At 36.5% G+C, this 72,089-nt stretch overlaps 3 protein-coding genes across 3 annotated transcripts in view; 2 read left to right on the top strand and 1 right to left on the bottom strand.

The window, feature by feature from the left end:
- LOC131433119 (mucin-5AC) overlaps positions 1-20,974 on the top strand; it is a 21,129-nt gene extending 155 nt beyond the window's left edge. Inside the window, exons 1-2 of the mRNA XM_058599939.1 lie at positions 1-300; positions 8,210-20,974. The exon at positions 1-300 is cut by the window's left edge and continues 155 nt beyond it. Of these exons, the coding sequence (XP_058455922.1) occupies positions 1-300; positions 8,210-8,439 (530 nt within the window). The 3' untranslated portion in view covers positions 8,440-20,974. The remainder of the gene's footprint in view (positions 301-8,209) is intronic.
- A 6,806-nt stretch (positions 20,975-27,780) lies between these two features.
- Positions 27,781-50,389, bottom strand: LOC131433114 (elongation of very long chain fatty acids protein AAEL008004-like). Its single transcript, XM_058599933.1, has 5 exons — positions 50,069-50,389; positions 49,675-50,006; positions 49,507-49,612; positions 28,444-28,580; positions 27,781-28,233 (listed from the first exon to the last, which is right to left on the bottom strand). The coding sequence occupies exons 1-5, from the start codon at positions 50,127-50,129 to the stop codon at positions 28,009-28,011; spliced, it is 861 nt and encodes a 286-aa protein (XP_058455916.1). The 5' UTR covers positions 50,130-50,389; the 3' UTR covers positions 27,781-28,008.
- An 11,655-nt stretch (positions 50,390-62,044) lies between these two features.
- Positions 62,045-63,469, top strand: LOC131433116 (elongation of very long chain fatty acids protein AAEL008004-like). The gene is made up of 4 exons (XM_058599936.1): positions 62,045-62,340; positions 62,394-62,587; positions 62,644-62,887; positions 62,949-63,469. Exons 1-4 carry the CDS (start codon positions 62,280-62,282, stop codon positions 63,257-63,259), a joined length of 810 nt encoding a protein of 269 aa, XP_058455919.1. The 5' UTR covers positions 62,045-62,279; the 3' UTR covers positions 63,260-63,469.
- Positions 63,470-72,089: the final 8,620 nt, after the last annotated feature.

The following is a 72,089-nucleotide window of genomic DNA, read 5'->3' as shown; positions in this document are numbered from 1 at the left end:
GCTCGGGTAACTCCGGAACCGGTGGAGCACTTTCGCCCAAGACAGCCACCGGAAACGCTACCGATACCGAGCTGGCCAAGCGTGCCATGAAACTGGACCTGATCGAGTCGCAAAGCAATACCGCAACTAGTGCTAGCGGTACCAGTGCTGCCAGCACCACCACGACCACCACCACACATTCCTTGACGTCGAACTCGGCCGCCACTACTACCACCGCCGTCATTATGAAGCATCGAAAGCTGAAGGAACGTACATTCAGCGACGAGCTGGGATCGCCAAAATCACCGGCAGCAGCCATAGGTATTATATTTACTCTAAGTAGTACTTAATGGTTCTGATGGAAAGCGAAAGACGATAACAGTGCGTTTAAATTATCCTAATTGAGTCAATACGATAGGACATTCAAACGAATTCATTCTCTGTTTGGTGTTGGCCTTCAAGTATTTCTGAATTTAATGCTTAATCGATTTCAACCTATGCGAACTGGTCACCGTGGGCAGAAGTTTTGTAGTTTATATTCATTTGTTGGAGGACTACGATTAAGATGTTAATAATATTCACATTGTTTGCGCTGTTGCAGTCTTCCTCTTATACTTTAGTTACATTTCTCTAAACGAATGGTTCATACAAAAATCAGAAAACAAAGCGTATTGCTTCAAATAGTATGCTTCCAATACTTATTAGAAACTCGTGCATCACTGTAAATGACTTCTCATTATTTTTACTGACTAAGGAATGAGAGGGACAAACCAAACAAAAGTGTCATTTCGTGGAGAAAGAGAATCGTTTCCTGCTAATTGAGAAGATAACAGTAAGCATACACAATGGGATAATAACTTCCAATGGTTTCTAAAATCATTATTTCATCAGGGATCCATATCATATTGCCTATACAAAACCGGCCTGATAAGCATGTGAAATCTGCCCCCAAAGAGAATGCATATTGTTATACCCCATTCGAAAGCTCATATACTGGAAACAATTTTCTCCAAGTTTCAACCCTTTAACTGCCATATTGACGGAGCTAGGGTGATTCTATTGATTTTAATTTTATTTGATTTTTGAAGAAACCGCTCCTCCGAAAAATTTGAAAAAAATCATTATGTTTAAGGCATTGTAGGGAAGGTCACTTTTGAAACTGTAACGAAATTTTCATTCTTTCTTTCATTATTCTTTCATTACATCCATCAGCAACACGTAAAGAACGTAAAGAAAGAATTTCATATGTGTGATACTCGCGACGTTCTTATATTACTACCATTCATATATGAACCACATACCAGTAGGTTATTGCTTTGTAGCATTCTAGGTTGTACCCGAAGTATGATCGTGTAAGTATTATGCAAAGGTTGAAACTTATTTACTCCTTTTCGTTACTTTGATTTCTAAGCCCTGCGCTTGAGTTGCATAAACTACTAGAACAAAGCACCATGCGTTTCGTTCTAACAGAACTTGTTGGGGACGCATGGTCGACTGTTATTTATTTTTTAGAAAAAAGCAAAAATTGTGGTCGTCCACATTTTTCAAAAATATGAAAACTTACCACCTTAACATATCCACAAAAAATTATTTATCACTAAAATATCCGGGGTGGTGCAAAAATTGGAAGAGAGAAAAATATGTTTAAAAATTTTCAAATATTTTTAATGAAACAAATACATCTTCAAAAATTTTGAAAAAAAAGATTGTAAACCTTCCCTACAATGCCTTAAACATGTTTTTTTTTTCAATTTTTTCGGAGGATCGGTTTCTTCAAAAATCAAATTTAAAAAAATCAATAGAATCACCCTAGCTCCGTCAATATGGCAGTTAAAGGGTTGAAACTTTGAGAAAATTGTTTCCATGACCTTTCTTAGTGTCAGTAGGATCCATAGTACTAGCCATGCAATGATTCTGTACACTCTGAATCGGCTGCGAAGTCTGTTGAAACAGAAAGGTCAAATTTTCACCAAAGAAATATAATGCCAAGACTTTGACTTGACCTTTCGAATATGGTATAACAATATGAATTCCCTTTGGGAGCATATTTCACATGCTTATCCTGCTGTAGCCTTTTATGTAAACATGAACAATCAATACATTTTTACAAATGAATTTATTTCTTACACTAACTAACCACAAAGCATTTTTTGTTATGTAAAATGGTCAGTAATATCGATTACACGTATTTAGAAGGACCGCACGAAACGCAGTCGAGTTCATTTTTCCTCAAGTTCCCTTTTGTACATGGATTGTATTCAAGTTTAACTATAAAACATTAAACGGAAATGCTTGCAGAAAACCAGATAGAGTGTTTCTGCAAGCTCTTCGTCTAACAAATTGTTTGCATATAGTTTTAATGACAGCAGGACTCGTTGTACCGTTTTACCCCATTTTGTCTTGTTATAATATTCAGTTAAAATTTTATCTACAATCCAGAAGCAGATCCAATACGATCTATCAATATTGGTCCGTATTACGTGGAAAACTTCAACGGTCCAAGTACATACAATTTTAATGGTGGTACTAGCCCGTTTAACCTGTTTTATCCCAATTTAATTCGTAAATCGTATTATTGGTTAAACTATTTTTCACATTCCGAAAGTAGGCTGATTGCGGTTGATTAAAATCGATTGATATTTCGTAGAAAGCTCTAAAAAGTAGATTGCAAATAGTTTCAAAGACCGCACGAATGAAGATTTCTACCGTTTTACCCCCAATTTATTTTAAAAGTCATATATTCTATGACGGCTTAAATTGTACTTCCAGAATCGGATATAGGAAACGGATAAAATACAGCAATTTGGACCATAAGTATTTTAATTGGAATTTTTGTTTATGAAATTCGTTTTGGCCTTCTTTGGGAAATCAATTGAGCTCCTCTATTCCCGCTGCTGTCGGAACCAGAATCGAAATCGGTGTAGCCTGAAGTATGTGAAATTCATCTAAGGAATTGTAAAACATTTAATTTGATTCGAAATTTTTGAGAGTCAGTGTAGCCAAATTGAATTTTTGGGTACCTTCCGGGATCCAAAACCGAATACCGGTAAAAATGGAAATAGGTTTATATTGTCATCAACTAACAAAATCTGCAAGCCCGATCAAACACACTAATCACCTTGTATCTTCTAAACTGAAGGAAGACATTTTATTTTCATCTTGAATGGATGAAATCGGTACCATCTACGAGAAAAATGAGTGATCCAAATGAAATTCAAGATTGTATGCGCGCATAGGACTTTTTCTAAGTTTATAGGAATCGATTAAACCATCTCCGAGAAATGTGAGTGTAAGAAGTTATATTCTTACAGCAGTTATTACTGTAAGCAGTTTTGAATCAATATAATTATGGAATTGTTTTGAATTCGAAAATACTGCCATCTTTCTAATACATATGTCATATTCGAACGATTATGTTACCAAAAACGATCCGTGCCAAAATCGAAACGAGACAAAAATTCATGATAATGGATTCTGTAAACAGTCTATTTGGGACTCTCAAACATCGCTTTATCATGCAGCGCTCAAAACTCCTCTTACATAAAAATATCGATACCCGACCATCAAGCCCAAACAAGTTAATAACAAAAACTTGTTTTCGTAGCAAGTGTTAATATAAGTCTGGTCTCGTTAGTAGTTAAAATATAAAAATTCTCTAACAAGTATCAAAATGAGAAATAGTTCAGATGCGATATGTTGATCGGGTATCTACGTTAAAGTGGACGGGTTTTAGCAACCCATGACTTGTTGGATAGTTATTACCGTGTGAAATCTATTTCTTTAAACATATTTTGTTTACAAGGACAATTGTGACAGATATTTTAGAAAAGTAAACATCCGATCTCAAAAACATTCAATAGCGTTCAGTCCTGTCATCTCTCAGATATCGACCTCTTTGTTAACAACGCATACGTCACCACATACACACGAACATTTGCTCAATTCATCGAGGCTCAGAAAAATTTTCTAGAGTTTGAGCGAATTCTATGCCTTGTTTTTTTATTTATCAAAAAAGGCAAAACAATTATTTATTATTTGTTGTTACGTTTCGTCTTAGACTCATTAGAGCGTTAGCAGTTTATATGCAAACAAACCGCTAAGCAGATGTAAGGATCAGGGGCGGCAAGTTGAAAAAAAATATTACTACAGATCACTAAATTGGAGGAATGGAGAGGTTAGAGGAAATAAAAAGCAACCAATAAAGTTTAGTTTCTCGTCCTAATGTTGTGACACGATCACAAACATATTCCTTACTATTCCAGTAATAGCCAATATTCGAAAGTGGTAAAGTATAGCACATTTCATATTGTAGTAAATTAATTTAAAAATTTCAGTAACTTAGTCAAGGAATATGATCGATAACGATCGTTGCCGCCCCTGGTAAGGATAATGCTATTTACAAAACACTTTTTGTTTTTGTACCGAAGTGCAATGTTTAAACTGACGAGCCGGACGAAACAAGTTTCGATTTGCTGGTCGTACAGGTTGTGATAATTTTAGAGATAAAAAATAACAGGTAAATTAGTCCCGGGTTGGTGATTCAATGCATAGGGCGCTGGTCTTACTACAAGCCAGATGCTGTATGTTCGAGCCCCAGTAGAATTGTAGCACCAGCTATGTGATGGTTATGTACGCTACGAATCGGCTGCCAAATCAGTTGAAACAGAAGGTCAAATTCCACAAAAGGAATGGAATACAAAGGTTTTGTTTCACATAATGGTTTTTATTCATTTTTCATTACGATTCGTCTTAGACTAATCAGTGCATAACAGTTTATATTGCACTGTTATGCTACCTAGCAGTTCAACATAAACCGCTAAGCATACGTAGAGTTGATGTTTTTTGCAAAACACGTTTTTGTTTTGCATAGAAGTGTTTACAAACTTTGTTCCCGGTAGTATTCAAACATCACCTCGGACAACGATTCACATTTGGTATGTGATACTTCATTTAAAACTCGCCCCATCTCAATTCAAAAATTTCCCAAGCCTCAGAGAGTCGAATTTTTTTTAAAAAATTTGTTTTCAAGATAACGCAAAGATTCTCAACTCCTCGAACGATTTCGAAAATGTGATTTTTTAAATTGAAAATCTTCAAACTTTGACCGCTATGTGGCATCACTTAACCAAGTTATATGTCCATGTCCATGCCCGATTTTGCTCGAACTTTGCAAAAGGACTTCTATAGAGGTGCTAAATCGTTAAGCAACTATCGTTTGGAGACAATCAATTTCCCATACAACCCATTGGCCCCCTACTGTACATACAAGTTTTCCGCCAATTCGATTTACAGAGGGGTCGCGTATAACGCAGTTCACCGGGGCGCGAAAAGCGAATCCGCGATAAACGGGACCCAGAGCATATGGGATTTCGACTGATTGGGGCTGTGAACGGTCATCTCGCTTCGGTCGACATATAGAGCTATACAATCTTTGGCAAACTTGTTGTAGATACTTAGACCAACAATTTAGTGTAGTTTGACAGACAATTAGTTGAGAACTGCTCCACCAGGTGCGCTTTGAAAAGAGCATGAAATAAATCATATGTTTACTATAGAAAAAAAAAACAGTTGACATCTGGAATCTTCAAACAACTTTTCGAGAGACTCAAAGTTTATTAACAAGTTAAATGTATCTTTCGGAATCACTCCATCAGTTGCAATTAGTGTGCTTGCAATGGTAAATGTTTCAATATCAAAATTATGCTTTAATTCTAAAACTAAAAAGATTTTGTTTTCTACTAAAATGTTCGGAATGTAATAGTTTACATTATGAAATTCATATTCGTTAGAAATTCACTATTTTGCCAAAGAAAATTGATTCTGTTGATGATGTAGAATGTTGGTGTTTTCGAAAAAAATGTTCCGGAGCTCAAAACAGATCAAATAGTGTAAACAGTAGTAAGTAATAATTTCTCTCAATTCAGGGTTATAAATTACTGCAGCTCAAGGTCATGTTGATTTTTTGAAATGATTTCTTCGAGAGGTTGTTTTAGGGTTTTGTAACCATTAAATAAATTATTTTTTATTACATCTACAAGATGGTCTACTATATCTAAAAATCAGAATTGTTTACGAGAGTGATGTTATCAATCAGTTTTTCAATAAGTTGGTGAATGATAGACAAATTGAGAACTGTTTTACTAGAAGACGCTAGTAAGCTACTGGAGTATTAGGATGAATATCGACATCTGAAATCTAAGGAACATGATAGAGTGAAACCCGTACATCCTACTAAAGTCTTGACTATTTACATAGTTAGATAAAATGTTAAGTACATTAATCGTGACATGTATTGCCTATTTAATTTAATTTGAATTCAATTATTTTAATAAAAATGGGAAAAGTCCAATGAAACGAAAATTTTATAGTCTAAATTCAGTTTTTTCAACAAGTCAGAATAATCAGCTCGAGATTGTAACAAAATCGGCTACGTTAACTGCCTAACATACGCTCCTGATAGTTGGAAAGTTTGTAGGGATCCCTCCAAAGGAGACTACAAAGAGTAAACTGAAGAAGATTATTCTGAATTGCTTCGATGCACCTTCTAAATTATCACACATGTAAGATATGTCGTAATCGACGTTATATTGAGCACTAGCGCATATGCTATGCAGAGATGACAATTTTTTTTCTAAAACACCCTCAATTATGCAGTGAAAGATCTTCCGAACAACTTTCGTAGATACTGTAAAAATTACGCTACATAAGCTCCTACCATGTGGAGCTGATTACTTTTGAATTGATTACTTTTAAATACATTTATGTTTTGCGCATAATTTCTGTTTCGCAATTCAGAATAATCTGAATAACCGAAACTGGTTCAGGACTACCACCTTTCCTAAAATTCAAAACCGTCACGAGTATTCCAACTTTATGGTATTAAATGCAATACATTTTTTTCATGCTTTTCTCAATGCGGTTCTGGTAAAACAATTCACAACTAATTTTCATTGAAATATTACTTTTAGTCTCCACAAACACAACAAACTCTCTGAATACAGTACGACTTTATTCTATTCTCATTTTATAAGAATTTTCAAGAAATGTTTGGCGGTCGCTATGAAATAAAATTAAAAAAAAACATGTATGGTTATGTACTTATCATTATATCTAGCAATACAAATAATTAAAACTTTAATATGAAGTTCGAGTTCCACTCTCTCAAGTTCCTCAAATGTCGATAACTTATTCTTATAGTTTGTTAATACTAGCTAGTAGCTTACTAACACTTTCTCTGAAAACAGTATTCGATTTGTCTATCCTCCACCAATTTATTGGAAACAGGGTTCAGTAGATACAATAAGAATTGTTTAGTCAATCATTTAATAGTTATTGAAACCCTAGAACAACTTCTCGAAGAAACCATCTGAATGAGTCAACATGAATTTCCAACCTTGAATTGCACACTAGCGCCACCAACTGGAGAATTTTCAGATACTGTTCACACTACATATTTGATCTGTTTTGAACTCCGGAACATTCTTTTCGAAAACACCAACGCTCTATATCATCAGGGTTTAGAGATATCACATAATAATTTTTCTATCGTCAAACTGTGAACCCACATGCGCCATTTGATGGACAAATTCTCAACTAACATGGTTTTCATAACTTATACCCTGACATTCACAACAACTTTCCAACAAACAATACCGCTCTATATCTTTTCGTTTTTGGATAAGGGCATAATTCTGTTAATTAAAATGTGTATTCAATCACACTAACTACATCTGATGGAGTGATTCCGAGTTAAAACATTTGCTGTTTGACAAACTTTGAATTCCCGCTTTCTTCAAAATACTATAATTTGCGAGCTACTTTAAGATCAAACCGTTTTGTCTGTGTTAAACGAATGATTTATATCATGCCTTTTTCAAAGCGCCCCTGGCTGAGCAGTTCTCAACTAATTGTCAAACTACACTAAATTGTTGGTCAAAGTATCTACAACAACTTTGTCGAAGATTGTGTGGGTCTATCTGTTGACCGAAGCAAGATAGCCGTCCACAGCCCCAATCAGTCGAAATCCCATATGCTCTGGGTCTCGTATATCGCGGTTTTCCGGCAATTACGAATCCGTCAACAACAAATACCGGCAAAATCTAATCCGCGTTATACGAGACCCCACTGTATTTGATTATTGCACATGCAGATCTAACAAATTTACGATTTCCAGCGATTCACACGATCACATCGATCTAACATGCATTTCTTTTACTCTGCACACTAACAGGTCGGGGTGGTGCCACCCACCCTGTGGTACCGCTCCCAACGACGATTTCCTCGCATCCAGACGTTGTAGACGATCGCAAGGCACTACGGGATGCGCTGTACCAGGGCATCTTCCACCGGCACCGGCGTACGATATTCGCCGTTGGCAGTTTTTTGCGAATGCTGAAAAGCCGCAGCTCGTCCTACAACACCATCCGCAGTTCGTCCGAAGGCGAAGATGACACACGATAAAGGGCCTCATTAGCAGCATCGTCACCTCTGAAGTTGAAGGTGCTGTAAATTATCTCTTGAAAGTACTACCGCAAACAGAACGATACAGGTACACACTGATGACGATCAAAAGAATCCCTTGCACCGAACGGTTCACGATACACAGTCGCTATTTGGGATAGTAAAACTTTAGCCGATAGGAATGAGAAGAATAGAGAGTCCTGTATCATACAAGAACGCATTTTGTCATCGAATGGTTAGAAGTGTTTTATAACATTAGCCGGTTAACCGGTTCAAGATAGACAAGAAAGCTAGTTTGATCCTCTATAGGATGGAACACCCCGGAACTACTTAAAAAATAAGATCATATTTGTTATTAGATAAGCCAAATGTGCTTGAGTTTGTATATTTTCTTTTCTTTTAGAATTAGCACAACGTAGTATGCAGAACGAATAATTTTAGAATCTTTAAACAAACTTTGCAAACGTTGACGACAAAAATTTGCAAAAAAAAATTATGCCTCATACCATTTTGAAAGAGAAAGTTCGTTTCGCCAGTGCTTGAAGAAACTCCATTGATAATTTTACGCAACCAAGCTTCCCCATCAAGCTGCCACCAGCAAATTATATCTCAATACATTTTCTAGACAGAGACTGAAGCTCGATTTCTAAGGCTTCATTTCCTCGATACTGCTATTGTGAGTATTGGAAGTATAATTGCATAAATATAATTCAAGGAAGTAGGATTGTTCTAAAACGGGTATCATAATTAATTTGCGTATGAAAAATGAATCAAGCTTCAGCTTTTATTATCGTACAAAATTTGTTTCCACATAGACTCCACGCCAGACTCGGTTTTACGCTTTAAATTCAGCCAGAACTCACCCTTCCAGAAGACCATTGAAAGTATTAGTGAAGAAAACGGTGTCGTCGCCCTACACGCTCGAGCTATAATCGTATGTAGGTATACGGAAAGGAGCACAATGTCACACGACGCTGTGAGATGCCGCCGAGGTGAAGGAAACGCTGCCAACCTCTGGGCAAGCTTATAGCTACTTTACTTCCTGCTTAAATTGCGAACCCAGAAACCGTTGAAAATAAATATGCAGTACTACTACATTGTAACACCCCATCGAAGTAGGTCACTTGGTGCTGGTTAATTTCTATTCAGCACGATTTGCAGCGTATAAAAACGTGACGATAGAATTCATAAGAACCAGAAAAAGATTAGCTAATCGAAATGAGTTCACCACTACAATTCGACGCACTGCTACTGGTTGAAAGTTTTGATGAAAACCTGACAGTTCAGCGGTTATTTATTTTATTTTCTGTTAGATAAATCCGGATCATAATTAAGCGAACAAACACGGAAAGAGCCCAGCAAAGCAATGACAATTCAAAACTTTGATAGAATTCAGCGTCCTTATTCTACCGTCGTAGATGTGAGTCCGAATACATTGTCAATCGAATTAAGCATTTGTATTATGATTTCATTATTGCAGTCATTTAAATTTTATTTTATTTTCCTCCAGTAGAAATTCCAATTGTCACACATTATAATTCGATTTAGGTCAAATTTAAACATTCGATAGAAAAAAAACTATCAGAATACCAAACTGTTGACCATAAGTTCAAATATTTTTCGAATGGTTCACAGCCTCCTAATTCGTTACACCTGGGTAAAATCACTATGCGGCATTTCCTATCATATATTTCAACATGAAACCAAAGATAAATTCAAGATTACGATGTTGGAACAATCCATTGGAAAATGTTAGGTCAGTAATCGTTAACCAGTAGGCTCAGTAATAGTGTAATTTTATTAACCCGTCCACAAGCTTCGGCAAAATGTCATGGAAACAATACAAGCTAGAAAGCAAACAATCATATTTGTGCATTAAGCACAAAATGATTTGTTGCTTCCTTTGACTTTCATGCTTCATGGGATGAGACAAAAAAACTAAACAAAATTCTAAGGAATAATCCTAAATAATTTTATTTTTCTTAGTTCAAGGATCACTGAATATGCCACAAAATTGCTCAATATAGTTCATACTGTAACTCGATATTTTTTCAAACATTGCCATACACAGAAAAAATTAATGATATTTACACGACATGTAATTCAATTATACTTTGGAATAGACATCAATTGAATCAAAAATTTAATTGAAACCCATCATCGTTGTAAAAGTAAATTAGAACGCCTTGATTTTTCAACGAATTATACAACATATTTTAATTTACGCTTAGTTTTACTTTTAAAGTATATTGAAAAGTAAAGACCTGAGGAGTAATTTTATACTCATTTTCCTACTCAAAATATGTGCATAAATGGAAATATTTTTATCTGTGTAGTTACGACGTATGTAGCGATCAGACGCTTGTTGTTGAGCTTCAAATGATGATTGTACTCAAATTGACAGTGATCCGAGTTCATCGTGGAGTTCTATTCAAATAATACAAGACAAATCGTAAAACACTCTATCTTGAGTTTATCTTTGATGAAACCACATATTTTCATCTGCCGTTCAGCAGTTATTTTCTACTATTTTTTTTCATAAATACGTTTAGTTCATAGGCAATATACATAAGTTTTTCTTCGCCGTGGCATCCACAATACATAGTAGTTTAAACCTAATACATTTCGAATATCATATTAGTATGTTGGTACTCATTAGTTAATCTAAACACTGTTTTTATCAAGCGAGTTGCTATTTTAAATTACATTAAATAAAATACATTTATTTTGTACATGATCTTATAACTATTTCAGGTTTGTTTGTATCAGTTCACCACTTATATTTAATATCCTATAGTTGGCTATTGGTTGAACTCATGGAAGAGAAAACAGTCTAACATAAAATAAAATTTAAATTGGAACTCCAATGGATTTAATGAAATGATAAAGAAGTTTCATGTATGGAAGGTCACGACAAGCAAGAATGTCGCGAACTGGGACATTGGATAGTCTACCTTGGGTACGCAAGGAATTTATTAGTTGAGATCTGACATCACGAAACTCCACGCATGTCCAAACAACATGGTCAATATCGCGGTAACCTTCGCCGCAAGCACAATGATTAGTCTCGGAAAGTCCAATTCGAAGGAGATGTGCATCTAACGTGTAGTGATTGGACATGAGTCTGGACATCACACGAATGAAATCTCTACTCACATCCAGTCCCCTGAACCATGCCTTTGTCGATATTTTAGGAATAATTGAGTGCATCCACCGACCCAGATCATCTTTATCCCAAGAAGCTTGCCAGCTGGCAAGTGTTCTTTGGCGAGACGCGCTATAGAATTCGTTGAAAGCAATCGGTCTCTCATAAATCTCACCCTCAATTGCACCACGTTTGGCTAAACTATCGGCTCTTTCATTGCCTGGAATGGAGCAATGAGCCGGAACCCAAACTATTGTGATTTGATAATTATTATTCAATGTGACGTTCAGGCTTTGTTTTATTTTGCCCAAGAAAAAAGGTTCATTTTGGCAAGCAGCGTTTGAGCGAATAGCTTCAATTGCACTCAGACTATCTGTGAAAAGAAAATAATGGTTTGGAGATAATGTGACGATTACACTCAAACTACAATGAACTGCTGCTAACTCTGCTATATAAACAGATGCAGGTTCTTGAAGCTTAAATGAGACCGAAACATTATTGTTGAATATACCAAACCCAGTAGCCTCTTCAATTCGTGATCCGTCCGTGTAAAATATTTTCTCAGAGTCAATATGCCTGAACTTACTTGTAAATATTTTTGGGATTTCCATCGAGCGTAGGTGTTCCGGGATTCCACGCACTTCGCGCTGCATGGATGTGTCGAAAAATAAAGTTGAGTCAGGGACATTTAGGAGGCTGACACGGATAGGAATATATCTTGAAGGGTTGATTTCCTGTGACATATGGTTAAAATATACTGTCATGAATCTTGTTTGAGATTGAAGCTCAACTAGCCTTTCGAAGTTATTAATAACCAGGGGATTCAGTACCTCACATCTTATTAGCAGTCGCGATGAAAGCTCCCAAAAACGATCTTTCAATGGAAGAACTCCCGCCAGAACTTCAAGACTCATTGTATGTGTCGAATGCATGCACCCTAAAGCAATTCGCAAGCAACGATATTGAATTCGCTCTAATTTGATAATATGAGAGTTTGCAGCGGAACGAAAGCAAACGCAACCATATTCCATCACTGAAAGTATCGTTGTCTGATACAATTTTATTAGATCTTCCGGATGAGCACCCCACCAAGATCCTGTTATTGTTCGAAGAAAATTTACTCTTTGTTGGCATTTTGTTATCAGAAACCTAATGTGTCCTCCCCACGTGCATTTGGAATCAAACCACACCCCAAGGTATTTGAAAGTCAAAACCTGTTGGATCAAGTTATTTTCTACTATGTTAGATAGAACCGAAGCATAATTGTTTTTGATAGTTCGGCAGTTATTTTCCGATTGCGACGATTTGACTGTAAGCGAACAAACACGGAAATAGTCTAGCGAAACAATACAAATTTCAAAACTTTTGATAGAATTGTTCCTATTCAACCGTCGGAAATGTGAGACCGAATACATTGTCAATCGAAAGGAGCATTTTTAGAAGCTTTCTTATGACTTCAGCTATTCAAATTTAACTTAATTTAACTCTAGTAGAAATTCCAATTGTCAATTATTATAACTTGATTTAGGTCAAATTTAAACACTTGATAGAAATAAAAACTATCAGAATAAAAAAAATGTACCACAAGCTCAAATATTTTTCGTATGATTTAATTAATTAACTGCTTAATTCGTTAGACCTAGGTAAAATCAATCTGCTTTTGGCCTGTCCTATCATCCACATTTTTCCAAAAAAAGTACTTTTAAAAGGGTTAAAACCTCATATAATTTGGTTTATTGTGCCCCCATGAAAATGAGACGATTACTTTGAAAATTATTCAAGTTCATTTCAAATAAACGAGGGATAGTCACCTAAGTTTACTGGTTACATAATTAAAATCGTCTCCATAACTCAAAAAGATCACCCAAAAGTTACATAAAATATCAAAATAATTGATGAATCCAAAGCTACCAAAATTTTATAGTTATATTTTGTCATGATGCCCATTCGGGGTTTCCGAAGTTTATGTGAGTAAAATTGGTTGGTAAGGTTTGAAAATAGAAGAAGTGCGTATTGCCCTATCTACCTGGGTAGATGTAAATGGCAAACAAAGATCAAAATATTAACAAATTTTACCATCATATCTTGTCTTGACGTTTCTGTGCTATCATAGCGATAGTTGATATTTTCTTGATATTTCATCTAGAGAATCAAGAAATTTTACAATATCTGTTTAGTATATAAATTTTATCAAGTACAATTGATCCAGTAGTATCTTCAAATAAAATACAATTGAATAAACTGCATAAGAATCAGACAAAAGAAATTCTTATTATATTATTTAATTCTGAATGCTAGAATATAAAATAACTGAAAATGATAGAATTTTATATTTTGTTGATATTTTCTCATGAAGACTTTATTATGAATTTTGATATTTTACCTCTTATATAAAACTAAATAATGTTAATTCCTACCATTGAGATGTTCGGTTTTAATAATAAAATTTGTTATTGGTTTGCAAATCACTTCTACCCGGGATACGCCTAACATCTATGGAACCATATGGTTGTTCCGATACAAATAATATATACTCAATACAGTGAAAGGTTGAATTTCATTCACTCAGACTCAACTTAAAGTTAAAAGCGGTTTACCTATTTTTAACTTCCCGCATTAGGCTTCAGTTTTTTTTGGTGGTTTTGTTCTCTGTTTTCTGACAACAATGGGAAAAAAAGAAATGAATGAAATGTTTCGAAAGCACTGAAAAGTAAGTCAAACGGAGTTACTTATTCAGGACTTCCCAGGCTTTAAAGCTGTGGTAAAAATAAACTAAAATATAAATGAAACGCTTGCTAGACTGTGTGAAACATCACGATTTCAATGTAGGTTTCACACGATCTGGACAAGGGATGCGACAAATTGAAATAGATCATCGTCAGTTGACAGTAGTTAGTGGGTTGTATTCCAAATCGTTTGATTGACATTGAACATATAAACAGACAACTTGTTGCTGTCGAACATTATCCATTATGAGTTTATTCATGGCGTCATCTTGCAAAACCTATTAAGAAAATTTTGTCGTGTTTCTGCTTTTAAGCAGAATACAAAAATTAATTCTTAAAAAACAAATAGAAACTGAGAAAATGTCAAGCTGCTTATGGAAAAGCTCAATTTGGCAGAATAATGTACGATTCAGACGGTTCGTCTCGTTCCGTCACCGTCACCGGAACGTCAGCATCCGTCAAAATTAGTTTAATATGATAGTCCCACGATAAAAGGGCCTAACTGCAAATAAGAGTCTCTCTTTGTTCACATTCTCTTTTGATTATTACGGAGCCATTACTGCAATTTCTTGAAAGTGTCCAATATAAATCGAAAGCTTGTGGTTTTAACTTGAAAGTTTTGCGAAGAGTATGGCGCCAAATATAAAATCAATCCGGTAAATCGTGAAAGAAAACGTAAACAAAGAATAACTGTCATTTGCAGTTAGGCCCGTGGGACTATCAAATACTTTCTTTACCGGATCGTTCATACGGTGACGTTGTGTGTGAATATCTCCATAAGAATGCATTCAACTAATTTTGACGGTAACGGTGACAAAGGCTGACTGTTGCGGAAGGTGATGTATCATCTGAATCGCATTTAATTCAGTATGTTACATAACATTGCGGTACCCAAGCAAAACTTAAGCCACCATTTCGCTCCTTTAACAAGCGACAAATCTTTCTTCAATGTTTCGGGACGTTGTCATGTCAGAGAACCCTTTTGTTGATTTGTTGTATATACCGATATTGGTCAATCGGTAACAAAAGTTTCTCTTAAATGTGGTCCATTTCATAGTTTAGGTTATACGTGAACTTGTGCTTATTAGTGATTCTACAACCACACGATTAAAATAAAGTACCCATTTATATGGATTATTCGATCCATTTCCGACAAAACTGGCAAAACTCATTTAATGAAAAATAACCTTTTCTCAAAAATGGGTAATGCGAATATGTGTCAAAAAATGGGTGGTTTACTACCCAGGTTTAAATGAGGAAACGAACCAAAAATAGATAGAATACTACCCATTTTCAGAAGATTAAGATATCAAATATGATGCATATTCGAATTGTTTTGAAATAACAAAACTCATGAGACCATTTGTAAAAGATTTATTGCAATATTTATACATGCCGTGCCTTCAATGTAATATTGTACATCTAGCTCTTCAGTGTACGTCAATTAGTTCACAGAGGCGCTAAATGTGATAAACTTTTCAAGGCCAACTCTTGTCAGAAAAAAGTACGGGTGTGTAATGTCCGAGACATAACTGGATGTCGTGAATACGAAAAAACTGAAACGCTTTCTTTTTACTTTCGAATATCAATTAGTTGATCGATTATGTGAATTGTGACAGCTTTCCCCTTCTTCACTACTAGAATTTGAAACGATGCACCTAAACTGAATCGGTGCTATGCAATTTATATAGAATATCAGCAGCAAGTTCCTACAACAACTACGAACTACAACTTGTTGAAAACAGGGCCGTATATAGTAAAGCAAAATTTTGCATAGTTCTTTAGGAATATGTTAATGGTTCTAAAAAGAACCTATTCGAAGACTTCAGGAATTAGGGACTGAACCTGAGTTCAAGAGCTTAGAACAGAATTCAGTTACAATTTTGTTCTTGAACTACAGTTTTGAAACTGAATTTAGTTCCGGAATCCAGTTCCAACATGCAGGCTCTGAATTCTGGAACTAAGTTCCTGAAACATAATTTTGAAAGTAAATTATCCACCCGACGACCGAAGTCCAAATGAGAGTACGGCATGAGCATTTCATGCTTCAAACTTGATTTGTTCTTACTGATAGTGGGAAAACCTCACGTCGACATCCAGTTCCGTCCGAAGCACTAGAAGAAATGATCGATTTACAATCAAAGTTTACCATTTATACTCGGCCAGTAGATAACCGGAACTGATATATGCCTGACTACCTCAAAACTGTCGTCCGGGTGCGAAAAATGCAAGCAAGTATGATGAATTTTCCTCATTATTTCCAAATGTTTTAGAAAACTTTGTTTTTCAGTTATTAATGGTTTTCTCACGTTGTTGAATATTTAATCACAAATTCCTGATTATATTTCTGATAACTTGCAGAAAAAGTTATTTTTATGGATTAAGTACATCAAGAGATATTTGCGATAAAGTTCTGCCTATTCTTACACAGTGTAAATTTTGAAAAGACGCCCCATAGTAAAGTTAGTCGTATTCACGACAAAATTAGTGAACTACTGGAACAAGAATCAAACATAATAAATCGAAACTTATATTAATAATAATGTTAGAATTTATTTAAACTGGACGAATATGCAAGCTTCGTCGCTATGCACTAATTCTGATGATTTTTAAAAATTCGTTTTCTTGCATACTAATATCTTTCAAAAAATGTTCAACCAGCTATGGGTGTTTATTTATTCATTTATTTGGTTGATCAGTAATGTGGATGAGGGTAGTATTTCAACTAGCTTTACACGTCAAAAAGTACTCAACTTTTGACAGTTCGAATCGAAGTAGAAAATGGGTACTTGGGAAACTCATAAATAAGTAATACATTAAAACCGTGCAGAGATCAGCGGAGACGTTGTTATGATCACGACGTAAAATACACTGGTGGCGTGATAAGACAGTTTTGGTTGTGTTGGTAATTTTCTCACGAAATTAAGTATGGCGCGCCGGGATTCAAGCATGTAAACATAAACAAACGACCATTTCAGATCGGGATTTCACTTCTAAGTTACTCCAGTTGTCGCGCAGCCTGGCGAATCTTTGGCACTAATTGAAAATCTGGACATTTTTTCTTCAGGGGCTTGCAAGGTAACGTCGAAATATAGAAAATTTTACACACATCCGATTCTGTTCATTTCGTTGGAGGAAGGATTTGGTGGATCGCACTGTGGTATCTATTACAGCTATTATGGATAATGGAGTGATTGTGCTGTGGGTGGCATTTCAAATGCAGGTGATGAAAACGATTGAAACATCCCGGAACAAAACACCGCATTTAAGTGTCAATATTTTCGCAAACAGAACCAACTCTAAATATTTTCATAAAAGCAACTCCCGGAACGTCATTTGTTTATGTTTTTTCTTCTTTACGTCTCTTTGTTATTCCAAAATAAAATGACAACCGCACTAAACATAGAAAAACGTGATCACCAGGGTATTTTACATCGTGGTTATGAATTCAATTGAACTTTCAAAAGCGATTCCAATCTGCTTGTTTACAATTACCATGATATTCAAGATTTCTCGCTTGATTTTTCATTAGGGCGTATAAGCAAGTGACAGCTTCTCTTCGTTTACTTACTCTTTTATTAATTACCAAGCGGTTTCCACGTTTATCATTCAACTCTTTGCATCAAATGATACCAGAAACTTTCGACTTTCGAACAGAGTAGTGAAATCAAAGAAAATCTTTTTAATCACATCACAATAATCGAAAGAGAGAGTGATTAAAGAGAAACTGTCACTTGCTCATACGCCCTAATGAAAAATCAACCGAGATTTTTGTTAAGTTTATCTCGTTGATCGACGATTTTACTCTTCGCTGATCTTCGATTGTTAGGTCACTAGTGCAACTTTTCAATTCATTTTTCTAATAAATATTCCCAAACATGAAACTAACATTTTATCGCTTATTCCTTAAATTAACACAATAAAACGTGAGTCATAGAAAAACTAATTTATCTTGGAACCATGGAATTGGAACAATGATTAGTACTGCTGCACACGGTCGATTTAGCTAATTCAATCGACTTCGCGATTATTTAACCTGACCACGTCGAATTTCCGAAGTGAGTGTTCTAAATTAATTTTCAGTTCGCATTTTTCAACAAGTATAAGTATGAAACAAAATGTAACGTGATAGAATTTCCAGCACCGAAAGAGAAAACATTTTAAAATGAATTGCTGTCAAACAACACCGCTTTTACGTATTAATAGGCAGGACAGTGATTATTATTTGAGTGCTCCTAATTAACTGAACGACCTTATTTTTTGTTCGGTGGATCCCGTCAAGGGCTCCCAAAGACCCTCTGTTCCTCTGTTAAATCGGCCCTGCTATCAAAACTTTCCAACCCCGGCGGCATGCTATTTCTCGGTTGATTTTTCAGAAGGTCGTAAGAGCAAGTGACAGTTTCTCTTTGTTTACTTGCTCTTCTATTAATTACCTAGCGGTTACATCGTTCATCACTCAATTTATTGCGAAAGATGATATTCGAAACTATCGACTTTCAAACAGAAATGTGAAACCCAAGAAAATCTTTATAACCACAGCACAATAATCGAAAGAGAAAGTGAAGATGATGAAAAGGTCACTTGTTCTTACGGCCTTCTGAAAATTTAATCGATATTTACAATAAAATAAACTATGTGTCCAAATATTAAGTGACTCAAGCTTCATGCATGTTTTGCTCGTACGACAAATGTTAAATTTGCTATAACTTTTGGAAAATTATTAAATGAAATGAACATTGAATATTTAAAATATACCAATTTGGAAACTAATTTTTTGACTGTCAGTGTTTCGTCCGAGTCAATGCATAGTCAATGCACAGGTCTTCCAGTTATGTATGTTCAAGACCCGACCTTCTAAGATTCGTAGTGTCAAAGATCGTAAAACAAGCCATTGAATGGTTCCTTACCCTAAGAATCGACAGCGAAATCTGTAAAAACAGGTTAGTCAAATTCCATAATCGACTTTCAACCGAAGCCTAATTCACCACTGAAATATTCAATCACTACAGAGTATATTGATGCATATTTTGCATAAATCCAGTTAATGGATTCAATCAAAGTATTCATATTCATTTTACTTGTGTTCGTACATATTTATACCACGAAGAAAAGAGATCAGGCGATTTCCAAACATGTCTCGATTCTCACTACATGTTATGAAATTATATAATGCTGTTTGAGTTCCATGTACCTATTATCAAGAAACAAGCTGAAACAATCGTCCAAACTCGGTTTAGCTATTCATCTAAACCGAGTTTGGACGATTGTTTTTATGCTTCGCGCAATTTCTGTTTGGTCTAATCAAAAATGAATTTAAACAATTTTTGTAAAATAAAATAATTTTAGACTCATCAGTATAAAACAGTTTATATTGAACTGGTATTACCACTTACTAGATCAATTAAGCAGACACAAAATATGTTCCGGACGTAAACGAAAGATTACATTTTGACTACAGTGCTACTGCTAAGTGGTAATAGCAGTTTATTTGACACTGCTATTCACTAATAAATCGAAAACGAAAAATGAAGGAAAAATGAAAAATATCTAATGCAAATTAAGAAATGAGCTACCGAAAAAATCACAGATGAGGGTCAATCGATTGTTTTTGACATAATCGTCCCAAATGTCAATATATAAAGCTAAATAAAAGACCCGTTTCTTCAATAATATTGATTAAATTTCTTATTGCAGTTTTATAAACTTTTCGTTTTCATTTTGCTTATCGATAAACAATATTTGACACCCCTAAACATTGACGATAAGTACTAGCTTCGGTGCTTTCAATCAACCATCGGCGGCCGTCGATCATCATCATCATCATCATCATCATTATCAACGAAAATGGAACATCAATCCTACGGCATGAATAATACAATCGAAACTGAAACATGCAGATTGTACTTATCTATGCTTCATGCTTCACTAGGCTACCAACGAATCATCGGCTAATACAGTAGTTCAGGCGAAACGAACTGATGAAAAAAAAATGTGCTTCAAAAACAAGTAACATTTAGGAACAAATAATCGGAACCTATAGCCTTTTTTGAGACTTGATATAAAAATCGATATGACTCGGACAGCACATTATCTTTCCTCGACTTTAGCTGTATTTTAAATGATATTGTTTAAGCTACCCAAGCATTTTAGAAATGATAACAAAGGTATAATCGGGAACAGACGTCTAGCAACAGGTTAGCTGAATAGCATATTATTAGTTTGCCCCATTTTTGTACATCATCTATAGAGAAAGTAGCAGATGAAACAGTGTACACACATTTGTAATGCCAGCATCGTCGTCGTTGTTACTTTTTTACATCTTTATGAGCGTGCATTAGTAAACAAGCCCATCAGCTAGTTGAATAGTGATTAACATAACATTATATGAGCATAATAAATCATACACCACAAAACATGCGCATTTCGTGAAGAAGAAAGAACATAGAGCATTGTAAAATTTGTGAAAGCAAACTATAAGATACATGAAACAATCTAGTTAAGTTTATACGCATTCGAACGTATGGAATATAAGCTAAATCATTAATTGAAAAAATGTATGAATATTGGTTATTTTTTGGGCAAACTGGATAAAATGTACATTTAGCGAACAGCATGAGCAAGTAGTCTAGTTATGGTTAATAAATAAAATTTATAATATGATAAATGCTGTTTATTGTTTCGGTTTAAAAAAATAAGACAATTCCCTCTGTATGAAAAAAAACCGACAAAAAGAGATAATTATATATCCAAAATTACATTTTGTGCGTCTCGTGGGCGTGGAGAACAACCGGTCTAGTAAGCGTTCTGTTGATGGTCAATTCTCGGTCGAAGGGTTTATGCATGATTTCCTACAAAGATACGACTCCATATTTTCCTAATGGTGTCTTTGACTGATTGTACAATGTAACAAGTTAGTTTATTTAACTATACTGGTAACTGTTGTGTTATGGAAAAAGCGCAATTTTTATATGCAAGATATGTTTAAGATCTTCCGGTGTTACGAATAACAACCATTCAACTCTTCTTATATTTTAACAAATTTCGTATGAACGACAATCAGTTTACTAGAGATAAATTGAATATGGAACTTTATGAGTTTCGTTTAAGTATATGTTTTACGAACGTTCACATGGACTTGAATAATCAATTGTGAAACTAACTAAAATAATAATCGAAATTGTGAAACTAACTAAAAAACAAACGTCAACAAACTGCTCTATTCGTATCTTAGAAAAAACGTTCAACGGTGGTCTTTCGTCCAATTTATCGTTCAACGAGAGCCAACACGGGACCTCCGTTTGACGTTTTTTAAACAGACCATTCAACCGAGCGCCATGTTTTTAGTTCAACAATTCTGGCAAACAGAGATCCATTGTTAAGCCATTTTCAATATGAGGAATTGGAACCAATTTTACTGAAGAACTTTTGAAGTTTTTATCCACTTTTTTTTAATGAACACTACATATCTGCAGAATACTTCTACTTTATGTAGAATAGCAACAAATTTTCTTTCTATATGAAGACAAAACTAAATTTCCACACTTTGTAGGAGTAAAAACAACAAACGCTCAACGACCAACAAAATATATTCGATTGCTGAGTGAGATACCTGAAATTTATATTATCAAATTAACATGTGAATAAAATATTGTAAATAATTCGGTATGACGACATAGGGTAAGGGCTCCCTATTTCATCTCATCTCCAATTTGCATCTCATTCCTTCACTTCATAACTTGGAACATTAATCATATCTTTAAACGTACCTGAACAAAACTGTAGAACGTTTTAAAACATTTATTCTAGGTTTTGCCACACTTTCCAATTGAAAAAATAGTTAAAAAACCTTCAACGATCGCTTTTTTCATTTAAAATAAACTCACTTTTTGATTTAGGAACCACTTTCGTCTGAAGTTTTACAATTCATCATGTTTCTGAATATTTACTAATCGATTCGTCTCAAAACATGATCACTATTTCACATAATTACACCACTATTCAATGTTGGATGACTTTATAGTTAGTAATGTTCACTTTCCACTTGTTTATTCAACGATTAAAGACTTCTGAAATTACCTGATAAACAATAAAAGCAATAAAAAATATGAGATGAAAATTTGCACTTAATTCACTTATTTGCGCATTGTTTTCATCTCATTTCGTATCGCAAGGTTGCCAAGTTTTCTCATAATGTTGAATAAAAAAAAAATTTCTTCTTTAAATTATCATCAAGAAGTATTTTTTGTATCCGTGACATTAGTTTAATTATATCATTGATATTTATATATAAATAAAACTCTTTCGGATTCTAATATTACCAAATAGAGCGTGTTAAATACTAATCAAATAACCATTGTGGAAAATCTAGTAGCACTGATTTCTTTCCGCTATACGCAGAGATGCCATTTATACAGATTTATCTGTATTATACAGATTTTCACAAGCCTATACAGATTTCATACAGAGTACAGATTTTATACAGATTTCCTAGATTCAATACAGATTTATACCGATTTCACAAAAAAAATAAGAAAGAACATACTAAACTTTTGCGTCTGAGCTCTCTTTGGTAGAAGTGACGAGATAAAAGTTTCGTAATCAGCAGACAAATCAAAAACTGTTCAGATAATTCTTAAATTCTGTAGCCGTTTGATGATCAGCACTGAATTGTTACGATATTAATAATTGGAACTTAGACCAATTTGAATTGAGCATTATGAAACGTTATTGTCAGACTGAGAGTGCTCGTCTTTTATCTCATCACTTCTACCAAAGACGAAAAAGTTCCACGAAGTCAACATTTTGAAAGTATGTGGAATAGAAATTATGTTTTGTTAATTTGGATTGTTGGTGAAAAATTACAAACATTTAATTTCGTCGTTTCAGAGAGAATGAATGGAGCTGTGAATATTGAATTTCTTATTCTAAAACCAATAACATTTTCTCAACATCATTTCATTGTAAAAATTACGCATTGTTAATACAGGTATATACAGATTTTTCATCCGTGGTAATACAGATTTTCTATGAAAATATCTGGCATACGTCACCATAACACTGTTAAATGTGTGTGTTTCATCGGCTGTGCACAGAAATGCCAGATATTTTCATAGAAAATATGTATCTGCTCTATCTGTTTTCACTAATAAAATGATTCAAATTCAAATTCAAATCAAATTCAAATTGGTTTTAAATTTTAATATAAATGTTTATCAGTGTTCATCATTAAACATTTGCACAAAAGATTTCCATTTTAACATGTGATTTGTCCTTTGATTAATAAACTTTTTAAGAAGTACTGTAATCAAATACTAATAGATACTCAGAGAGAGAAGTCTAACGATTTACTTCTCACTTTTTATGAACCTTTACAAATCTGTATTAAATTTAGAAAATCTGAAAAAAAATAAATTTAGTAATCACAACAACACAGATAAATCTGTATGAATGGCATCTCTGGTTCTACATTTTGTTTTTTCAAGGGCTAATGCCTAAATAGTAACAATTCTTTTTTTGTTTTGGCATTAAAAATGCCTTACTCTTCACTATACGGGGCCGGGTGTCAATTAAAAGTTTCAAGATAGCCGCGTAACCTTTTTGTGTCATAATTTTGAACGTTAATAACTCGGTCATTTGTTGATGGATTGTTATAATTTAACAACCAATCGATTCGGAAACTTTTAACTTAAACATGTATGACGACGTCGTTTCAGTATTTCAATAGCATCCCAGTGAAATTTGTAGACCCGCATAAGTCCGATCATCGGTCCGATTATCGGACCGATTGAGCACGATATAGCGCCGATCGTAGCGCTTCAATCGGCCCGTCATCGGACAATTCTGCACCATTTGCATCAACCGCGTCGACATAAAAAAAGCTTTATGTTTACATTATGCATCGCTAGAGAAACAGAGCGAAGGAATATCAAACAAGGCAATTTTGAGCCGACATCTTCCCGATAGGGTGTGAAAGAGTGTTAAACATTCTTTTGTTTCGATCATAGAGGCTTTAACCTTTAGGTCATTCGCCTCTTAGGGCCAGAAAAACTCTGACCCTATGTTCGAGGTTGGAAATCCAACCCCGATATATCTCATCACCTGAGTAATCAGACATCCGCTCTCTGCTTTGGTATATCTTCACTCTTTTGTTCTACCGATACACTATGCAAGCTCGAAACGCAATCAAAAGCTTTCTTGCACGATGCGTCCGATGTTCGGATTTACTGGGATACTATTGAAAAAATGGTTGGAATCGACCTATGTTTTCATCCACCAATCCCTGCTGTACAAAATGACGTCAACTTCTTGTTCGGCATAGGAGGCTTTGCGTCATGCATAAAAAACACCGCATCGTTCTGCGTAGTATGAAGAGAAATCTATAAATATAGGCTGCACAATATTTCTTTGCCTAGTTGATGTTTGACTGCGAATGAAACAAGTAGCTCGTCCAGTGAGCTGATGACTGGATTGTATATGCGACGCATATTATGCGTTCACTTGCTGGATTGTCGCTTTTGCATTATGTGTTAAAACATGCAAAACTAATCGCGTAACATTTTTCTGCCATAATTTTGAAAGCTCATACCTCAGTCATTTGTTGATGGATTTATATAATTCAACAACCTATCGATTCGGAAACATTTAACTTAAACTTATGAGATAACGTCATTTGAATATTTCAATTGCATTCCATTGAAAAATTTATTTGAATTGAGTATTTTATTTTGGTTCTCTGGTAACTATCAGGCTAATTTAGCATTATCGGCAATAGATCTAATACGGATCAAATTTGCAGCGCTTGTTCCTCGATGATTTGTTAATGGATTTTCCTTATTTAAATGATTCCAAAGCTTCAATATTGTAAGCTAAAAAATGTTTTAATTTGTCAACGGATCGGTTTGCATACTTAAAACTCCATTCCCATACGAACAAAACGGTGGCGCGAAAATGGATTCAGTATAAAGTTGTGTTATGATGATAATTATAGATACTTCTTCTTTATTATATGTGACTGAACAAGTTGTTGTCCCACCAGTAATTAAACGCTTCAAAAGATTCAAAATTAAATTCTGAAACTTATCTAAAAGCGGCCTCCTCGGTTTGGTAGTATAAATGAGTTCCACAGGCTCACATATACAGTACAATTAGATGCAATATCGTATAGTATCAAAGATAAACTGAAGGTAAGTTTACTTGCGATTTTACATGTATCGTTTGAATAGCAACCCTTGTAGAATTTGGTTAACCGCCAGTTTCAGTTCAATTATTATTTGCTTCAAAACACGCGTTGTAATTATGACAATGTTCATTCATATATTAATAACATAAAGTTACAATATGAACAAAATTTCTGAATTTTGTTGCGTATCCATTTCGTATAGCGAAAATCAATGTAAGTAACTAAATATTTTATGCGGACTGTTTCACATTTTTCTTCCTCGTATTGTTGCCATATTATTTACCGACACTTTCCGAAGATTATCGACGATTTTGAAGAAGGATTAATAAAATTACACTATTACTGAGCTTACTGGTACAACATTTTTCGTTGAAATAAATAAAATCTTCTCTTGGATCGATTAACTGTTTATAAAATTAATAAGTTTGCACGTTTCTCGAAGATTATTATCATAAAATAAAACAGTTTCATTTGTTCAGGATTAAATCTTTAGGTTGTTTGTATCTTAAATTGAGCTTTCAAGTTATTCAAAATCCTAACAATGTAAAAAGTTGTGGAAAGGGATCAAAATTGAATATAATTAATTATCAAGAAAGAATCTAATTGTCAATTTTATCATTCGCTAACAATCTAAGCGCTTAAACTAGAGCAAGTTTGTAATTAGTCAATTGAAAAAGTTTTTAGTTTAGTGTATCATCATCATTATCATCTTTATTTTTGTATATATTATGAAGACCCTAGAAACGTTCCATTTTTAATGTTATTGCGCTCGGTCGTGTCTTGAATACAACCCTCTAATTTTTTTTTTTAAATTCTCCAAATTAACTGCAGAGTGAAATTTTAAATTTGAAACAAAAAGTAATAAAAACAATCCAAAAAATTTTAAACGTCGAAATGATTTCAAACTGTTTTTTGTTAATATCGTGTGTTGTGTCATAGTTGGCATTAGGCCCTTTTTAAGGAAAATTCTGACATTTTGAACCTGAGAATGTAATAATGCAATATTTTGGTTTTGATTGCTGTCGCCATTGCTAATTTATGGGATGAATAAAGGACCAACGATAGGATGAATACAAAACCTTTGAGATGAAATTAGGAGCACAGTAGTGAACATATCAGAAGTGTTTTAGCTGATTTTAATTTATTATTTTAAATTCCAAGGAATGTGAAGCAAGGCGAATTAAGCAGAAATATTGAAAAATCGTAGTGATTTTGATTACTAAATCAAGTTTTTAAGGTAACGTCCTTACAAATGAGATGAAATAGGGAGCCCTTACCCTATATGATGAAAAAACATGTTTTGATTCAATGCCAAATAGTTCGAGCGGTGTGACGAAAGCAAGCACGTGTCTTTTAATTTTACTTGGCTTACTGAAGCAAAGTTAATTCCACTAATGTCGTTTTCGCTTGATACCAAACCTAACCTAGTTTCCACCCTAAAAGCATGTTCGCACTATACCGGGACGACCGGGACGTGACCATCCGGGATTATCCGTGACGTTTTTTTTCCTCATCGGCGATGACTGAGCTGCGGATCCGGGATTTCAATACATACACACGCCGGCAGTTCAGTCATCGCCGATGAGGAAAAACGTCCCGGATAGTCCAGGATGGTCCCGTCCCGGTCGTCCCGGAATAGTGCGAACAGGCTTTAACTGCTGTCAAATCGTTTGTTTGAAGCTAGTTTCGAACTTATTTTTAACGTTGTTGAACTGAAAATCGAATCAGTTTCGAACCAGGTTATATCAGGTGTGTGCGAAATCAACACAGTTTCGTGAAAAGTGTTTGTTTGATGAAACTACCCTGGGTCAGTTTCAGTTTTCTCAAGCGAAAACGACATAACACAAAAAAGTTATGTTTACCCCACCTGTTTCTCCCTCATTGTTTGGAAATGACGGTACTAGATGGCGTGTATGTCAAATAAGTTTATGCCAAATAACCGTATGCCAAACGTACGTGTTCCAAATTACTGGACTCATTTTTGGTCGGGTGAATCAACCATCGTTAAACTTACGTATTTATAGTTGTATTGTACTCTGGAAAATTTGATAATAGATCAATGAAATATTAACTAATCTATCGAAAAACCCAAATAGATTTCATTAATAGATTTTTCTAAATTTCCTTGAAGAATTCTTATTAATTCAATTCTGAAACAAAAAATTCGAAGTTCCCATTGTCTACTCTAACCTGAAACTCGCTGTTTATCAGTTGATAACACCATGTTACATCATACAAATGTTGTTGTCTTTATTATAATCCACGTACTTTCATAGAAATCGGAACTAATAACAAAGAAATATCTTTGTCTGTATACGCTTTAAGTAAATAATGTTTGCTTAAGAACCAATGGGTTTGAGACTGAATGTTGCATGGTAGTGAAATTCCGTACAATTTTGAATGATTTACATATCGCATTAAAGTCTACATAACTGTGAAATTCGCTGGAGGAACATAATTAGGCAAGAGAGACTTCGCATCTCATTTTTTTTTCTGCAGGCCATATATTTCATGCAAATTTATTTAACTACTTTTGCTAGTGAATGATTCAAGCAACTGGAACCATTTGTCATTTCGGTCTTTCGCTTTTTCGATTTTAGATAGGCCTTGATGTAAAAGTCAGCAAACAGTGTAAACATGAACAAGTTCTGCGTGAAGCCGATAAACAACAAGGAGGTCGGGTAGTTACAATAACCGAGCAGCAGCGGAATTCCAAAGTGTGCCATGAGGATCATAAATTGGAACTGAAAAAAGAAAAATAAAGAGGAACAGTGTCAAAGGGTAAGCCAATTAAATACGATAGTCGAATACGATGCATAACAAAACATTAGTGATTAGGTTTAATGTTTATTTGGATACGGAAAAGTGTGAAAAGAAAATGGCAACACATTACAAACTAATGGTAGTAAATTAAAAGATATGTACTGCTATGCGAACTTAATTGTGCTGCCTACCAGTTGAACCTGCGTGATATACTTCTTCCACCACAAGGAATTCTTGACTTCCGGCCGGAACGAGGTCAGGAAGTAATAGAAGTACATGATGACATGCACAAAACTGTTGATGAGCCCGAGCAGCGTTGCGTGACTGCCTGTAAGGAGACCAAGTAAAATGTTTAGTCGGTTAGCGGAACTCGTATGAGTATGGAGCAATCGAATTTAGTTCTTTACACAATTCATTCGGATACAGAAAAAATCTGTTGTAGTTTGGTGGATGTCATGTCATGATTTAACATCAGTATTTAGTACAAATGCAAAATGATTTTGATGAATAATGTGGTCATTAAGTTTATACTATGTTTTACAACCAACCCGTTGCGAAGGCTCAATTTACTCAATATCTATCAGGTGTACAATTTTTCTTCCGCCGTTTTTTCCAAAATTTAAATTTCGCAATAAAGAAAAAGTGCTTACAGATGTACTATTCAAAGTATTGTCCATCGCTAGCGACAACATTCTCCCATCTTTCCGGAAATTTTCGGATCCCGAAGTCCTCTTTTGACGCTGTCCATGAAGCAATCCATTTTTCCAACTCTTCGAAGGATTGAAAATGTTGATCTGTCAGGCCGTGTGCCATCGAACGGAATAAGTGGAAGTCAGAAGGGCGACATCTGGGGAATACGGCGGGTGGGGCAAGACTTCCCATTTCAGCGTTTCCAGGTACTTTGTGACCACTTTTGCGATGTGAGGCCGAGCATTGTCGTGTTGGAGGATGATTTTGTCATATCGCTCTTGATATTGTGGCCGCTTTTCTTTTAGCGCGCGACTAAGGCGCCTCAGCTGCGTTCGGTAGCGATCTCCTGTGATGGTTTCACCCGGTTTTAAGAGCTCGTAGTAAATTGTTATTCATCTTTGAAAAAACTCTTCCACCACCATATTTGTCTTCGACATCGAAATCACCATTTTTAAAGCGTTGAAACTACTCCCGACATTTTCTTTTACTCAGAGCAGCATCACCGTAAATTTCTGAGAGCATTCGATGCGCTTCAACTGCATTTTTTGCGAATTGTAACAGAAAAGTAAAACTTCCCGCTAATGGCGAGAACTGGGCAGATAATGACATTTTCGAGCGTGAATAATACGAAAACAAGAACAACTGTCACTGAAACGGCGATGACAATTCGTTAGGCACTGTACACACTCACTTTAAAGGCATTATCATCTAGGGTAACGGCTCCCTATTTCATCTGAGCTCCTATTTCCATCTCATACCTTCACCTCATTACTTTGAACATGAATAATATTTTACAACCTACCTGAACCAAACTGTGAAATGTTTTAAAATGATTATAAAAGCTATTGTCACACTTTCCTATTGAAAGAATTGGTTTTAAGTTCTTCGTTTATGGTTTTTTTTTCATTGAAAATAAACTCACTTTTCAATTTAGGACACATTTTCGTCTCAAGATTTACAGTTCGTCATGTTTCTGATTATCTACTAATCGATTCGTCTCAAAACATGATCACTTTCTCGCACAATTACACTACCATTGAATGCTGGATGACTTCATAATTAGTAATGTTCACTTGCCACTTGTTTAATTAACGATTTAAAACTTCAAAAGCTACCCGACAAACAATAAAAGTCTTTAAAAATATGAGATGAAAGTTTTTCACTTAGTTCACTTGTTTGCGCTTTGTTTTCATCTCATTTGGTTTCGTAAAGTTGCCAAGTTTTCTCAAAATGTTACAAAAAATAAATTGTTTTTCTTCTTCAAATTATTATCAAAAAGTATGTTTTTGGTATCCGCGACATTAGTTTAATTATATTATTGATATTAATACTTCAATAAAACTGTTTTTGCTTCGAATATTACCAGAAAGAGCGTGTTAAATACTAATGAAATAACCATTGTGGCAAATCTAGTAGCACTGGTTTCATTCCGCTATAGCAAAGACATCATATTAACAAGATATCCAGCTCTCACATTTCCCGAACAAATCGTTGGCAACATCCTTTTTTGCGAGTATGGTGCCCTCAGGCGAGTCCGCATCGAATCTCGTACATAGAAGTAGGGGAGAGAAATGTCAAATTCGTGCGCGCCAAAACAGCAGCACTGCGCACCCATACAATTGACATTTTATGTTGAATGTGATGCCGTGCGATGGCGTTACTGAACTGAAGATTGAGATCGCTCCAAGCTGACAGGGTCTGGCTATAGTCAACATAACGCTGTAAAGTGTGTGTGTTTCATTGGCTGTGCACAGAGATGCCAGATATTTTCATAGAAAATATGTATTCCGTTGCATAGAAAGTCGAGTCAATCTGTTTTCACTAATGACATGTTAACAGATAGTTCTTTGTATCTCCGTAAGTCATTGCCCCGCTCACGAGAATATTCAACGAGTTAATATATACAATAACAATACATATATATATATATATATATATATATATATATATATATATATATATATATATATATATATATATATATATATATATATATATATATATACAAAATTTTAAAAATTTAATATAAATATTTGTCAGTATTCATAATCAATTATCTACATAAAAGATTTACACTTTAACATGTGATTTGTCCGTTGATTAATAAGCTTTTAAAGAATCACTGCAATCAAATACTAATAGATACTCAGAGAGAAAAGTCTAATTTTTTACTTCTATGAACCTGTACAAATCTGTATTAAATTTAGGAAATCTGTATGAAATCTGCACTTTGATTTAAATCAGTATGCGAACGCAAAAATCTATACAATACAAATAAATCTGTATAAATGGCATCTCTGGCTCTACACTTTGTTTTAAGAAGGGCTAATGAATAAATAGTAACAATTACATTTTGGTTTTTATTTAAAATTCACCAAATTTACTTTACAGTAAAGTTTTAAATTCAAAGCGAAAGGTAACGGAAACGACCGAAAAAATTTTAAACGTTGAAATGATTCCAAACTGGTTCTAAAAATATCGTGTGTTGTCTTATAGTTTGCATTAGGCCGTTTTTAAAAAGAATTCTGACATTTTGAACCTGAGAGTGTAATAGTGGAATATTTTGTTTTGATTGCTGTCGCCATTGCTAATTTATAGGATGAATAAAGAATCAACGATAGGATGGATAAAAATTCAGTGAGATGGAATTAGGAACAGAGTAGTGACATCATAAGTGTTTTTAGCAGTTTTATGAATATTAGTTAAATTTTCAAGAAATGTGAATCAATTCTCAACGTGGAGCAAGGCGAATGAAGCAGTAATATGAAATAGTTATAGTGATTTTAGTGGCTAAATCGGGGTTTGAAGGCGACGTCCTTACAAATGAGATGAAATAGGGAGCCCTTACCCTATGTATTTTGACCAGCCTCAGCCGGTACAGCCACCTATCGGAAAACGGCGAAAGCAAAGTTGTACACCTGATAGATGAAACATGAAATAAGAGTTTTATTGCTCCTTAGCGAAAAACTATGAACACATCCGTATCGGTTTTGATAAATTTTTTTATCCATTCCACCGTCTCTTAATCGCTGAAACCCTCTCTCTGCAGTTGCCCACTGTGTCTCGACCGTAGTAAAGTCTGATGTTTGTAAAACCTTCTCAAGAACAAGGTTCACAGATTAAACGTAATATTGGCATGCATAAACATGGATTCGAACCAATAGCAAATGCTACTTTCGAATTTGAGCATTTGCTGCATACTGATTTACACAGAGCTGACATAAGCATGTGTAAAGCATAAAACCTACTTATTGCTCCAATAAAAAATGTACTGCCGCAAATTGTGGATCTTAATTGTTCAGGTATATCAAGGTCCTCAACTGACTCTGGCTCGTTAGGAAACGGATAAATGTTTGATCGAGCGCATTGGATTAATTTCCGCTGAGTCTCTGTTGATATGCGTTGCTGAACGTTATTTGCGAAATTCGATTAAGTGAAACGAAGAATACTCCCAGAATTACTCTGGTTCTCAAAAGCCTTTCACATTAAGTATGATCTCAATTTTATTTCCATCACATGAGTAGGGTCAAATTCGTGATTGTGTTCGATACACACAGTAACGTTATGGATTTCACCAATTTTAATAGTAGTCATCCGCTGTGACTTCTTCCCCTACATTCCCAGTAATAAGTGTTGTTCTGAAAAAAAAAAACACTTATTATGTATTAATATGCCCCATGAACTCAATTTAGAGAAACTCGTACTGCATTACTATTCTGGTAAAACAAATACTCTCTATAGCACAACATATCGTTGTTTTGCGACGTTTTTAAAAGTTCCTGGAACGGCGGGGTGATCATCGAACCCAAAAAAGTCTGATTCCGAATCAGACATTTTAATAACTGTTGAAGGTTATAAATACTCCACAATTTAATAAAAATATATATTTTACACTTCTTCCTTGGACCTCTTCTGTAAATCAAACATTTTAATTTAACTTAAAATTTTAAAGTTTGTTTTCTTACAATTTTAGGATAACCCTTGCTTTGGATAGACCGGGAAAACGAGTAGATTACATGTTTGTGTGCGGGGGCCGCCGCTTCCGACGGTTGCCCAACTTTTATAGATTAACATAAACGACACATCAAAAACATTATATAGTTCGTTCGGTTTTATTTTGATTTTCTGCTTTTCGGAGCTCGACTATCCAAGATTTCAACCTTTTGTGTAAATCTGGGCTATTTCGACCTTATATATTTCGACCTTTTTTAAATCGGCCTTATGTGGTTCGGACTTTTGAGGCGCTCCTCCCAAACCACTCGCACTCGCATAAAATGTTTATTTCCAAACTACATAAATTCAAATTTTCAAAATGTTTTTCCCAGACTACATGTTTTACTCAAATTACGCACTGATGAGTCAAAGACGAAAAGTAAAACAAATTTGAAAATGGGTAAGTGCTCCTAGCATAAATTTGGGGGAAAAAAGTAAGCTTTGTTCCCTTTGAAATTACATAAACTCAATTATTTATGTCAATTCATAGAAATTTTCGGAAAACAGTTAGGTGAATAATTGAGATTCGTCTGAATTATTTTTATATTTTATTCCAATTGATTTTATGCCAAATGACTTTCATGCCAAATGACATTGAATGCTAAATGGTGTGTATGCCAAAATTCTTCCCAAGTTGCATACGTTATTACACTTCAATGACAGTAACTTATATGAAACAAATTCATGGAACAAGTTGAAGACATTGCAACGTGCGTTATAACTGCTATGTAATCTGAAAAGCGTAAGAGGCAGAGCTTGTGAGACATACTGAGGGTTGCCAAACAAGTTCCCAGTAACGAATATATGATTTGATGCACCGCGCACATTAGTCACAGTGAAACAGAAAATAGTTTGTGTCAAGTTACAATTTGTTGATGTTTTCCGCATTCACCATTTATGACCAAAGATTAGCATCCGATAATCAGAACTGAAATATAGTATTCAATCTTGTTTAAACTCACTATATCTACTCAAAATCTACGGGCTATTCGATATTTATGGTAAAGTTGTTCATTGTACTTATTGAAAACGTACGCGCCTATATTTTGTGTTTTAGAGCATCGACATACAAAATAATATTTATGTTTTTATTCCCGTCATATGAAATTTAGAGCTAAAAAGTCGAAATGTGTTCAGGTAGTCTTTCTATGGGTGATATTAGTATTTGATATATCAAAGCTGGAACAGTTGAACAATGGCAATGAATAAAAATGCATTTATTGAGATTTAATGAACATTTCATTGACTGGTCATAATGGTAGCCATTGGAATAAGTTTTTCCAAGCATACACTGACGTGACAACGCGTACAAATATTCTCTCTGGTAGAGAGAATTTCCTTCCCAAGACGAAACAAGTTTGCTTCGCTTTCAACCGACAATGTTTTTTTTTATTTTTTTGTTGCATCACAACGAATACGGTAACCGATATGAAATCATTATTTAACATTGGCTTGTAGTGTGTCACTTTTTCATTGTAACATTTTGTTACGGTGACCAGTTGGCGACCAAAAATTGTTAATGCGAACACGTCGTAAGAGTCAGAACACCGAAAAGTTACGTCGGAACTTATTGTAGATGAGAAGTGAATTCGTAACATTATTTTGACTTCATTGTCATCATCATAATAAGACTTGTTTCGTCATGTATGTCATGCGACCATTATGCAGCATGTGTTTTTTTTTTTTTTTTTGAACAAGTTACAGGTGCTACTTGGGTTCATACCAAATTACCTTTATGCCAATTGATCGTATGCCTAATGACCGTAGACCGTTTCCATCCTCTTCTCAAAGTTACGTGTCACAACATCAACGTTGTCAGCGAAGCCAAAAACTTGTACAGACTTTAGGAAGATCGTACCACTCGTGTCGATCGTCGCTTTTCTAATCACCGCTATATTAGTTATCTCCCGGTGAAAGACGTAGCCAAAGAGCATAAAAACGTGTATCTTATCATGCATCCGACTGACCATTCCAGAAGACGACAATGAAAACACGGAGGTCAATATTGGGACTTCAATTAAGAATTTTATTTCGTGGATCAAAGAACAGTATGGTCCAAAACCAAATGTTGTATTTCAACTAGATGGGGTTTCGTGCCACACCTCGACCTGCACTCACGAGTGATTGCGAAAACAGCGAAGGATATTTGGCCGACGGTTAAGCTTGGCATAAAATACCAAAAAAATATTGCGAATCAAAATTTCTTACTTAACTAATGTTTTCCGAAGATTCCTACAAATTATCATAAATTTATGACAGAGTCGTATACAGTGAGAATAAAGGCACATCGGCGGACCAAAAGCTTAATTAAAATAAATTGGCTCAAGAAGCATGGTCCTTTGATTATTTGGAAATTTGTGCCGAAAATATATTTTGACTAAATATTTGTTCTGCGTCGTGACGGTGTATAGCAGAAACTTTTGCCGTACGGTATAACTGAGTGGTGCAATAGAAGTGCAAAGCTATCGATTTAACATATCAATTGTTGTTAAACATAGAATTGAATATTGACTTTACCTTCATATTTATGTTCGTTAATTTTGGGTAAACCGAGCGAACGGGTAGATTACAGGTTTCCTTGCGATGGACCGTCGCTACCCCCGTATGCCAAATTACCGTATTCCAAAAGACCGTTATGCCAAGTGATCTTTATACCGGTGTTTACCCAAATGTCTTTATGTCAAAGGATCTTTATGCCAATTGACCGTATGCCTAATGACCATCGGAGAAATGACATGTAACCATGGCCGCCATCCAGTCCCGATTTTAATCCGCTGAATTTAAATTGATATGGTGCGTCATGAATATCAAGGCCTTTTCCAAATGTCATTCGAGTACAATAAGCCTACGACGAACCTGCGGTACGTTCCGAAAGCGTTTGGAAGCCGTAATTGCAGCAAATGCGAACTCAATAGATGATTAACAAAGTTTAAGACTTTGAGAAATATCCTTCATTTGAAAGAATAAAAAAATCTCAACCGAAAATCTTGAGTTTTGACATTGCCTAATGATGAAAACATTATCTCGCATACATCAGTTCGGTTGCACATCTCATCCAAGTCAGTCGATAAAACAAAACCGCTTACGTTCGGGACAGAAGAAACCAAGCACAGTATTGTGGAGTGAACAATAGAACGATCTCGAAATGAGTGAACCAAACGAACAAAAGCTACCGCCGGTACGAAAAAATACAATTATTGTTGACTTCAGACAGTGCAAAATTCGACCTTCGATACGAGAACTTGAAGGTTTGCTTAAAGAGCAAATGCATCTTGACATTAAACGTGTGCATTTACTTCAATGCAAAAAGACGAATAATGTTGTTTCCATCCAGTTTTATAAAAAAGTTGGATGCAATTCAATTCGCAAAAGACAATAACAATGTGCACTATGTGGAGCACGAGAACATTAAGTACAACATATATCCAGTATATATGGATGATAGTGCTATAGAAGTGCGTGTGCATGATCTTCCCTCAAGCGTCACCGATTCTTAATTCGCAAAACTATGTCCCAATACGGAGAGATTCTCTCTATCGAAAAAGAAAAGTTGAAGAATTTTTTCCCCGGTATTCTAAATGGCGTACGTTTATTACGCATACACTTGAAGAGGCCTATACCTTCTTATGTGATTTTCGGTCAAGATACAAGAATTCCGTGCAAATAACTTGTTACCTATGACAATCAGATGGCCACATGTCAATATTGCCAAAAAGCTGTTCACTACGGTAAGCCATGTGATAAACTGGACAAGGAGACAACTACACCAAAGGACAACGGTGCTTCCTTCACACAAACCCCAAGCAACCCCAGTACATCTGTGACAGCCACCAACAACAATGAACAAATCCATCATCATCCCCTATAGAACAAAGTACACCAACTGCAGTTAACAACTTACCCTCCAACCAACCAGCAATTGCAACCAATATACAACAAGGTACATCTACAGCAACTAGCAACGAAAAGAAGACAGAAATCGACAACAATACTATCGATGCGGCAATGGATGACGAGACGAACCACGAACGAAGTGCCCCTCAATCCTCGCAGGAGGGAAATGGAAGCTCCTCTCCCCCTAGAAAAAGGGTGACAACGAGATCCAGCCCAAAAAAAAATATTTCAAAAATCGGCTCAATCGGCCACGTAAAGCTTATACGCAAATAGGCCTGAATAAAAAATATCTTTTGAATAAAAAAATAATTATCTCGCATACGGTATGTAACTTCCTAATAAAAAGCACACTCATTACTTGTGAATCTTGTGATGTTATGACAATTTAGTATATTCACGAGGATAGTTGAATTAAATTGATATCAACAAATGATACAGAATATTGGAAGCTCAATTTAATAATTTCCAAAGCATATTACAAAACTACAAACTGTTAACCTTTTCAAAACAAGCATTATTTTGTCGTGAATACGACTTACTTTACTATGGGGCGCCTTTTCAAAATTAGCCATATGGAAGAATGGGCAGAACTTAATCGTGAATATCTCGACTTGTATTAATGGTAGCAACATAATTCTTTCACCATTTCATCAAAAATATGATCAGGAATTCAGGATAATATTTTGAACAGTGTGCGATAACCACAAACAACTCAAAAATTAAGTTTTCTTAAAATTTGAAAACAACGCGGAGAACACCTTACTTTCGCTTGGGTTTTTTGCGCAAGGACGACGATTTTGAGGTAGTCAGGCACATATCTTCAACTGAATGCGTATAAAAGGGGAACCGTGGTCAAAAATCGATCATTTCTTTTCGTGCGTTCGATGGAAGCAGACGTCGTGGGAGTTGAATCATCAACCAGCAGCGACGGACCAAATTGAGCTCCTCAATTTGGTCCTTGTGAATGCTAGAACCGAATCCCTACAGCATATTGATAATTTCTTTCAATAAATTATGCAAATCCGAAATGAAATAATCGACAATAAAATTCTGTATGCGGCTATTTTTATAGCCGTTAGGACCGCCCATTAGTGAAAAAGCTACAAACGAAATCACATAAAAGGAAATCTCTTAACAAAAATTCAATCAGTTTGGATTCAATCACCACTGCGAGCAGATGTGTTTTGTGTCGTCTGCACGCTTTCGACAACAGCGATTACGTCACAGCTGCCAGTCATTAGCATTGGGAAAAAAAACAACGGTGGAGAGCATTGCACAATATCAGCCGTTCTAATGGCTCTAAAAGTTTTCTAAAGAACTATTAGGATTTGTTGTTCGCAAATCGTAGGGAAATATCCTCAGTTTACTGCAAATCAAGAACAGTTTGCTTAGATTTGTGCACTTTTCGCTGTGTGAAATTCACAGTAATCGAGATCAAGTGAAGCCTTTTTTTGCAAAAAATGTTTTAGAGTTTAATGTCGTAGAGAATTACGCAATTTGACTCTTCTGAATGCTGGAAACGAATCCCTACAGCATATTGATAGTTTCTTTCAATAAATTATGCAAATCCGAAATGAAATAATCGACAATAAAATTCTGTATGCGGCTAATTTTATAGCCGTTAGGACCGCCCATTAGTGAAAAAGCTACAAACGAAATCACATAAAAGGAAATCTCTTAACAAAAATTCAATCAGTTTGGATTCAATCGCCACTGCGAGCAGAGGTGTTTTGTGTCGTCTGCACGCTTTCGACAAGAGCGATTACGTCACAGCTGCCAGTCATTAGCATTGGGAAAAAAAACAACGGTGGAGAGCATTGCACAATATCAGCCGTTCTAATGGCTCTAAAAGTTTTCTAAAGAACTATTAGGATTTGTTGTTCGCAAATCGTAGGGAAATATCCTCAGTTTACTGCAAATCAAGAACATTTTGCTTAGATTTGTGCACTTTTCGCTGTGTGAAATTCATAGTAATCGAGATCAAGTGAAGCCTTTTTTTGCGAAAAATGTTCCAGAGTTTAATGTCGTAGAGAATTACGCAATTTGACTCTTCTGAATGCTGGAAACGAATCCCTACAGCATATTGATAGTTTCTTTCAATAAAATATGCAAATCCAAAATGAAATAATCGACATTAAAATTCTGTATGCGGCTATTTTTATAGCCGTTAGGACCGCCCATTAGTGAAAAAGCTACAAACGAAATCAGGTAGAAACAAGCCTCTCAACAAAACTTGAATCAGTTTGGATTGTATCGCCACTGCGAGCAGATGTGTTTTGTGTCGTCTGCACGCTTTCGACAAGAGCGATTACGTCACAGCTGCCAGTCATTAGCATTGGGAAAAAAAACATCGGTGGAGAGCATTGCACAATATCAGCCGTTCTAATGGCTCTAAAAGTTTTCTAAAGAACTATTAGGATTTGTTGTTTGCAAATCGTAGGGAAATATTCTCAGTTTACTGCAAATCAAGAATAGTTTGCTTAGATTTGTGCACTTTTCGCTGTGTGAAATTCACAGTAATCGAGATCAAGTGAAGCTTTTTTTGTTTTTGCGAAAAATGTGAAAAAGGGGAATGCGTGCATAATTCATACAATTGATATTCGGAAGTGTTAAGGAGCATGTCAGTTGTTTTCGTATTTACGACATCCAGTTATGTCTCTGACATTACCCACCCGCCTTTTTTTTTATTTACAAACCAAAAGTTTCTGGGTTCCAGTTTCCTAAGCATTCACAGATTAGTATGGAGAGTAACCTGGGCTTCGAAGCCAACGTTGTAGCCCTCGAACGAACTCGAAATGAAAAAGAATAATGTACTGTTTAAAAATGTATTTCGAATTGCTTTTCGCCGGGCATTTAACCCACACGAACAGACAGCAAAATTTGTTTTTCCCGCACTGGCGAGCTGTTTATTGGTCCAGGAGATTGCTTCCCATTTTCCTCCGAACAACATCTACTGACGGAGAAACTTCCTGAACGCTAACACCTTCTTCGACCTTTATTTCGCTCTACAGAGATACGGCACATAATCTAAGTGATTTATAAAGGTAGGGGCGAAACAAAGCGAAGCTTCCAGCATCGTTTTCGTACCACGAAATCCTCATCTATGGGTCGGTAAATAATATGATTTGTGATTATCAGACAAACAATAAGTCAATGGAACATGCTCAAACTTTGTGTAAGGGAATTTCCACATAAACATTGCAAAGGATATTTGGGAGACAATTCATGAAGATCAAAATACATGATGTTTGACAAATTCGAGAATATTAAAATCGTTCGCTGGAGCCTTCGCCCACTGTGTATCAGTTGAAATCATATTCATTCCACTCCATGGACAGTATGAATTATGGCACGGTTCAAGATCGTTTCCAACTTGCCAAAACAAACAGTGATACATCCTATTTGAATATTTAATAAATTTCTAACTAAGAAAAAACTTGCTTCTCCTTCGCCTACATAACCCGAAACTTATTGTTTTGTTTTTTCTACGGCCATGGAGCGAGGAATTGCCACATGAAAAGTCGGTGCGGGAAATGTGCCGAACCACACAATACCAACGATTGCCTACTAGATGACATCGCTGTAAAATGTGTGAACTGTGATGGCGACCATCCATCTACTAGCAAATCGTGTCCCAAACGTGCTGAGTTCACAAAAATTCGACAACAGGCGTCCCGTAAACAATCAACGCGCAAGAATGTTCCACAGAAGGATGAAGTTAATTTCCCACGGCTCCCACCGAAGAGGGATATTCCGAATTTGCCGCCACTTCCTCGCAGCAATCCAAAGACTTCAGCCGCTGGATCTCAAAAAGAATCTTCCTCAAGAATCCCTCCTGGATGGGGCAATAATCAACCACAAGCAAAGGATGACTCTTATGATTTATTCTCTGCTGAACAACTGATCGTCATTTTTGAAACAATGACAACAAAACTACGAAACTGCAGAACGCGGTTAGATCAAATCAACGCCTTAGGCAAATTCATCATCGAATATGCAATATAATGAGTTGGTTATAGTAAATTCGAATGCTTGCTCACTCAGGAGCAAAACTGCTGAATTGTCCGACTTTCTTCAAGAGAAGAATGCCGATATTGCTATTTTAACTGAAACTCATCTTAAACCTGAAAATTCTATTTTTATTTCCAATTACAGGATTCACAGGCTCGACAGGACAACTACCAGAGGAGGGGGAGTTGCCATTGCCGTTAAACGATCCATTCAGCACAGGCTTCTGTCAGCCTTTAAATTGCAACTCATAGAAGCCATCGGAATTGAGATTACAACGACGATGGGACCCATCATCATCATTGCAGCGTACTGCCCCAAACAAACCAATCTTCGAGATGGTACGTGTGCATCATTGAAGCGAGATCTGGCTATGCTCACTCGACGACAGAACAAATTCATCATTGCTGGGGAGCTGAACGCACGGCATGAGCTGTGGGGAAACAGAAGACAGAATCGAAACGGATTCGTACTTGCCGAAGATTACGAAGCTGGACAATACAACATCTTCGCTCCGGATCAACCAACGCGACTTTCCAGATCGGGAGTTCATTCCATTTTGGATATATTCATCAGCAACAGCGCCATAGACAGCTCTCCGGTTGTTTTCAACGAGCTCTCTTCCGACCACTTTCCAGTAATATTGACGTTGGGATCTTCACCAGAAACAGTGCCTATTCAACCTCGGAGGAACTATTATCGCACCGATTGGGTCCAATTTCAACATATCGCCGACCAACTTATTAATATCGATTTGCCACTTGATTCCCCGATGGAAATCGATGCAGCCCTATCTTCCTTCCAGCATTCAATCACAGTCGCTCGTGATAGGACGGTTCCAATACAACATATGCCGAGTTCCTCTCTTCAAATCGACAGTGTCACCAAGAAACTCATCCGACTTCGGAATATCTACCGGAGGCAGTATCAACGAACTGGCATTCTAGATAGGAAGACTACTTATAACAACTTAACTAGGATAATCCAGGAAAGGATATCTGAGCTTCGCAACAGGAACTTCCAGCAAAAGCTTCGACAAATTCTCCCACATTCAAAGCCCTTCTGGTCCTTAACGAAGGTGCTTAAGAAAAAACCGAAGCCTATTCCTCCTCTGATGTCACCCCAGGACGCAGCTGAAGGAATACCTTTAATCACACCAGTAGAGAAGGCAAATGCGCTAGGCCAGCAGTTTGTGTGTTCTCACAATTTAGGACTTAACATTGTTAGTCCATATGAAAGAGCCGTTGCTGATAGCGTAGCTGAGGTTGACCAATCAGACAGCTTGGTTCCTGAGGAAAGTAGAGTCACTGCGAATGAGCTGATGGCTTTTGTGAAAAAATCCAAAAATATGAAGGCCCCCGGTTTCGACAACACATTCAACATTGAGCTGAAACATTTGAGTATTCGCTCATTTGTCTTCTTAGCTAAAATTTTTAACAGGTGCTGGGAGCTTGGTTACTTCCCTTCAAGGTGGAAGTTAGCTAAAGTTATCCCAGTTTTGAAACCGGGGAAAGATCCTTCCTTTTCCAAGAGCTATCGGCCCATCAGCTTACTCTCTGCCCTATCCAAGCTGTTTGAAAAGTCAATACAAAGGCGAATTCTTGCTTTCGCAGATGAACAGGATATATTTCTGGAAGAACAGTTTGGGTTCCGGAAAGGAAGATCCACCATCCACCAACTCACAAGGGTTAACAACGTCATCCAGCAAAACAAATCAGTGTCCAAAACGACTGCCATGGCAATATTGGATATTGAAAAGGCATTCGATAATGTGTGGCACGATGGACTGGTGTTCAAACTGCATCGGTATAATTTTCCCATGTATCTTATTAAAATTATCAAAAATTATCTTGCAGATAGAGCATTCCAGGTTTCTCTGAATAATGCACTTTCAGAAAGATTTACTATTCCTGCTGGTGTACCCCAGGGAAGTATCCTAGGTCCCATTCTATACAACATTTTCACATCAGACATCCCACCTCTTCCAGGTGGTGGTGTTCTGTCACAATTTGCTGATGATACTGCCATTCTTTACAAAGGTCGTGTCATTAATGCTCTGAAGAATAAACTACAGACAGGTCTGGACGCTTTAACGGAATATTTTACAAGCTGGAAAATTGTGATCAATGCAGCAAAAACTCAGGTCATCTTGTTTCCACATTCAAGATCTCCAAAACTTGTTCCATCAGACGAATGCAGAATACGATTCGGTGATGAGGTCATTCAATGGTCAGATGAAGTTATCTATCTAGGACTCACCTTTGACAGACACCTGATATTCAGGTCACATGTTGACAAAATCGTTCAAAAATGCAGCATACTCATTAGGTCTCTGTATCCGCTGATTTGTAGAACATCTAAACTATGCCTGAAGAATCAGATGGCTGTCTATAAACAAATCATCTACCCCGCAATTGAATACGCAGTCCCTGTTTGGCGGGGCTGTGCACGAACACACAAACTTAGGCTTCAGCGCATTCAAAGTAAGATCTTAAAGATGATTCTAAATCTACCCCCTTGGACAAGGACTAGTGAAGTACATGAGATGGCTTCCCTGGATATACTAGAACAAAAATTCGAACAATACTGCACGAAATTTGAAGAGAGGTGCTCAATCTCTGAAATACAAATAATTCAAAATTTGTACGTATTAGGTTAAGGATAGTTATAAGTAGGTAGGTAGACATTTTGTTTTTTCTTGGCGGTTTGCAACTAAATCAAAGAATGATGGAACGACTGCTTACGCTTCACCTCAACTGTTGTTGTATCTAGAAGTATTTTTTCTGCGGGTTTTCTTCAAAAAGTTAATACTTTGGATGGAAAAACACGCTACAAACCATTTATACAAATTGGAAACTATGACTTTTTCTCGTCTTTCAAGTAGGTCCGAAACAAATTGCGATTTCGGTGACTGAATTGAACGGTTGAATGCAATAATTGGATAAATGCTTGAATTTAGTAACTTTGATTGCAAAAACCTAACAAGAGTAACTTTGATTGCAAAAACCGGATAATTAAAGTTTTTGCCTTTCTCATATAGAAAAACTTTACAATCACTGTGAAAACCGACTTTTGAAGCGAGGCCCGGAGAGCCGAATGTCATATACCATTCGACTCAGCTCGACGAACTTAACGAATGTCTGTGTGTGTGTGTGTGTGTGTGTGTGTGTGTGTGTGTGTGTGTGTGTGTGTGTGTGTGTGTGTGTGTGTGTGTGTGTGTGTGTGTGAGTGACAAACATTGTTACTCACTTTTTCCGGAAATCGCTGAACCGATTTTCCCAAAGTTTGATTCAAATGAAAGGTATTATGATCCCATACAAAAGTCCTGAATTTCATTTGGATTCGACTTCCGGTTCCGAAATTACAGGACGATACGCATCAAAAATGTGGAAATAATGCCACTCACTTATCTCGGAGATGGTTGAATCGATTTTCACAAACTTAAATTCAAATTAGAGGTCTTACAGTCAGATACAAAGCTCCGGAATTTCATTTGTATCTGACTTCCTGCTCCGGAACTACAGGACTTTTCTCAGAGATGGCTAAATCGATTTTCACAAACTCAGATTTAAATGAGAGGTCTTGTGGTCCTATACAATATTCCCGAATTTCATGTGTATCCGACTTCCGGTTCCGTGAAAATAATGCAATAATAAATGTGAAAATAATGCCACTCGCTTTCATTCGAATCAAACCCCTGAGCCCGGAGGTAAGGTGCTTAGTATAAAAAAATGTCAATTTCCAAAATACTTTGAACCATTGATAGTCCGATAAATGATTTGCTAAATTTTATCCTAGTCCGTCATAAAGAATCGTAGAAAAATGTGTAGGTCATATTAGTTTATGGTTGAATGAACCGAATGCCACACTAAGCCGATATCCAGTTCTCGGTTCCGGAAGTACCGACAATAGTAATCAAATGAGATAAAATTGAGCTCACTTCACTTTCTCACATATGATTGAATAGATTTTCACTAACTTAAATTCAAATGTGCTACAAAAATCTTCAAAACTCTTTTCTAATTTTTTTTTAGGTTGCAGCATTTCAAAGAATTTTTGCTGTAATATATAAGAGAAAATGAATAACATGAGAAAGGCATCATTCCACCACTAGGTGGATTAAAACAGGTTTTTTATACCGATTACCGCAACAGACGAAGCGTGGGTTGATAGTTTGTTACGAGCAAATAGCAAATAACTAACATCCACAAAACATTCTAACAGTAACTTGTCAGTGGAAATGACTCGCTATCTCGCTGATACGGAAAATGTAGAAATTTAGGGGGGGGGGGGAAATGTAGAAATTTTTGTAGGGTGAAAATAAACAAATTTGAAGAAGAACTTTGTGGTAATCGTTGTGCAATAAAAACTGTTTCAAAAAATTGATTAAAATTGTATGGGATCGTAATAATTGTGTCATTCAGAGCTTAAAATTGTCACGCATTTTCAATAAAAGAAACCATTCCAGCAGTCTCATTTTCAATGTTTTACTGTCTCATTCGTAAATGACCGACACCAAAACAAACGAAGAGAGACGAAGCATTTTCGTTGCTCATCGAAAAAATGAGAGAGCATGATTGCCAACGTCACTCTTTCCTCTGTGACAAGACGAAACCAAACTAACGTCTTCAGGTAGCAACAGCAGAATTTTAATTCTCATTCTTTCATCGATGTATTGAAAATATGTGACGCTTGGCTATAAAAAGTGACTAAAATATGGCAAATCGAAGTAATTACATCCCAGAACTTCTTTGGAAACCAAAACTACTACAAATTCGGGTACCAACAGTTAAAACTTTTTGTGAACCCTTTTTCAGTCGTTTTTTCAATTCTCACAGCTTTGGTTGAATATCGACACTGCATACTATGGGATTTTCACTGAAACCTGCCAATGACTGAAAGGGTAAATGAAAGAAAAAAACAAAGTTTTGAAAATACCGTCACGCTTATGTCATTGACTGGACATGGATTTCGTTCTCAAAGTTTGCAAGCGAAGCTGAGAATGACAGTAATTTCTTGTCATTTTCGTCTATTTTTCAGTCAATGAAAATGACTTATTAGCTCTGGTGTCATTCAGTCTCCACAATTATTTGAAGAACAGTTCAGTTGTGGAAAGACTGGCGGCCTACATACCTTATGATCGAAAAAGAACCGGAATTTTCAATTTAAAATTCCCGCGCTTGTTCAATCGGTAAACTTTTATTCTCTCAACGTTGACAATACTTTTATACGCATTTTGTCAAATTTTGACGCATATCGTACGATTAGTTTTTGTTTGGCGTCTATACAAAGAAGTTGAAAAATTTTCGTGTGGCGATTTTTATAATGGATGAAAATTTAGAAGAACGGCTCGCCTTCGAAGCGCCATTCGGTCGATTGTTGTGCGGTTTCGTCGACGACACGACCAGGCACTCCGAAGAAAAATCGAAATAAAACCTGTCTGTTAGCGATTTACCACCAGTTACCACATTAATGATAAAAATATTCTTCACTGTTATGTCCAAATATTATCTTGATATTACATCATTTTCATTCAGCTAACACAGTTTTTACTCTTTGAAGTCCACCGTATTCGGAAATGATCTTAGAGTACAGCCTGCAAGAGCGATATACAATTCCCTATAGAAAAACATTTGCCAGATATTATTCGTCTGATAAAATTTTGCCCAGAACAGATCTCCTACCAGAAAAACATCTGCCAGAATAAACCAATCCTCAGAAAATCATCTCTTAGAATGGACGTTTGATTCGTTTTCGAACGATAAATGGTGTTTTGTAACATTGTACATTTTAGAAAATTTCAAAAACTCACATATTTCAATACAATGAATAAATGAGAAATGAAGGAAACGCTTAGAAATCATTCACTAATTTTATTTCATACCATTACGTATATTAAACTATCTGAGGAAAATGACAAATACAGTGACGAATAAAAACAAAAGGATTTTCCCTAGTGAGTCCAAGCTTCTGCAGTACATTCGATCATTTCAATATCAGTGTAGTTTTTTGTATAGCCGTTTCCTTCAAGTAGATTTCATTTGAGGTATCATTATTTATCGTTAGTAGCATGGCATAATTATTTTGAATGCCAAATCCGTGCCAAATGTGGCTAGAATTACTACACCAAGACCGACTAATTGATCCACTGATCTAACAGCTAATGATACTGGAGAACTTGTAACTGCATAAAACGGATCTTCCACTTGAACCGTTGAATCCATTCTAATTTTTTCGTAATATTATACCCGTTTTGCAGCTTCATTTGTTTACATTTCTTAAGTCTTCAATATAAAGTAACCAAGGTGATGGTAACTGTTATTCAAAATCAATAAAATATCAACTTGTGTTGCCAGTTTGAATATTTTTCTAAGCAATTTCGTTTTGACATTACGAGTTACTGAGGGGTAGTTAAATTTGCGATACAGTTTTAATAGACGAGTGGCAGGTCGTGTCGTCGGTTTCGTCGTCATATTCATAGATCCACACCTCATCACCAGTTATGATGCATTCGATGAATGTGGGGTCACTATCCGCGTTGGAAATCATCTCTTTGGCCACATCAACACGACGCTGTTTATGAATGAAATTCAGCTTTTTGGCACCAGCCGAGAAGCGACGCGTTTCAAACCCAAAACATCAGTTAAAATGTGTTCGGCTGATCCATAAGAGATGCCCAACAACACAGCAATCTCTCTAATCGGTACAGAACGATTTTGCAACACGATTTGTTTCGCCGATTCAATGTTTTCTTCAGTAACAGATGTTGTTGGGCGGCCAGGAATCTCATCATGATCCAAACTTGTACGACCACCTTTGAAGCGTTTATACCACTCGTATGCCTGTGTTTTTCCTAGACACGATTCACCAAAGGCCTTTTCTAACATTTTCAACGTTTCGGAACACTTAAATCCATTTGCAACACAAAATTTGATGCACGCACGTTGTTCTAAATTTTCATCCATTATAAAAATCGCCACACGAAAATTTTTCAACTTCTTTGTATAGACGCCAAACGAAAACTAATCGTACGATATGCGTCAAAATTTGACAGAATGTGTATAAAAGTGTTGCCAACGTTGAGAGAATAAAAGTTTACCGATTGGACAAGCGCGGGAACTTTAAAATGATAATTCCGGTTCTTTTTTTATCATAAGGTACAATGGCTTTCTTTAAAATATAAGACTAAAACAATCAACACAAATTAGTGTTTTACTACGAACTCTATGAAACGCTAGAAGAAATGTTATAAACCTAAAGCGTATATCTACATTAACTCCAAAAAGAAATTTTCTGCCGTCTCCTAATTCTGTACAATAAAATTTGAAAAAAAAAATCCGATTTTTTTTACCGTTTTATTTCACCGTGTACAAAAAGAGCGAATTAATTTAACTTCAAGATAATCGAAGTGTAAAAGGTGAACATTTTCTAGAAGTGTATGCAAACATCCGCTAATATGAGTCAGATTTAAGAACAATGCTTTTAGTCTTAGAAATAACCATTGAAATATACGAGGTCTGTTCAAAAAGTTCCCGGAATTTTTTAATTGCGCGCGTCTGGAGAGTCCGGTGGTCAAAATTTTTTTTGTGTTGGTACATATGTCCCTAATGTATGGTGAAATTTTCAGCTGTATTCATTGTTTACATTCTGTCTTGTAGCGGCTGGTGTTGACGTGTTTTTTTGAGCTCGGCGATTTTTGTCTTGGTGACGTTTGTTGCTTCCACGTGGACGATTGTGCTTTTGTTTCGACATCATAACCGTACACCCATGTTTCATCACCAGTTATGACCCTTTCAAGTAAATTTGGATCGTCGTTGACGTCGTTTAACAGCTCCTGAGCGATGGTAATGCGTTTGTTTTTTTGATCAAAATTCAGCAGTTTTGGAACGAATTTTGCTGCCACTCGTTTCATGCCCAAAAAATTTGAAAAAATATGATGGCATGAGCCAACTGATATGCCAACTTCATCAGTAACTTCTCTAATAGTGATTCGGCGATCATCTATAATCATTTTTTCCACTTTTCCCACATTTTCATCGATTATTGACGTGCTGGGTCGACCGGAGCGTTCGTCGTCTTCAACGTCTTCGCGGCCATCTTGGAAACGCTTATACCACTCGTAAACACTTGTTTTTTTTCATAGAAGACTCACCGTAGGCTCTCTGTAACATTTCGCACACTTGGTTACACTTTATTTCATTTTTCACGCAAAATTTAATACAAATTCTTCAATTCTTCCATTGTTTAAACTAACAAAAATCGCCGAGCTCAAAAAAACACGTCTACACCAGCCGCTACAAGACAGAATCTAAACAATGAATACAGCTGAAAATTTCACCATACATTAGGGACATATGTACCAACACAATAAAAAAAATTTTGACCACCGGACTCTCCAGACGCGCGCAATTAAAAAATTCCGGGAACTTTTTGAACAGACCTCGTATGTTAGACGAATGCAAAACTTACAAGGCCATTCATGAAAATTCCACAATAGTGATATTTCAATCAAAAGAGAAAGTAAATGAAGAGCAAGCAATTATTGTCAATAACAAAAATAGTATTCATTTTAAGTATTCTATTTCTTGGGTGTCTCTCTGAAGAACATGTATCAGAAACTCCTGTGCATCTAGACACAATGCGCTAATCCATCATCCAATAATACTCACCTGACAAGAACTTATTGGCAATGTACGTAGCCAATATCATTGCTGCGTGGTGATACGTGTGCAAAAATGTAATTTGATTATTCTTCTTTCTTAGTACGAAGAACACCTGAAATTTATCGACACTGTTAGGATACGATTCAATTCACATCTAGGCGTCTAATCACTTACAGTGTCAAGTAAATCTACAATTTTGGACAAAAAATACAAATATGTCGCCATAATGAGCTTCCGCCGAGCAGGGCTTGTTTTTTGATTTATCGGCTCACAGAGCCAATCGTAATCCTCGGAGAAGTACGAGTTGAGGAATCCCGTCACACCTATATACAGATTAAGTAAAACTTGCAACGCATTATAGACGTTCATCAATGTTTTCAAATTGTAGGGTTTACGATTTTCCATAAGCTTTGGCCCCCAATTGTAGACAAACTTGAGATACACGATTATCAACAATATCACCGGCCACGGTGATCCAAGTAAAGGAAAATGCTCCACTCTAGGATCTATGCGGAGAAAAACACACATTAGATCGCTCTTTCTTCGACGTCTAACACGGGTCACATACCATTGTATTCCTTAAAGCAGAATGTGTAGGTGTTGAACACTGATCGTAACACTAACGCCATTATTACGGATTTTTTTTTCACAGAATACTCTATTTGTTCAACTGGGTGAGAACACTTCTAGCCTGGTAGTTTTCTAGCTCAAATGCGAATCAAATCAAGTAACACACGAAAAAAACATTATTCTAACTATGTCAGTTGTCCCGTTAAGCACTTTCCTCGTGTCACAACCGAAAGTTCAACGATCGAACGACAACACTTATCAATATATAACAATAAGCAAGTAACTCGATCGACACGACGTTCTAGACGAACTGTTTCCGCGCAAGTAGGAGCATGTGAGGCCCAAACAGTTTCTATATATCCACAACAAGAAACAAGAAAGAACTTCGACCGTTCGGCAGTTTTCGGTTAAGTAAATTTCAATATTACATTGGTGCACATTGTAGCTCATTTCACAAACCAAGGCAAGGCAAGGTCAGGTCAGGGGGGAGGCTTGTACTAAGACTGCTGCAACATTTTGAATTATGTGTAATATAACTCGCTTCTACAACCGTATAGGGAACTCATCGCCATCAACTAGGGTTGCAATTACTTCGATTGGTTGCTATTTTGACTATCAAGTTGCTTTTGACTTTATTGTGTATTCTTCTAGTATTTTAATTACTATGTTTTTATGTATGCATTTGCTAGATTGTTAATTTACATGCTGAATACAAACGAAATTGGACCTCTGAAACAAAGGTATCATCACGCAAAGGCATCGAACAACAAATAAATGTAAATCTGTACTCATCATCTGTAACACACAGAATGATTTGCATTTTCTGCCGAAAAATTGATAGTCAATTCGAATATATTGCTATTGCAGAGTCGCAAACCATGTAGGTTATTTACAAAAATTGCACACCTGGTAATTTGTGTGCATGATAAACGTAATTTATTACATAGCGAAATAATCTATTGTACCTTTCAATATGCTTATGCAGTTTGATGTAATTCTTTTTTTTTGTCTTTCTCATAAAGAAAAGTTATTCTATCACTGTAAAAACCAACTTTTAAACCGAAGCCCGGAGAACCGAGAGTCATATACCATTCGACGCAGTTCGTCGAGTACGCAAAACGTCTGACATTTTTGGGCACTCACTATTCTCGGAGATGGCTTAACCTATTTTCACAAACTTATGTAAATTTATTTACGTTTCGTCTTTGGCTCATCAGTGCGTAGCAGCTTATTTTGAGCTGCTAGCGCGACCTGGCGGCGCTTAAAAAACTTTGAAAATGGGTATGTGCACCATGCATGAATTCGGGGGTTAAACAATAAGCATTTTCCCCCTTCAAATTATCAAACTTATGTAGTTTTCGCTTGGAAAATCTGAAACTTACCCAGGATAGTTTCATCAATCAAACACTTTTAGCAACGGGGATTTGTGCAAATCTGATATAAAAACGTGCTCAATCCACCTAGCAGTGAGCTGACACCTTTTTTATCAATCAGCATGTGTTTTTGAAGTTTTTGTCATTATTTATGGTACTTCCAGAACGGTATTCAGACACAAGTCTAACCCAAAATAGTTTGTATGTCAATAAATTAACATGACGCATAAATTGAATTAGTTTTGAACCCAACTTTGAAGAATTTTCGGTTTCGTCATCTTCTACGACGGTTTTAATTTTAGAAACTCATCACCCTGTAATTTCAAAATTAGAAGTCGGAATCGAATAAAATTCACCAATTTTGTATGGGACCATAAGTTTATTTTAATTTGAACTTTTGTTTATTAAATTCGTTTTGGCCTTTTTTAGCTTCTCGATTTTCAATACTTTCGGAAACGGAATTCGGAAATCGGTGTAGCCGAAGTCAGTTAAATTCGCCAAATGGATTGTTAACCATTTCATTAGATTAGAATTTTTTGGAAATCAGTGTAGCCATCTTAGAGAAATCGTAGTGCGTTGCACATAAAATTTTTGGGTACGTTCCGGGATCGAAAACAGAATACCGGTAAAACTGAAAAAAGTTTGAAATTGTTTTGAATTTGAAAATACTGGCATCTTTCTAATACATATGTCATGTTCAAACGATTATGTTGCCAAAAACGAACCGTGCTAAAATCGAACCGTCATGAAAAAGGGTGATGTGCATAGTCTTTAAGGTGCTAAGAAACAATTGCATAAAACAGTATTGAAAATCTTGTTTCACTTTGCTCCGAAAAATCGCTTTATCATCAAGCGCATAAAACTTTTACTACTGGAATAAGACGAAAAGTCGCTTACACCAAAATATCATGTTCTTACGTTTCGTCTTCGACTCATCAGTGCATCAGCAGATTGTGTTAAACTGCTGATGCAAAACCCCCGGATCAACATAATCCGATGAGCAGACGTAAAGTTAATGCATTTTGCAAAACACTCATTTGCGCCGAAGCGCTATCTCTAACCTGACGTGCCGAAAGAACGAAACAAATTTGACAGCATACTGATGGCAACATAATCTACTGATGCACTGATGAGTCGAAAACGAAACGTGAAAACATGAAATAAGTCATGTGCACTTTGCACAAACTAGCTACCCACCCCCAAATGACAAAAATATCGATATCTCCGTTAAAAATGGAGGAATTTTAAAAATCTATGGCTTGTTCGATAGCTATTATCGTGCGGAATCAAAGTCTAAAAACATATTCTATTTTCAAGGTCAATTGTGACAGATATGGTAAAAAAACTGAAAAGTTTGACATAAAACTTCGTATAACTCAAAAAGCAAACATCTGATCTCAAAACAATTCAATAGCGTTTAGGGTGACGGGGAGACCTTTCATTTGCAACTAGTTTGATCGAAGTCGGTCCAGTCATCTCTGAAATCTCAACCTATTTGTTGACAACACACATACACACACGGATATTTGCTCAGTTCGTCGAACTGATTCATTTGGTTTATGAAACTCGACCTCGGCCTCAGAAAATTTTTCTATAGTTTGAGAGAATTCTATACTGATTTTTTATATTTATGAAAAGAGGTAAACCGTTAAGTTACAGGGAATATTAATGACAGTTGGAGAGGTAATCTATAAAAAAGTTTCCCGAAGAGAAACTTCTTGTTGATTCTCGAAAAACGATGTTTTCATGAGAATAAATTTATTCCAGTAATCAAATATTATTCTACAAGCTACGCTCAATGAAAACGTTTATAGAGATTGAGCTAAGCTCAATGAAAAAGTTTATTGCTATCTCCTAAGTGCAGCCATTTGCAAGATATATGAGAACAACATCGAGAAAATTGTTATTTCATGAGAATAGGCCCTTTTTATAAGTTAGTCTGGGATCTCCATCGTCATATTTTCTTATGAAATTTTGAATACTTATCATATCATCAAGACGATTGGAGTAGTTGTTTTTGAAATATATTGAAAACAGAATTTAAAAAAAATCACTCATTTTGCATATATTGTGGTTTTCCATAAGCGTACTGTATTTTCATTGCAAAGTACAGTATTAGTGATAGTCGATTGTCGTTTTTCAAACCAACTTTATTAATTCTTATCGGCACCGATACTCATTATAGATATATATTTTCATGTATTGATTATCTGTATCGACTGTATAATTCGATACTAAACTTTAACTTACCTTTAGCTTTTGCGGATTTATGTATAATATGATAACTCATTTCTGTGGCGGTTGAGAAGATTTTTACAGAATTTTTTTCTGTTATTCTTGGAATGATGCAATGATATTTTTGTGTACATTTTTGTTTGTTGATACTCGTATCTTTTCATTCTACAGCACCATCGTCATATTCCTCTTGTGACATACAACAAAACGAGGTACTCTCCCAAATCCTTTACCGTCGTCTATCACCAATAGCTAAGGAATTCGTGGGGCCGTACCAAGCGGGATTTACTTGAGCCCGCGCCACTGAGGATCACATATTCGCGATAAGACAAGTACTCCAGAAGTGTCGTGAATACAACGTACCCACGCATCACCTATTCATTGACTTCAAAGCGGCATACGACACAGTCGATCGAGAACAGCTATGGCAGAACATGCACGAATACGGTTTCCCGGATAAACTGACGCGATTGGTCAAAGCAATGATGGATAGAGTGATGTGCTACGTCCGAGTATCTGGGACGCTCTCGAGTCCCTTCGAATCTCGGAGAGGGCTACGTCAAGGTGCTGGACTATCTTTTATCTTGTTCAATATTGCCTTGGAAGGTGTGATTCGAAGAGCGAGGATCGACACGAATGGCACGATCTTCCGAAAGTCCGTAAAACTTTTTGGCTTCGCTGACGATATTGTTAATGTAACACGTAACCTTGAGAAGATGACGGAAACCTACATCGGACTGAAAGCTGAAGCTAGGCGTATCGGACTGGCCATAAATGCGTCGAAAACAAAATACATGAGAGGAAGAGGCTCTAGAGAAGAAACACTACGCCTCCCACCACGAATATTGATAGACGGTGACGATATCGAGGTGGTTGACGAGTTCGTGTATTTGGGCTCACTGGTGACCGCCGATAAAGACACCAGCAGAGAAATTCATAGACGTATTTTGGCAGGGAATCGTGCGTACTTTGGACTCAGAAAAACCCTTCGATCGAGAAAAGTACGCCAACGCACGAAATTGACCATCTACAAAACGCTCATTAGACCGGTTGTTTTCTATGGCCACGAGACCTGGACTATGCTGGCAGAGGACCAACGCGCCCTCAGTGTTTTCGAAAGAAAGGTACTGAGGACCATCTATGGCGGAGTGCAGATGGAAGACGGAACGTGGAGACGGCGTATGAATCACGAATTGCAAAAACTGCTAGGAGAACCACCTATCGTACGGACAGCTAAAATGGGACGTCTACGATGGGCTGGGCATGTCATAAGGATGTCGGACGACAGCCCAGTGAAAATGGTTCTTGAATCTAATCCGACTGGTACAAGAAGAAGAGGAGCGCAGCGAGCAAGGTGGATCGATCAAGTGGAGGGTGATCTCAGAAGCATCCGTGCCTTGAGTGGCTGGCAACGAGCAGCCATGGACCGAGTTATGTGGAGACGTATGCTTGATACAGCAAAGGACACCCCAGGCCTATAGCTGTTAGGTAAGGTAAGTATCACAGTGTTCACATCGATCGGATCGAAAGGGTGCAAAAGTGCTTCGTCCGATTCGCACTTCGAAGACTACCTTGGATAAATCGTCCTCATCTACCTCGTTACGAGAATATCTGTGCACTCATCAACCTACCTACTTCTCAAAAACAGGCGAGTACTCCTTCAATAACTCTTCGTCTTCGACCTACTAAATGATAACATCGATAGCCCCTGTTACTACTGGAAAGAATTAATTTTAACGTTCCGAGAAGATCATTGCGAAGAACGGAATTTCTTCGTCGCTCACTTCATCGCACACAGTATGGCCAGAACAACCCAATGGATGTTTGTTGTCATCGTTTCAAGAGCGTATATCATTTATTTGATTTTAATATGAGCAAAGACACATTCAAATCGAAAATAATATTTTCAAGTTAGCATAAGTGTGTAGTTATAAAGTAAAAGTCCGTGCGATAGGTCACCTTTAGTCGAAGACAATAAAGAATAAAGAACATTCCGATTTTGGTCATCAGGATGGTACCGTGACAGAGGGTCGGTAGCCAATAAAATTACCGTTTTAATTTTTATGAGTACCACCTTTCAAAAGATACCTGTTAGAATTTTACGACATTCGAGTTAAAGAGATTGAAGTGACAGTTTCATCGAACAAACAAGTTTTAAGGGCTCTTGCATTTAAAAAAATGGACTCAAGTACACCCAAACCTCCGTTTACGTAAACTTTTTTTACGTTACCTCTTTTTACGAAACTCTTTTTACGACAAAAATCCCAAATAACGTAATCTTTTTTTACGTTGAAAATACTTCGTAAAAAGAGGTTTTCGCATACAATGAAAATCATTTCCGGCTCATTTATATTTCATGGAAATTAGTACAATATGGGTATTTTCGGAACGGGCTTGGTGAGTAGATGTCGGAAAATGATGTTTGAGGTGGTTCTGAATTCCAAGATGGCGACTTCCGGTTTATTGATATTCCTTGAAAACCCTTACAATATGGGTATTTTCGGAACGGGTTTGATGAGTATATGTCGGAAAACGATGTTTGAGGTGGTTCTGGATACCAAGATGGCGAATTCCGGTTTATTGATATTCCTTGAAAACCCTTATAATATGAGTATTTTCGGAACGGGTTTGATGAGTAGATGTCGCAAAATGATATTTGAGATGGTTCTGAATTCCAAGATGGCGACTTCCGGTTTATTGATATTCCTTGAAAACCCTTACAATATGGGTATTTTCGGAACGGGTTTGATGAGTAGATGTCGGAAAACGATAATTGAGGTGGTTCTGGATACCAAGATGGCGACTTCCGGTTTATTGATATTCCTTGAAAACCCTTACAATATGGGTATTTTCGGAACGGGTTTGATGAGTAGATGTCGGAAAACGATAATTGAGGTGGTTCTGGATACCAAGATGGCGACTTCCGGTTTATTGATATTCCTTGAAAACCCTTACAATATGGGTATTTTCGGAACGGGTTTGATGAGTAGATGTCGGAAAACGATAATTGAGGTGGTTCTGGATACCAACGTGGCGACTTCCGGTTTATTGGTATTCCTTGAAAACTCTTACAATATGAGTATTTTCGGTACGGGTTTGATGGGTAGATGTCGGAAAACGATGTTTGAGGTGGTTCTGGATACCAAGATGGCGGCTTTCGGTTCATTGATATTCCTTGAAAACCCTTACAATATGGGTATTTTCGGAGCGGGTTTAGTGCATATTACGTAGAAAATAATGTTTGAATATTAGTGGATTGCTGATCGTATCCTATATTGTATTAATATTTTCGAAATGGGAAGAGTCGCTTAAAACATACTATGTTGTGCCTCTAAAAATCACATGATATACTGTGAGTCCAAGTGTTTCACTCTGTACTCCAGTGCTTTCACACTTGATGAATAAAAAATGTATTGTAATCCGTCCAATGTTTTATGTAATGTAAAATTATATTGGCTATATTTTGCAAATGTTATTTAATTTAATTCTCAATTTATTGAGTAACTAAGGTTTTCATTGTTTAGGTCATAGTCCTCCATTGATACCTTCCACTATTTATATATGTAACACATGGTGACTGGTAATAGGTGTTACACCCGAAAGGAGGTGATAGTAAATCTTTTATATAGCCAAAATTTGTACAGGAAGGTAGGTTCGAAAATCATCCTCAATGAGTTTTTGCCAAAATCAATTTGATTATTGTGTTTACTCTCTAATACGGTCGTCGACGTTTCAAACATATACTGAACGCTTTTGGATGGAAAACTGTGGTTATTTAAAAATAGAACTAAAATGTCTTAGTTCATCATTCATCGAGCTGAGTTGAATGATATATAACGATAGGTGTCTACGAGCTTTAAATAAATTTTTATTTTCATTCAAATCTATATTCTTTCTATAGGGAAATGCAAACATAATGGAATTTACACAACTCAACACTATTAAATCCTTAAAAATACCCATATTATGATGGTTTTCAAGGAATATCAATAAACCGGAAGTCGCCATCTTGGAATTCAGAACCACCTCAAACATCGTTTTCCGACATCTACTCATCAATCCCGTTCCGAAAATACCCATATTGTAAGAGTTTTCTAGGAATATCAATAAACCGGAAGTCGCCATCTTGGAAATTGATGCTGCTTAAAACATCCTTTTCCTGTAAATACTCATAATTTTCGTTCCATAACTATCCAATATATTATACATATCTAATAATACATATACATAAGGAAAACTTTTTTTACGTCGAAAATTCCAAATAACGTAAACTTTTTTTACGTCGAAAATTCCAAATAACGTAAACTTTTTTTACGTCATAATTCGATTTACGTAGTCCCGATTATTACGTAAATGGAGGTTCGGGTGTATCAGTATATTCAATTTACTTTACTCTGCATAGTGCACGACATTACCTCAACGGCCATATTTTTGGTTAACTTCAACAACTCCGTGAAAGTGAAATTGATTTCAAAAACCGTAACATTATTTTTCTTCTGCAGGAGATTTTACTTCGGATAATACTTACCTGGTATATTTCCCTGTGGGACAAATTAGTTTTTATACTATATAAAACATTTTTGTCATCCTGAAAGCTTATGTTTTAAAAATGACATCACACCTTTAGTTACGAGTGCATGAAAAACGCTGAATAAGCTTGATTGGTCACAAACTAGTATATCATTTGAATTATTTAATCACCAAAGCTAGTTCACGACATTGCCCCCTTCAACTCTACACAGAAAAAAATGAATTTTTGCAGGTGGCATAATTCTACAAACGATACAATTTATTACTACTTAACTTTTCTAATGGAGCAATATACCACTCGTACAGAATTTTGCTGGCTTCGAATGTAATTTACACTCGGCTACCAAGTGCCGCTGTATCGATTTATATGTATCAATTTTTCATTAAGCAGCTATGGGCTTCTGTGGTTCAGTCGATTAGCCGACGTGCAATGTGATCTAGTATCTCTCGGTTCAAGCCGCGCTGTTACTTTTGATCTTTTGTTTTTTATTTCATTCGATTTCAAGCAATGCACTATGGTTTGAAATGGGAAATTAGCGTGACAAAAATATTTTCACTATTAAATATTAGTTTTTTGTAGTTGGAGTCTTCACAAAAGTTGTTTGTTATCAAATGGCGCTCCTTTTGATATAAAATATTACTAGGGTGGTCCTCATTTAGATTGAAATATGAAATCTAACTTTCTTAATTGAGCTCAAAAATGATTTTATTGTACAATAAAGTTGTAGGAAATTTTATTTTTAGCAACTTTGCTGAAAAAAGCACCTCTCTAGCTTTTCATTTGACCGAGTCACATCAATTGTCCCGGGTAAGAGTAGGGTGGCTCCCGAAAAATCGATTTTTTTGTTCTAACTTTTTAGTGAAACGTTCTATGGAAAAGTTGTCTTCAGAAGAGTTGTTGAAATAAATATTGCGCATAATTCTGCAGAGTAAAGCTTTTTCATATGAGCTACCAGTAAAAAGTTATGATTGTTTTTTCATCAAAAACTAGTCAACCTTCAAATATCAAAATTCATTAGATGCCAGATTGATAAAAATGTATCCTATGCGGCTACTGAAAGTTCATAATATAAGTAAACATTTAAGAGAAAATTGGGAGGGTGTTTTTCTTTTAATTCATTTAAATTGGTCTTAAAAATACCTTGAAAAAACTCAAAAACATTGCATAACTCTTAAACGCCTTAACGTATCAACATACTTCCTTGAGCAAATAAATAGTATCAAGTTAGCCCTATAAGTATTCCATACATTGTCCATTCGAGAAATGAGACACACAAAAACTACAGTCGAAAATAGATTTTTTGCTGAACAATTTTAATTAATTTATTACCAAATTAACTGATTCAATTGATTTTGATTCCGTTATCGTAATGATCGTATCGCTAACATTCAAAATAAAACATAAGACAACAGTTGATTACGGTTTGGTATGTATTGAATAAATTAAGCAATGAATTATTCTAATTATTATCTAAAACTAAACATTTTGCTTGATCGGGTAAGTCTTCTGAACTTCTCCTATTTTATTTGTTCGACAATGCCAAGATAGGGTCTGAAGATAACAGCAGCCTTTTAAAAACACCTTCAATGTTCGCGATTCTGCTGAATATTTTAGCATGGTGCTCTCTGAAGTTCCGGATACTTTTATTTCGAGCTCCTGAGCTTCTTCACTAAGCATACCAATAGGTAAAATTGCGTGTCTAATTATCGTGGCTCCATGTATCAACAATTTATGAGCAGTTGGTGATAGTGGATACCAGCCATACAACGATACATACAACGCTCGTATTTTCTCAGTGTAACTTAGGAAAACGTCGACGTTTATTTTATCGGTTATTGATTACACTGAGAATAACGTGAAATCCTTCCAACAGTGTTTCATGAAGGCCTGTTATATCTGCTGTTTCTTTCCACTTCTTGAAAAATTTCCGGGCCGTGTTTCCGTCGTTGGAATTACCTCCTGATGGCAATGGCTCACCGATACGCGTAGGCCCAAATGTTCTCTAAACGCAGTTTTTATATTTGTATCTCTTCCCTTCACGGTCTTGTTCAGTTTGCTAACACGCCAGGTTGGGGTTTTAATACGCAATTCTAGAATGATATACTGTAAAATGTCCTTATTACTTCTACCAGCAATCATTAAATCCGTTAGCTTTTTGTAAGACAAAGCACTTCCTGAAACCCAAGTAAACCATTAGTTTGTTAAAATGAGTAGATTGTATTTATTCTAACCAAAACTCATTGTGCGTCGTTTTCCGGTTGTCACAGGCTATTCGGTACACAAGTGGATGAGAAAAAAGGCGTCTCGGTACGATTTGGATAAAAATATTTGCGTTTCACTAACTTGCACCAGCTTGTTTGAGCTTTGGTTGTCAAGATAATGAAAATTTCTGTTGATATATTTATCATGGCCTCTACTTCGGAATAACCATATTACACAGTGTCTCTGTTGCTTAAGCTCAACTGAATCAGTTATTTTGGTAATAAATTAATTAAAATTGTTCAGCAAAAAACCTATTTTCGGCTGTAGTTTTTGTGTGTCTCATTTCTCGAATGGACAATGTATGGAATACTTATAGGGCTAACTTGATACTATTATTTTGCTGAAGGAAGTATGTTGATACGTTAAGACGTTTAAGAGTTATGCAATGTTTTTGAGTTTTTTCAAGGTATTTTTAAGACTAATTTAAATGAGTTAAAAGAAAAACACCCTCTCAATTCTCTCTTGAATGTTTACTTATATTATGAACTTTCAGTAGCTGCATAGGATACATTTTTATCGATCTGGCATCTAATGAATTTTAGTATTTGAAGGTTGACTAGTTTTTGATGAAAAAACTATCATAACTTTTTACTGGTAGCTCATATGAAAAAGCTTTACTCAGCAGAATTATGCGCAATATTTATTTCAACAACTCTTCTGAAGACAACTTTTCCATAGAAGGTTTCACAAAAAAGTTAGAAAAAAAATCGATTTTTCGGGAGCCACCCTACTCTTACCCGGGACAATTGATGTAACTCGGTCAAATGAAAAGCTAGAGAGGTGCTTTTTTCAGCAAAGTTGCTCAAAATAAAATTTCCTACAACTTTATTGTACAATAAAATCATTTTTGAGCTCAATTAAGAAAGTTAGATTTCATATTTCAATCTAAATAAGGACCGCCCTAGTAATATTTCATATCAAAAGGAGCGCCATTTGATAACAAACAACTTTTGTGATGACACCAACTACAAAAAACTAATATTTAATATGAAAATATTTTTGTCACGCTAATTTCCCGTTTCAAACCATAGTGCAATGCAATTTTCTAATCACACATTTTCGCATGTTCTTGAATGTAAATTTGTTTGAAACACGACGCATCTTATAAGATGTAAAATCATAAGATTTTTTCGAACTGTGTACATATTAGTGACTACCACTTCCAAGCTTTCAGAGACTGAGACTTCAATTTGTCATCCGCTCTCTAACCCTAGTTTAAGAATGAATTGTGATTTTTTGTATTTAATTCTACGGAAGGTGATTTGAAATCGATTTCTATATCGATTCCATAAACTTAAGAATATTCGTCTAATAACCAAAATCACTTTCATTATGCATAGTCCAAAAAATAAATACAATAGTATCGAGTTCAAACCATTGATTTTGAAAATCGTTCTTAAGCAATCTTTTTCGATGATCCACACAATCGTTTAACTGATGCACTGTACCCCAACACTCACTGCAAGTTCAATGCAAATTATTTTATTTAAATCATTTCTACTGGCATTATAATTGACACTAGTGCTGTGAAACTTTTGTCGAAACGGAATCACTTTCCTTTTTGTTCGACCTCCGTTAGCAATCAGTACCGATTAGCGAAATATGCGGACTGGAAGGTTTCTGGTTAGTAAGGTTAACTTTCGATTTGGCCAAATTACCAAACGACGGTTTGGTTGATCAACCGAACTGCTACAATACGATTCACCATTCAGTCTGGATACGCTTTATAAATTCGAACTCAGTTACGTTTGGTCATCCAGTGAAAGAACACTTGAGTTTGGTAGGATAGAACCGGGAACCTGATCACCATGGCTCTAGTGTTGCGTCGAGTGTTCGATGAATATCATCGCTACATGACCGAGTACCGGGGTACGAAAATGATCTTTTGTTGTGTGCGATACTTAATCGGATGTGTTTTACAGATACTCGAAGTCTGGAACTGCCCTTAGTTGGGTCACCATGGCCTGTTCTGACCATTGTTGCCGTATACCTCTATATAGTTTTAAAAGCGGGTCCAAAATACATGGAGAACCAGAAAGCGTTCGATCTCAAATACGTGATACGGATCTACAATGCCGTGCAAGTTGCCGCGAATGGGATATTGTTCTTGATCATTGTAAGACAGCAACAGATGATTTTGGTAACAAACTATTGATAATAATTACTTCACAGCTCTACTTACTATCAATAAGAAGCTCCTTTTCCTATCTTTGTCAACCGGTTAACTACGGAAAAACCCGTGAAGGCTACGAGGAAATGTACATAGCCTACTTTTACTTCCTGCTTAAGGTACTCGATCTAGCAGACACTGTATTTTTTGTCCTTCGGAAGAAACACTCACACGTGTCTTTCCTTCACGTGTACCATCACGCACTCATGGCGCTGGTAACATATTTGGCATTCATTTTCGTTCCCGGTACGCGTGATGAATTCTCTGAAAATAGACCCATTCAATAATTGGTTCCATTATTTTCCAGGGGGCCATGCCGTCATGTTGGGTGTCTGGAACACATTGGTACACGCCGTGATGTACTTTTACTACTTCTTGGCATCCTACGGGAGCCAGCATTCGATTTGGTGGAAAAAGCATCTCACCCGCCTGCAGCTGCTGCAGTTCATTCATTTGGGTCTTCACTTTGGAATACCGGCATTGTTTGGAATTGACTGTGGATTCCCGCGAGTTTGGCTCTGGGTAGGATTCCTTCAGGCCGTTTTCATTCTTACCATGTTTCTGGATTTTTATTTCAAGTCATACGTGCGAAATCGAAAGAGCAGCCGGAAGGCCTAGGTTAATTATGTACTGTTTGGAATAATTACCTTGTGATAGTGACTAGTGGTATTTCGATCGGAATATAAATGAGCACAAAGAATAATTTTAATTGCGGCACCAGTGGAACCACCCTTTTTTCACACTAGAACGAGGTGTTATATAAACATTTTGTATTATGTATGTTAGTGTGAAAAACATAATAATAGATTGTCATCGAAGTTGATAAAATTGTTATTTTTTCATTTATGTTTTCTTTTTTCTTTTTGCTAATCACATATACAAAAGGTTGTGCGATCACTGCCAAAATCGACTTGATTTTCTCGGAAATGGCAGTACCGATTTTCACAAACTAATTTGCATTGAATACACATCTAATTTACACAAAAATACATAGAAATACACTTAAATATGTAGAGGTATAATAATGTCTGTCAGACGGAGAGGTTTAATATAAATATTCTCCTGAGCTCTACGTATCTATGTTCTGTACACACATACACAGACATGCAGACGTTTGCTCAATTCAAGATTGCGATTTTAAATTTTTTGGTTTGATCTTCACGCAATTCGTTTTAGTGAGTTCTCTAATACGAAATCATTCATAATCAGGTAATCAGGTTAGAGGTTACGTTGTTCTAAGAGTCTTTAAAAACTCTATGAGATTGTTCGAACTGTTCACGTAGGACTACACAACTTTTGTTAAAATCGCTACTTTGTTAATCTAATCGAATTTGTTTTGAATAGATAGGCAGCAGTTTATTTATTTCCATGCGAAATATAAATTTAAAAATATTATTCTGAGCATTTTGGATGTCCTGAAAAAAATCATTTTGTGGCACTGCTTGGGATTAGTGATAAAAGCTGCTCATCACATTCATCCAGCACTTTGAAATCGATGTTATCATGCAATTTCCTCGAATGCGCAGAAACAGTAGAATTTCTGCAGACGTTTGCACAATTCGTCGAGCTGAATCGACCCTCGGCATAGCAATTATTTTTTCAAAGTTTGAGTGAATTCTGTGCATGCTTTTCATTATCAGGAATCAGAACTAATTGGCTTAAATGGTAGGTTCCCCTAGTTATTTGGAGATTTGTGCCTTGCCTTAGCTTCTCATCAATTTCCCGAAGGATGCTGAATGATCTGCAGGTGACAAAATGCACAGTTTATAAAACCTCCAACCCCCGAGAGGATTCAGAGATTTTACAAAAACGACACCATTCTGCATTCCCGGAAGAACGCAGCACGATTCGCAATATGTACGAGCAGAAGTAAATTCAGCACCCCATAAAGGATGCCAAACAATCTAATACCTATTTAAAGTCAATACAAAAAGGATTCATTCACTCCAGGAAGAACGATGAACCCTTCTGACTATAGTCCCTTACCACATTGAGTGAGAAACGATAGAATATCCTTTAATTTTAGCTCCGCATACACAGACTTAACCATGTATGGAGAATCAAAAACCCGGATACGTAGTTGCGTCAATGCGGGGCAGTTACATATCAGATTATATGAATCGCATTCACACAAATCACACGAATAATTATCAGCACACTGAATAGTAGCCATGTGATAATTGAGTTTGCAATGCCCAGTCAGAGCTCTGACAAGAATACTGCAATGATGCTTAGAAAAATGCAGTAGACACTTTGACATTTTCAGATTCAAATCTGGTAAAATGCTTTTGTCTGAGCACAAGTTTGCAAGCTGCGCCAGTTGCTGGTATGTTTGAATGCATCCCAAAAACGAGTCTTGTGATTTATCCAACTAGTTTAAAGTGGTAAAACTGGTTTAGAACCAACGGTATCATTCGTTGCACCAGCTCTAGCCAACTCATCAACCCATTCATTTCCAGTAATACCAGAATGGCCGGGTCCCCATAAGAAGTGAGCAGCATTTGAAATGCTGAGCTTTTCAATTCGAGTTCGACATGCGATCACTAGATTCGACCGTGAATAATCCGAACTGAGTGCTTTTAAAGCTGACTGTCGGAACAAACTTACCACAGATCCTCTGCTGAAGTGCCGATTATATTTCCCACAGAATCGCATAGATTTCTGCTTGGAACACAGTACAGTATCTACCAAGTTAATAAGACTGCTCTAGCGTGATTTCACGACAGTAGACACCAGCACCAGCACGACGATTCAACAGAGTACCGTCCGTAGAACAAACTATGTTTTCATCAAGTTGTCGTTCAAAATAACCAGACAACCATTCCTCACGAAGAGGATAGCTCACATTGAATGTTTTGAAAGGAAAACTGCATGTGAAAGTTAGGTTGCTAGGAGCGAGTAAATACTCATCCCACGTAACCATTTGAGACCACAAGCGAGTGTGGTTAGTAGCAGAGGGTATAGAGTTACTGTTCCGAAGCCCTGTAATCTTAACCCTCTATGTCCTAGCGTAAAATATATATTACGCAGAAATATCTATTTTTCAAGAAATGTTTACTGTGGAACTGCACTACCCAACAGCTTCACGATAAAAAAAACAGATAAACTACACTACGCAATTTCTTTGTGGGTTAAATCTGCTGTTGTTTTTCAAAATTTAATTGTATTTTGATCCTTGGCCTTTGACCTACTAACGACTAGAAGTGGCAATGCAAAAGTAAGTTATATATTGCTTTCTATTTTTTGGTCAAATTATGCGCTAATACTTATATCTTGTGTGAAAACATTAACAGAGGCTCTAAAAAGGTTATATCTATGAAAAAATCCCAAATAATGTGAAAAATAGTGTAAAATTTGATGCTAACAATTAAGAATAATTTCGTTTAGAAAAGATTTCTAACAGTGGTTTTGCGTTTCTCTTAAACTTCAACACATAATATGATGGTACTGATGATATCAGTTCATTTGATTCAAATTTTAAAACCCTCGGGTTATAACGGGTGAAGACGGTATGCACAAGATAATGCTTCTTGTTTTAGGAACACATGTATTGGTTTTATGCATAGTAGCGCCACTAGAGCAGCAGTAGGGGTTGTCGTGAATGTAGAATTTTCGCAGACGTTTGCTCAATTCGTCAAACTGAATCGATACTCGGCACAAACATTATTTTTTCAAAGTTTGAGCGAATTCTGTGCGTTATTTTTATTAACATAAAACCTGTCTTAATGACGATTTTTTTCATTTTTAACGGGCACGAGTCAGGTTCGGGTTCAAAAATTCAGTTGGGTTTCGGGTATTTGAACCCGAATATCCGATTTCTTTCGAGTTCGGATCGAGTACGGGTAAAGATTTTTATTTTTTATCGGGTACGGGTTGGGTTCGGATTTGGAAGAAAATTTTTTCTCTGGTACGGGTCGGGTTCGGATTTAAAAAAAGGTTTAGCCGACCGTTGTATTATATCACATCGAGATTAATCAAAACACTATAAATTTAAAAGAAAGTTCGGTAACAAGTTTTAAAAATATCTGTCATGCTTTTGGTGTTATCATAACAGGGAGCTTCATTTTTATATTTTTTTACCACTGTTCCCGTTACTATCGGATTAGTATTGGTATTCAAATATTGAAACAATTTAGAGCAGAGGTCGGCAGCCTGCGACTAGCAAGCCACATGCGGCGCTTTGGATGCGAACCTGCGGTTCTTTAGTTCTTTGCGAAAATATTATTTATTTTATAAAAAGTACTTAAAATCAATCTAGATCGATAAAGTTCTGCAAATACTCTTACGGATTCTTTGGTGAAATTATTGTCCATTCTGATTATTTATTTGATCGAAAATTCGAAGAGTTCGATTTTTTTTAATGCGGTCTTATTATTTTTGTAAGCGAGTTCCTAAGCATATTGTCCCACAGAATTCGAATTATTTTGTCATAAACACGTTGTTTGACGATTATTCAATTCAATTGCAATTACACCATCTGTAATAAAGGGTGATTTTTTAAGAGCTTGAGAACTTTTTTAAACAATAAAACGCATAAAATTTGCAAAATCTCATCGGTTCTTTATTTTAAACGTTAGATTGGTACATGACATTTACTTTTTGAAGATAATTTCATTTAAATGTTGACCGCGGCTGCGTCTTAGGTGGTCCATTCGGAAAGTCCAATTTTGGGCAACTTTTTCGAGCATTTCGGCCGGAATAGCCCGAATTTCTTCGGAAATGTTGTCTTCCAAAGCTGGAATAGTTACTGGCTTATTTCTGTAGACTTTAGACTTGACGTAGCCCCACAAAAAATAGTCTAAAGGCGTCAAATCGCATGATCTTGGTGGCCAACTTACCGGTCCATTTCTTGAGATGAATTGTTCTCCGAAGTTTTCCCTCAAAATGGCCATAGAATCGCGAGCTGTGTGGCATGTAGCGCCATCTTGTTGAAACCACATGTCAACCAAGTTCAGTTCTTCCATTTTTGGCAACAAAAAGTTTGTTAGCATCGAACGATAGCGATCGCCATTCACTGTAACGTTGCGTCCAACAGCATCTTTGAAAAAATACGGTTCAATGATTCCACCAGCGTACAAACCACACCAAACAGTGCATTTTTCGGGATGCATGGGCAGTTCTTGAACGGCTTCTGGTTGCTCTTCACTCCAAATGCGGCAATTTTGCTTATTTACGTAGCCATTCAACCTGAAATGATCCTCATCGCTGAACAAAATTTGTCGATAAAAAATCGGATTTTCTGCCAACTTTTCTAGGGCCCATTCACTGAAAAGTCGACGTTGTGGCAGATGAAATTATCTTCAAAAAGTAAATGTCATGTACCAATCTAACGTTTAAAATAAAGAACCGATGAGATTTTGCAAATTTTATGCGTTTTATTGTTTAAAAAAGTTCTCAAGCTCTTAAAAAATCACCCTTTAGAACAGAATTCAGAGAAACAAAGGGTTGGCACAGAAGTTCACTGTTTACATAAAAACAACACTAAACATTACATATAATAACGACGTAATTAGTTTTTGTTTATTTTTCCAGATATGATTAATCCATAGCTACCAAAATTTTATAATAATATCTGGTCATGATGGACTTTCAGCTTCAAAAAAAAATTGCTGTGCGAAAATTTGATAGCTTCTGAGATGCGTTTTGCCCCATCTACCCCTATAACTTATTTGAAAGAGCTTATACGGCTTTATTGACGGAGACATGAATGTTGGCAATTTTTGATGTGGAACACATCTTTATTTTCTATATATGGGTGTAAATCAGAAACTCAAGAAAAACTACACGTAGAAATGTGGTCAGGTTTTAAACACTTACAGCTCAGTTTATTTTGTATCAATTATTAATATTATTTCATCATTTGAAAGGAAATATTTCTACGTTTCGATTTGAATGTATCAAGCCACGTATTTTCAGTTATATATGATTGAAATTTTGATTATTAGCGAGCAGCGTCCTATTTGGCTGCTAAAAATCTTCGGCATACCGGATTTCCCTGCCATAGACGACAGTTTTGAAGGAGTAAGCGATGTATCAAAGAGAGAGCATCGCTCTGATTGGTCAATCGATGCAAAAGCGAGGCTGTTGGAAGCACGCGAATCTATAAATAGAAGCGAAATTAAACCTAACGTTTCAGATTCAGTGGTTAGCTCTTTCTGAGTGAAGACGTAATCTCATTCGCTAGCAAGCCTTTCTGGATTCTACTCTCGCGCTGTTCGCAAGTTCGTCGTCATCCCAAGAAATGGGAAAACCAGGCTCTAGTAAAGGGCATTCCAGTACTGGCGCTGGAAAACGGCCGCTTGATCCTGATTCGAAAGCCAACGGTGACGAAGAGGCTGCAAGAAAACGTTTGTTGGAAAGCAACAGATTCTCTAACTTATCTAACGGTGAAGATATGGAAAATAAGGAGAAAATGCCACCCTTTTACGTAAAGGGTTTTCCGCCCACACTAAGGACGGACCTCAACAATCTCATCAACCATGGCGTAAAAGCAACAATTCGTCTGGGTACAAGATCGTCGTTCCAAATAGACATCATTTCAATGCAGTGCAAAATTATCTTAAGCAAGTGAAGTTTGAAAATTTTACACACGACATACCTTCCACTAAACCATTAAAGGTAGTCCTGCGAGGTTTACCCGATATGCTGACGAGTGAGCTACAGCAAGCTTTAACTGAAAAACTACTGAAACCGTTGGCGGTGTATAAGATAAGAAGACAGAATGAAAACACCAAGTATCGAGATCAACTCTACCTGATTCATTTAGAGAAAGGCTCTGTAACGCTAAATGAGTTAAAAAACATAAAAGCTCTCTTCCATATAATTGTTGAATGGGAGCGTTATAAACCCGTGCACCGTGATGTGACGCAATGCACCAATTGCTTGAATTTCGGACATGGAGCGAAAAACTGTTTCATCCGTTCCAAATGTATCAAGTGTGGCGAAAATCACAAACTAAATGAATGTTTGATGGATCAAATCGAAGAAAAATGTTTCAACTGTGACGAGAATCATCTTTCCACAAATAGAACCTGTAAAAAACGTGCGGAATACATCGAAATTCGCAACAAAAATGCAACCAAAAACCAACCCAGGAGAAGAACACTTCCTCCTCCAGCGATCAACGACCAGAACTACCCAATGCTAACTCCTCGATTGGGAATCCCTAATCTATTGCCGATAAATCCTCAACAACCACTGCTGAAAGCTTCATCATCTGGATCATCAAAGGCGGAAAAACGTGATGGACCATCGGTGCACTTGCCTCCAGGATTCCAATGTCAACAGAACAATGTTCCTCTCCCCCTGAGGAAACCTCACCGCTCTACACACCGGAGCAACTCGCCGTGTTATTTCAACATCTTGCAACTAGTCTGCGCAATTGCAAGTCTCGTTTCGAACAGATCTACACCCTTGGTTTATTTGTCATCGAAAATGGCTGCTAAATTGAAGCTGGTCAACTGGAACGCATGTTCACTCAAGAGCAAAATCATCGAATTGGGAGTCTTTCTTGAGGAGAAAAGGATTGAGATAGCTTTCATCACCGAAACTCACCTCAAACCTGAGGTGAACATCAATATACCAGGATTCCGCCTGGTAAGACGAGATCGACCGAACACCAGAGGGGGAGGTGTAGCTATTGCGATCAGGAATAACATCAACTGTCAACTACTACCGAGTTTTCAACTACAATTCATCGAAGCTGTAGGAGTGGAAATAACCACATCTGTCGGCACCATCACCTTCATCGTGGCATACTGCCCGAAACTAGCGTCAGCCCGCAATGAAACATCAACTTCTCTTCGGCAAGACATCATCAAGTTGACTCGACGGCAGGGTCAGTTCATCATTGCTGGCGACCTAAATGCGAAACACCAATCCTGGGGGAACCTGAGACGAAACCAAAACGGCGAAATATGGAGCAACGATGCAGATGAAGGGCATTATATCATCCTGGATCCAGTCGGTCCAACACGCTTGAATCGTTCCGGCATCCATGCAACATTGGACCTCTATATCACCAACACGAGCAGCATCACTCAACCGGTTGTCTATCAGGAGCTCAGCTCAGACCACTACCCGGTGGTGGCTGAAGTTGGCTCCTCGGTCAAACGATTTGAGTACAGCAGGCGAAACTATCATCTGGTCAACTGGGGACGGTTTCAACAATGTGTTGACAACAACATGAACTATAATCACCATCCAGAAACGCAGTCAGACATCGATCATCAACTCCACTCCATTGAAGCTGCTATCTCACAGGCACGTCAACAACATGTACCAGCTTCTCGTATGGTGAGTAACTATCTAAATATCGATAATCTTACTAAAGATCTCATCCGCCTACGTAACACCACTCGCAGACGGTACCAACGTACTGGGCTGCCTTCGTTAAAAACCGATGTCAATCGTATGACAAAAATCATTCAGGCTAGAATGATTGATCTCAAAAACAATAACTTTTCATCCAAAATTCGCGCTCTCCCAGATTGTTCAAAGCCGTTCTGGAAACTGACAAAAATTTTAAAAACTAAACCCAGGCCCATTCCACCGTTGTTGCCATTAGACATCAGCAACTGCCCAGTGGATCGTCTAATAACTCCCGTAGATAACATCCTGAACATAGAACTCAAACATATGAGCTTCGAGTTCTTCAATCATCTTGCAACGATCTTCAACCAATGTCTTCGACTTAGCTACTTCCCCTCGTTGTGGAAGTCAGCTAAGGTCATACCCATAAAGAAACCTGGGAAAGACCCTTCTTCTCCTAAAAGTTATCGTCCCATCAGCCTTCTCTCGGGGTTATCAAAGCTTTTCGAAAGGACTATCTATCGACGTCTGCTTGCATCCACCGAGCAACATAACATCCTACTCGATGAACAATTCGGTTTTCGACAAGGACGATCCACTGTCCACCAACTGACCCGCGTCACCAACATCCTCAAAAGGAACAAATCACTGTCCAAAACATCTGCTATGGCTCTACTCGACGTAGAAAAGGCCTTCGAGAACGTTTGGCATGATGGTCTGATATATAAACTCTGCAGGTACAATCTTCCTAGCTTCCTAGTCAAGATAATAAAAAGTTATTTGTCAGAGAGAACATTCAGAGTCTTCATTAACGGAGCAACATCCGACGCACAAGAAATTTCCGCTGGTGTTCCACAGGGAAGTATACTTGGTCCACTTTTATTCAACCTTTTCAGCTCGGACATACCCCCACTCCCAAAAAACGGAACTCTGTCGCTGTTCGCCGATGATACTGCAGTCGTCTACAATGGTAGGGTCATAAAATCGCTAACATCAAAACTCCAACAAGACCTGAATGTTCTGGCTGATTATTTTACAAGCTGGAAGATCTGTATAAATGCATCGAAGACACAGACCATTATTTTCCTACATTCAAAATCCCAGAGACTTGTTCCGGCTGAGGACTGTAAAATAACCC

The sequence above is a fragment of the Malaya genurostris genome, chromosome 2 (genome assembly GCF_030247185.1).
Source record: "Malaya genurostris strain Urasoe2022 chromosome 2, Malgen_1.1, whole genome shotgun sequence".
NCBI lineage: Eukaryota > Metazoa > Arthropoda > Insecta > Diptera > Culicidae > Malaya > Malaya genurostris.
The sequence above is the reverse complement of the archived record's forward strand: the minus strand, read 5'-3'. Positions and strand labels throughout refer to the sequence as shown.

Excerpts from the sequence above, each read along its gene's own strand:
- LOC131433114 (XM_058599933.1), bottom strand. The coding sequence starts at position 50,129 with ATGGCGTTAGTGTTACGATCAGTGTTCAACACCTACACATTCTGCTTT. Across the intron at positions 50,007-50,068 it reads CTGCTTTAAGGAATACAATG|ATCCTAGAGTGGAGCATTTT; the intron begins GTATGTGACCCG and ends TTCTCCGCATAG. Across the intron at positions 49,613-49,674 it reads TTGTAGATTTACTTGACACT|GTGTTCTTCGTACTAAGAAA; the intron begins GTAAGTGATTAG and ends GATAAATTTCAG.
- LOC131433116 (XM_058599936.1), top strand. The coding sequence starts at position 62,280 with ATGGCTCTAGTGTTGCGTCGAGTGTTCGATGAATATCATCGCTACATG. Across the intron at positions 62,341-62,393 it reads CTACATGACCGAGTACCGGG|ATACTCGAAGTCTGGAACTG; the intron begins GTACGAAAATGA and ends TGTGTTTTACAG. Across the intron at positions 62,888-62,948 it reads GGCATTCATTTTCGTTCCCG|GGGGCCATGCCGTCATGTTG; the intron begins GTACGCGTGATG and ends ATTATTTTCCAG.